Genomic DNA, 60948 nt, shown 5'->3' on the forward strand with positions numbered 1-60948 from the left:
CATGATGGATAATGGGTTATTATTTCACACAGGCGTATTGGTCGGTTTCTGAGGCTCTGAGCAAAACAGAAAGAGGCTTTGTGGTCTGCCGTCTGCGGCATACTACTTGATGGGTACTTGAAGGGAATTATGTTTTGTGTGTTTTGCATTTCCCCCGCAGCATTAACCTACTTCTCATCCATACGGCGTTCCTACTTTGTTGCTTACAGCACATTTATTTCGGGGGGGGGGGGGGGGGGGGGGGTTTCCTCTCCGCTCGCTCTCTCCAGGAAATAGTTATCGGGAAGAACTAGACAAATACATGTTTATTCAGTTCCGCTGAGGAATCATTCAAAAACACCTTCCGTCTGCAGTTGTTCGGGGAGGGGATATGCGGAAGTTCATTTGTGACAAAACTATTGAGGAAGCACGAACCGAAAACCAAACTGAAATAAGACACAATAGATAATTACATACAGTATACTGTCAATGAAAACTAGGGTGAAAATGTGTTTTTTGTATTTATATTATGGATTTTCTTTTTTTCTTTTTTTTGTACAAATGGACAAATTAACAAGTGACTTTCTTTTTTTTTTTTTTAACTAATCTTATTCAACAAGCTGCACGTACCTGTGATATTTTTTACTGTACATCGCAGCTCTTGATTAGGAAAACAGTATCCTCCAGTTGTTAGGTGGATATTTGCAAAAAGGTAAGCTAACGTTAAAGCGACGTTATCGCGTCAATGCTAGTGCTACTTTCGGTTGGCTCTCTCTCTTTCTCGGTAAGAATGTGCGCAGGTCTAAAAGGCTGTCAACCACCTTAATCTTAATGAATATTATTGCATTATTGTTAGCAGGTCATGGGTCAGCCCCGACAGAGGGTGGCGGCAGGGAGCGGACCCAACCAGCAGCTCGCAGGACAGGAGAAGAAGTCCCCGCAACACCTGAACCCAGTCTAGTTAAGCCTGGTATTTAAGGTCCTAGTTTTTTGTTGGACTAAACACCAGACTTTTATCTTGATGAACCACCTCCTAATAGTCATAATGGAGACATAACAGTTGTGGATTTAAACATGCATTCATTTGCAACATTTTTGCCAATGTTCCCGGAAATTCGGGCTACATTTGGATGGAAACCTGGTTATAGACTAAAGCTACCGATTGGATTTTTGTACAAAGGCCGAAAACTAAATCAACATCGGGCGCTCCAGGCAGCTCCAAGTGGCTTTCCCATTTGTTTTCAGAGCCAACAGTTGCATGCAGTCACAAATATGTAGGATTCTGGGTCCCTGGTCATTTCAAGTTACCCAGAAATTCTTAGTCTGATATTCTCAAGTCCTCCGAATCTTCCGAAACACCTGCAGGAAACGATGAGGGCAGGCGCACATTTTCCTCTCAAAAATTCCAAACCAACGGTCTCGACACCCTCTCAGATCTTGAACTGCAGCTCGGGCACGGCTTGAATCTTCTAGTACTCATCAATCAAACGCCGTAGAAAGTGTCGCTCATTCAGCCCTTCACAAATCACAGACGCATAAGATTGTTGTTTTCCAGGAAATGGGCCGAGCGGGGGGGGGGGGGTGGGGGGGGCTTGACTGATAGGGGCAATGGTACCTGAGTGTGACAGATTTGGGAGCTAAGGAAAGGTTTAAGACACCTTAAGGGTATAACAGTTAGTCTGATTGGGGTCCTCCCCTCTCCTCCCTTCCCGGGTGCAAAACAATTCTTAAGGAGCTGTGCGCCAAATGTACCCGAGGCCTCTGGGGGACAGGCAAGTGTTTTAACGTACGGTAACTACAGTAATGGTGTGCATTGTTAAGCTCTGTCTTTCACCGCCAGCAACTTCCTGGCCTAATTTAAAAGGAGATGGCGGCGTGGAGGTGTCAACCGAGTAAACATGACATAAGTTACGCAGCCATTTTTCTCTCTTAAATGGACTCGGGAGACTTCGGCGAGGCTCAGCCATCTGCGCTACTTAATTAAATCCACTACAACCATTCAATCAGCACATTCAAGGGAAACGTATTATTCCTCACTCTAGGCTCTTTGTCCGGAGAGGCGTTGACGTCTGACGTGGGAAAATCAATTCTGAATGCGCTCCTGTGCATGCTGAGCGCCATACATGTTTATGATTAATTAAAGTCTATATTGTAGCTAGATAATTTTGTCATGTCTCATAGGTGCTTTATTCTATCATTCCCATTTTTTCATGACTTCGTCAATCAATTTGTTCCCGATGACTTCATACATCATTGTTTTCGGTTTCTGTTTTAATTAGTGCTTTTGTAGAAATACAGATACATTGGGGTCCTGGGGGAGCCCAGTCGAAAGCACCCAATTTCACCTGTGCAGTTTTAATAGGTGGAACTATTTAATGAGTTCATGTTTGCCATGGGTCCTAGTTTAAAGTATCATAAAGCGTTTTTCAGCTTTTCATCATCTGGCAAGAACGTGTAGAACACATTCACACTTCACTCTTTTGAGTCCGGACAGCAGTCTGATCCACCCAGGCGCCCCCCTCCATCAGCCATCACTTTTAAATATCAGATACGCGGTTGTGATTGGTCCGACCCGGGCCCAGGTCGGCTGGGAATCTGTCTGAACGGGTTGGTTCCGAATCTACCTACAACTCACGCGCTCTGCACAAACTAGCCCAACTGGCACTCGTTGCACTCGTGTTCACGTGCCTCATAGAGGACAATAAGAGTGAGAGCACAGCAAGTTAAATCTAAGTGACTACACACTTAACAATAGTGTTTCTCCATTCGCTATCAGATGCTCCTCAAACACCTCAGCTGCGGCCCGGGAGTAGCTGGAAGGCGGAGCTTTTTCCATATTTACTCACAGGCTGCACTCGGGGCCGCAGATATGTCATGTGAAATGAGATGAAAATAGGCCCCAGCATGTAACTGGTAGCCACCATAGCGGAGAGTGAAGGGAATGCAAATGAAAGCGAACGAGGGTCTTTAAAGCACCTTCTCCCTTACAGTTCATTTTCTTTCCCACAACGTGCCACCGGCTACATGATGATGAAAATATTTTCGAAAGGGGGGCTAATTTCAGCTCTGCTCTGGGGATTCATTTAGTGTTTGAGTCTGACAAAAAGCTCCTTTAGGCTTGTTAAGTGATCATTAGGGCAGCAGAGGCAGCCCTGTGGGAGGAATTGATGCCTCCAAAAAGAACGAGAAATCTAATAATGTCGGAAGGTAATGGAACTAAGGTAAATGCGCCTTGAGAGATGAAGTATCGACACTGTAAGAACAAATAACTTTCCCCCCTCGTCTTGAACAGATCTCTCGGCTCATTGCCAAGCCGCCTGGAAACTGGAGACACCTTTTCTTCCCACGATAGGAAAGGTGTCGCAGCAAAAGTGCACAGGCGCCACAGTGGCTTCAATATGAGTCGAGAAATAATTCCACCTCATAACGTTCTCTAAAACCACAACATACAGCGTGTTAATCAGCCATTACTGGGTAGAGTAGACTTGGGCTTGCCTAATATCATCTGGGAGGTTATTCCAGGTCTTGGGACGACCAGTGGGCTAGTCGACGAGTGATCTGTGGACAAGCAGCGCGATTTTGAAGTCAATTCTCCGAGTGGCTGGTAGCCAGTGTAAGGATTTTAGAACTGGTGTGATGTGGTCGGTATTTCCAAGTCTTCGTCAGGACCCTGGTGTTCTGAATAAGTGGGAGTTGCCTGCTAACGGACCATTGCAGTAATCCAATTTACTAGGTCTTGCTTGGACATTACTCCTCTGATTCTTGCGGCATCCTTTCGATGGGTAGTGTGCAGACGAAGGGATCGATTTTGATCGATTATTGAAGTTCAGTTGCGTCTCAGTCCCAGGCAACGTGAAGGGTCAAGCCATCAGAAAAGAACCGTCAAAGTGGATGTTTGTGTGACGTTTCTGGCCGGCTGTTGCCATGAGTTACCTTGCTCTGGAGCCAGCTGCACCAGCTGTTTGTAACTTCAAACCTTCACCAAAGCTTGCACCACACAACCCACTTTGCTTCACTACTGAGACATTACTTGTAGAATAAGGCGGGTGTTATTCTAGAGTTCCCTTATTGTCAGTGAATCCTGTGAAAAAATTTAAACCAACAACTTGTTAGTCCATCTCTCAATACTTTTCCGACCTCCCTACCCTGCTGCTGAACAACTCCCTGGAACAGCTGGCCACTGTAGTTTTCATCAAGCGTTATTCGAGTGGGGGGAAATTGTGCACATGTTGGGGACTATTTTCAGTGGTGGATTAATCCACCTTTCGCGCTCTAGTGAGTATTTGGGGCAGCAGAGCGGTGTACGTGTGGGATTGAGTTGTTCATGGTAATGAAGGAACATGTCGCCCAGAGCAACACCGTGGCTCAGTGATAACAGAAGCACTATAAGGCTGTATCAGGCTTTGGATACACACATGATACTTGTTTGTAGGATACGATTCATTGTTGGGTTGGCTCTGCACATGAGATTGGATTTTTAATGCTGGGATCTCATTTAGTAAACCACTAGTTTGAAACTGGCTGGTAGGAACTTAGGAAGGACTTAAGTTAAGTACAAAGTTTTTTGTACTTAAGGACTAAAATTTAGTGATGGATTTACTAATAGCTGGTACAACGTAATCCTGGACCAAAGTGTCGAACAGACAGATGGAGTCACTAATAGAAACACTTTCTCATCCTGAGTGCCCCTCCACTAATGGAACTAAAATTCAAAGGCTTCAAGGCTTTTATCTATTCAGCTGATGGATGTCTTTTGTATGTGTCGTTCAGCAATATTTACAGGAAGCATCGCATCGTCATGGCAATATGGCAACAGTGGCAACAGCAGCCTTGGTTGTATGTTAATGTAAAGCATAGGATATACATAATTGTCCCCCATATTTTCATACACAAACGTCGGATATATTCTTTTTTTGCCAAGCAGCACTAATGCAACTTCAAAAGGATGATTGCCAGTCATTACAGCTGACAGAAGGGAAGGGGAGGTTGGAGCAGAGCTAGCTGCCCGTCGAGGAGTGGAAGACTAATTAAGACTTCTGACTCTCTCCTCTTCCTCATCCATCACTGTTGCTTCTGGAGGGGTGCAATTTATACTGCAGATTACCAGCTGTTACATCCGGACTGCTCATACATACATACCGCATAGTTCTCTCTTTGGCCACCGAAGGGGCTCTGTCTCCGTGCCGACATGATGTTTGCCTTTGGACCAACACCAGTTCCATCAAAACCCCTTTAGCAATTTCAAACAAACATTTCAAAACATGTTAAGAAGTCTGGCAATTTTTCCAGCGCACCCCCCTACCGGCGTGATGATTTGTTTTCCTTACCTTTCGCCATGGCACCCTGCACCTCACCTTAAGGCAAAGACGATAAAAAAAACTTGGCTAGACCATCAGAAGACCAGTTTAGACATCTAAGACGAAGGCTAGACCATCAAATGACCGGTGTAGACCATCAATGACAGGGCTGGAACCTTAAAAACCTGCTGAGATCAACAAAGACCACACCAGACCATCAGAGGACGAGCATAGACCAACATAGATCCGGCTAGCCATCAAAAAAAAAATCAGCACAGACCATCAAGGACCAGGCTAGACCATTAAAGGGCCACAACAGACCAAAAAACACCGGTGCAGACCACCAGGGTAAAAACTGGCAGCAGTCAGGCTAGACCCTCAAAGACGGAGCAAGACGCTCAAAAAGCCAGCTTAGACCAACGAAGACCACGCTTAGACCATCAAACTACCAGTGTAGACCTTCACAGATGCTGGGCCATCAAAAGATCTGATTCTGATTCTGATTCTGATAAACCAACAAAGACCAGGTTCTCTAGTGAAGACAAAAATGCAGAATGAATAGCGACCATATTATATGATTACTGTGAGCAACCCGGCATACATCGACGCATGGATGAATATACTACAGTTTTATCCCGATTTTTTAAATTCATTTATTGATTTTTTTATGTGAATATTTAAAGCTGCTTTCATGTTGTTCCATTGTCATGTATAGGTATCAGGGTGTCACTCATTTGCAGCGGCTCAGAACAGCACTGTGTTTGCATGGAGCTCATGTGCCTGTTAATGGATGCAGACTTTGCTTTCACCGCAGGTAGCACTTTGATATCCTTCAAGCGCAGCGAGGTTGCTTTTCATAGCGCCACCATCATCAAACAATCAAACAACCCCCCCCCCCCAAACACACATGAATGAAATGGGTTGGACATAGACGGCGCGCGTGGCAGTAATTGGCATAAGCACGGATCTTTGCATGGGCATAGGAACGATCCAAAGTTGAGCCACTCCACAGTAACGGCTCTGTGAGGCTGTGCTAACATTTGCTAATATTAGCGCTAAACACGAAGCACAACTTAGGTGGATGGGAATCTCATTCGTTTCGCAGCTATTCGATCATAAACCAAAGCGTTGGACAAATTCATATTTTGACCCGATGACGCCACGAGATTAAAAGGTCAGGGGATCCCCAAAGTTTTACTATTCATCCTCTGGCGACCACGAATGTCCAAACCGAATGTGATGAAATTCATCGCACAGTTGAGATATTTCAGTCTGGACCAAAATGTAGCGTGGCAACAACAACAACAAATTGTGCAAAGGCTATATATCTGACAAGTGATTTTGGATGAAAAATAAACATTTCGGTGACCCAATGAATTGTACAGATGGGGATAGTGGCGCACCCCCCATTCACATTACACGCTACCCAAAAAAGCACAATGCTAAATAGTTGCATGTGAACACATTCTGTCGTGGAGACACACGGTGATGCAGTCCCACTAAGCTGAGGCCAACAGATCATTGAGATCCGGTTTGCGACTGCGATTCTGCTGAGTAGTAGTAGCAGTGAAATGCTTCATTGTGAGCGGGGAACTGACATGTCAGCAGTTGCAACAGATAAGCCCTTCTCCGATTCTAATTGGATGCCATGTGCTGGCCGTAATTCGGATGTCGCCTTTCACAAAGGTCCGGGTGTTAACTGGACTTTGGTCAGTACTTTGTCAAGACTGTCAAGCCACTGTCTCCGCTTGTCATGTACTAACGTACGCTCGTCCGCACCACAAGGCGATGAGACTGCATGACGGGACCGTGTCTTATCCGCCGATCACGTGCCATAACGCAGCAGAGCGCAGAGAACAGCAACAAGCTACGTTGTGTGCTGTTAACCAACAACCTCGGAAATCTTTTGCTCTACGAATCAGACACTGCAACTCTGAAGGCCACCGAATTCCCCCTCGAAGGCCACAAGCGAGGCCTTAATCCCCTAATTGGGATACATCATTAGGCATCATTATGGTCGGATGCATATTTGAAATCGCCCCAGGACCCAGGACCCAGGTAGCCTGCCTCCCCTGAGGACAGTTTGTAATTGACTGCGTGATTATGGCATCTCACTGAAAGAGGATACGGTATCGAAGACAGCGAAAGGCGTCTAAGGGAAAGGGTGACATTCCGTAGGCGTGGCGACCCATTGATAAAGGAAATAATGAATAATATCAATGAATGTCAACTCTAAGCGATACCTCTGTTGAGTTTCTTGTTGTCAGAGTGGGAGTACACACATCGCCACGACAATATCAAAATCCGAAGCACCATAAAGAAGATGGACTGTGTTAATATCTGTGGAAGAAATAACAATCCGGACATTTCGGTCATTTCGGGAACGCGATTAAATCCACCCATCAAAAGGTACTGACGTCCGCAATTTAAGTCAGACGTAATATCAAGGCATTCACTTAGTGCTTCAAGCCAAAACAGCACGAGATATTATCACTGAAATTAGAACCCAGCCACACCACCAGACAGCCTGTATGGGAATATGACAGTCTTGATGATTTTGAGCCTGTGAAATAACACACAGACATATTGTATCACGTGTGCAATGCATTGAGAGTCAGTGGTGCATGTGTTTCATAACCTGTGTACCGTAAGTCATTTTTATGCAAATAATTACTGCAAAGCCGCAGACAATTTAAAGAAATGTCTTCAGGCTTATTAATTCCTGGTGTGTGCGGTGGCGCATCGGGAAAACGAGTGCAGCGTCAGGCTCTCTCAGGTGTGACTCACTTGTGATGTTGTGCGAGGTGTCTGTCAGAGGCAAACTAAGTGACAGCTCTTTGTTTTCTCACAGGCTTTCACAATTCAGGTCACAGAAAATGGGAGTATGATGAAGGGAAGCTGCGGCGGGAACCTCGCGATTCCTCGGCACTCTGCAAAGGCAGTGAGGCTCTCAAAAGAGACGACGCGAGCGCAGGAGCCGAACGACGCCGCCCTCGAGTGGACACTCAACGTGATTTGACCTGCCAGAACGCCCCGCTTCAATCAGCACATGGCGTCCTTCGTATGTACGGTGTGTCCAGGTGGTCTTACCCTGCTTTTGATGAGAACTCTACATGTTCGCCTACTAAGAATCCCATGAATCAGGGTGTGCAGTGGGTGCCCAGAGAGCAATTGCTGCATACCTGTTTTTTCTATAGCTAAGAGGAAATGGATGATCAAGGTTGTCTGGCCTTTACAATGAGAAATCCCTGACAAGCAAAGACACAAGAGACCCAGGAGATTTGAGGACATATGGACTGTGAGAAGAGGGAACAATGGACATTTTCTTTTTTTCTTGGATGACAGCAACAAAGAACATATATAATATATATATATATATGCTTTTGATATGAACATGACACTCTCTTCTGTGGATTGTCATAGAAACCAAAAGGACAAGGACGCCGAAGTCCTGACACTATTTCTAGGCTAACTGGAATCTCCCATTGAGGGTTTATTTCCTCGGGCATTCCTGATATTTACTATCTATATTCTGAGATCAATGAGTGCTACTACAGAGTTTGAACCCTTCAGGATTTTATCAAAATGTAACAATGAATAAATAGCTAGCATTCAAAAAACTACAGCTCCGATGAGGTCTTTCCAGAGTGTCCGAACGTGTAGACGTTTTTTTTTTTAGATCTATTTAGATCTATGCCATTCGGGGACTCTGTACGTTCTCATAGCTGCAGCCACTCGACTGGCTTGGACTTCCCTGTCTAGACAAATGTAGGTGGCTGCACAACATACTTTTGATCAAGGTTAGGTTTTAGGGCCGGTGGTATTACAAATACCAAGAAGCCAAAAAAATTGGTGTCACTTCAGCTCTCTATAGCTCCATCGGCTAGCATCGTTCAAACTTCAAGTTAGAATCACATACCCGCAAAAAGCCGTCATGGACTTCAATGGGAGCCAGGACTACGGGTCCTATCCAACAGGGCTTCCCTATAACACGAGCATGGACTATGAGGACTACTACCAGGAGCCTGACGCCAGTAAAATCATCATCCCCTCCATCTATGCTCTTGTCTGCTGTGTAGGTCTTACTGGCAATGCCATGGTCATCTACGTCATTCTGAAATATGCCAAAATGAAAACGGCCACGAACATTTACATCCTCAATTTAGCGATTGCTGACGAGTTGTTCATGCTAAGTGTTCCTTTTCTGGCCACGTCAGCTGCCGTTCGTCATTGGCCCTTTGGGTCACTGATGTGTAGGTTGGTGCTGAGTGTAGATGGTATCAATATGTTTACATCGATCTTCTGCCTGACTGTACTGAGTGTGGACCGTTACGTAGCAGTGGTCCACCCTATCAAGGCTGCCCGCTACCGCAGACCCACTGTAGCCAAAGTAGTCAATGTGTGTGTATGGGGGCTGTCGCTCATAGTGATCCTGCCCATCATTATCTTCGCGGACACTGTCCCGGCTCAGGACGGCGGCGTGGACTGTAACTTTTTGTGGCCTGAACCGGCATGGTCAGAAGCCTTCGTGGTCTATACCTTCCTGTTGGGGTTTCTGCTGCCGGTCGGAGCTATTTGCTTATGCTACTGTCTAATGGTGGCCAGGATGCGAGCAGTTGGGCTAAAAGCAGGCTGGCTTCAACGCCGGCGCTCGGAGAAGAAGATCACCCGCATGGTACTGCTAGTCGTGGCAGTGTTCGTCCTCTGCTGGATGCCCTTTTACATCGTCCAGCTGATCAGCGTTTTCCACCGGCCCCCGGACCCCATGGTCACGCAGCTTTTTGTCATCCTCAGCTACGCCAACAGCGGCGCCAATCCTATCCTGTACGGCTTTGTGTCCGACAATTTCCGCCGTTCATTCCAGCGCATTGTGTGTTTCCGGTGGCTGGAGTCTGGGCTGGATGCCGAGCAGGTGGATTACTGTGCTGTAGCTTTGAAGAGACAAGCGACCTGTAACCCTCTGGATTTTCCCAAGGACTGCATGGCTTCTGATATGGTGTTTCGCAACGGGACATATACCTCGCGCACGACCACAGTGTAACATTCAACCAGAACTGGACCTACAACGAGGAGTAGCCACGACCTAAAGAGGAGTTTTTCAACCTTGGGGTTGCACCGGGGAGATACATGTGATAAAAAAACTTGACTACATAGATTTCGAATATATCACTTCTATGTCAAAGAGTACACAAGTGTGCCATATAAAAAAAATGTGAACTCTTTAATGTCAGGGGTCATGAGAATTTTGGGACATGGGCCACAAAGAGTTAAAATATAGTGTACAGAAGCCAGTCCAGCTGGCTGACATGTTGGGGGAAAAAACTGAAAGAAAAAAATGTACATAACTGTAAGAATCCCACACATCTTCTGTTTTCAAGTGGGCAAGGATGTATAGCACAGGTGACCACGAGCACAAAATGGCACTGCTTCTTTTGATTTGGTGACGTGTCTTATGGTCAACCCTCGGTGTCAGAGGCCGCTTAGGAACCCTGTGGACGTAAGAAGGCAAGGAGCTAATTGCAAATGTGAAACCCCACGTCCATTTGCCTGAATGTAATTGTTCATTTACAGATACACTCCGATGGCACCCCTGAAATCCCCAAATTCTACGGCTCACAGGTTGAAATGGAAAGCACATCAAAACACCTTCAACCCTCTTAAGGTGGGGGCAGAATTACCTGTATTATACTGGCTCACATGGTCAAGTCAGTGCAACAACAGCGTCATGTCATACTCACTGCTCTGCTGCTCACAATACTGTTTTCATTCACTAATCATTTCCAACTGCCACCACTTGGCTGTTTGTTTCTGTCATTGTCACGTTACAGCAGATGTTTCAAATTAAAAGCCCACGCTGCTAATGCCAACATGCCATTCTAATCACACATTTTTATATTTCTTCATCCGACTTTTTTACATGACTTTACTTCACATTATTTTTAAACATACACGCGTTTCTCAAGTCAAAGCGGTTTTCAGTCATTTTAAACAACTTTGGATACTTTCAGGTTGAGATTTATGCTTGACCTTATTCACTTGTTGGACCATTTTGGTTTATAATTCTTACGGCTCTCTTTTGAAGTAACTTTACGGCATCGTAGGACATTTCAACATCATTTATATGCAGTCTCCAGCATGGTGTATTATGTGTTTTGTCATTGCCCAAAATGTATTTAAGTGCACCCTTTCAATTTCAGCGGAACTCATCACAAGCTGCCACATTTAGTGGCAGCTAAAATCAAACCAACCCTTTGTTTCAAAGTTCCAGTTTTCTTTCTCAAAAGTCGTTCGTTGTTGTTGTTGTTGTTGTTGTTGTTGTTGTTGTCTATGTTGGATAGCCTGCATAATCAATTATGTACAAAATAAACAATAACGGGAGCTGGGAGGAAATCAGGAAATGAAGAGGTGCTATTGGGCATTATATAAAATCAGGAGGCATATCAACTAAATATCTGACTTATTTCTACTGTCTTTATAGTAGCACTTGCCATAGAATGGAAACTATACCAAACAGACATTGTTTAAATTCACCAGCTGGCGTTGAAATCACTCTTTCGGACTTTTAAATGTAAATTGGTCGAGCTTATCTTACATGTCGCGTTGCTCTGCAGATTCGTCCGGCGCAAAGTCCAGTTCAGAACTGCTGGAGAATTGATATTTCTGTGGAAAGACGAGCATTACCAGGCTTAATTTCGTAGTGTTCAAATGTGCTAGTTTTACGTTTTTAGTAACACATAATGATGGTTTAATAAAATTCTAAAAAAAAAAAGAAAAAAAAAGAAGAAGCAACACTTGGGGGTGTTATATATAGGGGGGGGGGGGCGCACAAAAAGACTTGTGCCAGCCTCGAACATGAAATGATTAACGCGTGTGTCATTTTCTCCAGGCTTTCAAATGATGTCTGGTCCTTTCTCTGTGCGCTTTCCTGTATTTGCTGTATGCTGTTTGTGGATCTGTTTGAATTTGAGATTTGTCTTTTGTAAATTGAGCTGATCTGCTTCCGTTGCCCAACCTGACAGAAATGGCTGAAGAAAAAAAAAAAAAAGATGTATATGTTGAGTTTGTGTTTCTAAATTACAAAGGCTCACAAAAAGATTCCCCCCCCCCCCCCCACACCCACTTGTTTGTTTCACTTTGTCAACAAAACGTCCGATGTTGACGCCGGGAGACTGCCGTTTCTGCATTTCCTGTTTCACACCTACATATGTTCACGCCCTAACCTTAACCGAGTGTTTATTAATTATTGTTGTGCTGTCACGTCACAACGCAGGGCCGTTCTTTCACCAGCAGATTTGTGACAGTTTTGGAAGGCGGAGACAAACGAAGGGGCGTCCTGCTGATGACAGCTTGGCGTATTTTGCCGCTTCATTTGGAGCACCAATCAGAGCGGGGTCAGCAGCACCTCCAATGGTATCCACACAGATCAAGGTCAATGATGCCATACGATAAAAGAATTCAGCTTACAAAGACGAAGCAAGTACGTGCGCATACCCCATATAAAAAGAATGAATAGTGCCAAAGGGTGAACCCAGTGGACAAATGCTGAGCATTTCAAAAACAAGATCAAAAGTGGCAGAATTTGATGATATTATGAAAAGAGGTACTTGGTGTTAGTACACGACATGAGTGATCAACCAAGACCATAACGGCCTTCCGAGGCCTACTAGAGTAGGTGCATCGGACCCCTTCCAACCTTCACCTCAGATTCCACTATTGTTTTTGTTGAGATAATGTTGTGAAACGTTTACAATCATTTCAATCCGTAGCTGAATCGAGGTCGCCGTCCATCCGTCTGCAACCACTTCACAGTCTCCATGTTTTTCGGCTCCAGATGCTCCAAACAGCAACCGTTTGTGTTAATTTCCTGAATGCCAGCGAGGCACAGCTGGAAATTATAGTCTCGATTGGGCAGCTGTTGGTAACAAGCTCAGAGTAATACATTATCATCGGTATCATTACTGGAGGCTGGCAGTCAAGAACCCAATGAAATAACCTTTTCATCCCTTTAAAAATGGATGCTACGGCCTTTTACACGCTCCTCTAAACGCCCGAGACACATTCCACATCAACACAGCGCGCCTGGCTTACGTCCCTGTGGATTTAAATAAAACACACACAGGTGGCAATGATGCTCTTGGCACACACTTGTTTCGGTTTGATTTATTACCTTGAGTATTTCTGCGCTGTAGTAGGGGATTCCCACCAGGGCAGGCAAGTCCACAATTAAGAGTCAAGAGACGTGGATCATTTATTAGAAGTCAATAAAATATAAAACAGGTGTCACTAACCAAAACAAAATGTTTTAAAACCACCATAGAAAGAACTAAAATAGGATAATAGAAATGCGATAAAACTATTAAAAAGGTCGTTGAATAAAAGGCAGGTAAAAAAAGGTCTAGAGAAAGACTAGAGCACATTGCTCTGGGTATTTATTTCCATGGGGGCGGGGGGCATGATGCAGAAACTCGCTGTATTGTTTGTAGCGTATGTGCAGGTAACGGGAGTGGTCCTCTTATCAGTGCCACATGTGCCACAATCTCTTCAAAGCAGGGAAAAGCCACCTGTCCAAACTAAAGGGCAGCACGGGAAGTTCCTCTGGCACAGACATGACGTCTGTAAGTTCGGAGCTGGAATCAGGACGTTAGCTTAGCATAAAGGCTGGAAACATGGGGGGGAAAAAAATACACCCACCTACATCTCACCAATGAACACAAACAGAGGTTTTATACGGAGTGATACCGTTTGATGAGGTTTGGTCGACCACAGAGGATGACCTTGCTAACAACTAGAAGCTAATCCCCCAAGGTGCAGACACACTTTTGATACAGTTTAGAGTCGTTTTGGTTTGTTTTTTTTTATGAGCCGCGATCAGATGTCACCCCCATGCAGTCCTCTGGCAACAGAAAGCGACCTGGACCAGGACGAGCTGATCCGGGCAGCTCAAGCGCTTTTTGGGGAGAGCTGAGGTGCGTCGCTGCCGAGGGAGAGAGGATAAGTGGCATGTCGAGTTGATGAGCGCCATAGACTTGAATATAAAGATGGCCGACGCGTCTCCACTTCCTCCCGCTGTCGCCGAACTGAAGCCAAACTCTCCCGGACACGGCCCGCCGCCATCTTGCGCCGGTGACGTCATTTGGAGCCAGGGTCCGCGCAGTGGTGATCGGGCGGGTGGAGCTGCGGCACCGGCACCCGCCCATACACCCGATCGCGAGCACACCACAGTCAATCTCAGCTGTCAATCATGACATCTCACCCCCCCCGTTTTTTTTATAGCATCAAATAACTAATTAAAACCAAACTGATCACAAACACTTGAACAAACATCAGCGTGAACATTTTATTTGACGTGTACTTTTTTTTTTTTAGTTCGGCCCGTGTCCCATCCGCTAACATGGAGGGGGGCGGAGCTTATGACCTATGCTGCAGCCAGCCACCAGGGGGCTTCACTTTTCCTCCACCACTACACCCCGTCCCGTAATCTGCGGTCCTCGGACAACAGGTCTGCTCACCACCCCGCCACACCAGCCTGCAGGCTTTTGGGGACTCCTGGCACAGATCCACAACGCCGACTCTTTGGGCATTTTCAAAACACGGCTAAAAACCAACAGTCACCAAAGTCTCATTATTATTATTAATATTATTATTATTATTATTATTATTATTAAAGTTAAAACTCAAACACATGAGGCAAAAGCAAAAGAGCTTAGAGCTTGAGCCTTTTATATTTTTCAAGCATAACTACGTGACACCCAGCCAGGCGAAGCTTTCTCCGGCGTTCCAGTTCATCCCCGCCACATTGCAATGAACCTCCTGCTGACCAAGAATGAAACTGTCGCGACGGAAATATTTCATTGCCCTCTCAAAACAGCAGAGTGAAGCTAGCTGCGGTTAATGGAACTCGGCATTATCCAGCTGCCACTGCGAGTCTCGGGGGAGAGGCACCGATGTTTCGGCTCAGTGAGCGATAAGCGGAACCCTCCCGTGGCTGGGAAATCTGCCTTTTTGTGCTTGGTTTGATCGATCTTAATAGCAGCTTAACACAAATTACGTGCTTGTTATGTGAGAGAGACGAGCGTCAGATCCCCCCCCCCCCTTTTTCATTCTACTGAATAAAATCTTGCTGTCGGGTGTGAAAGCAGAAGGCAAAAGGAGCCGACACAAATCTGATTCTGAACTGCAACTTCTTTCACAGTATCATACATTTTCATATTTTGATTTTTTTGTGTGTATTTTAAGCCTTTTTAGTGGATTATTCATAATAATAATAATAATAATAATATTAGACTTTATTTATGGAGCGCTTATTACAACAAAGTACAGAATATAAAATACCAAAGTGAATGATAAAATACACGAAACATTAAAGATAATAAACAAGAGATTAAAAGCCAATAAAATAAAAACAGGCAACTCGGGTGAAATCAGGACCGCCGATAAAAGTTCCTTTTTTTCCCCAGACGAGACGCTGACTCAGACGGCCTTATTTCCTCTGGCAGGTGGCTCCAGAGCCTCGGGGGGGGGGGGGGGGGGGGGGGGGGGGTTAGAATAACATGAAAGCTGACCCTGAACTTATACCTAAAAAGGGCCTTTTCAGTAAAGGTGAGAATGAGTGTCTCTGTGCTGTTTGGTACATTTTCAGTTGTTGGTTTTTCATCCCTGTTTAAATAATCCATTAACAAAACAACTCGACGCATAATAATCCATAATATAACAACCCCCCCCCCCCCCCACACACCCCAGAACTAATTACAGCCGCAATGACCTACTGTTTCCCTGCTGTTTTTCCTGCAATTATTTTCTCCGCGGGAAGAACTACTTCTCCAATCAACCCTTGACTTTTTGCCTGAAAACGCTAATCCAGCAGCAGACGCAAGCACGTCGACGCCGACGTACACAGCGGACCTGACCGAGAGGCGAAAGAATTAAAGCCATCAGATATTCTCTTTCGCCGCTGCCCTGCAGTCCGTGTGTCGACTACAGGCCACATCCCGTAACTTCACCACAATCAAAATGCCGTCCGGAACAGTGAGTATAAATTATGGAGGAGCGCGGTGAATATTTCATTTCCACACCTCCCCCCCCTGTAGGGAACGGCGCTTCAGCTGTTGCTATGGCCATCGCAACCACTGTCATTGCTATTAAAAGGCCGGCTAAAGCATTCAATATTAATGTCTGGAAGTCAGGTTGCTCTGCAGTAACTACTTGCTGCATGTTTCATCTCCTACATTGTGATTTCAGCAATCTTGCGGATATTCTTGCGGTAGGCTCGAAGGAGAATTGTAAGAAGCTGGGTGGTGGACTGGACTATCTAGCGGGAAGTCTTCAGTATTTTCTGTCCGTCACTCTTGGCATCCTGAGAGGCGACAGGTTTAATTGCTGCCGATTTAATCACGCTGCAGGATGCTAATGTGTTTGGGGGTTTCTTTTTTCTTGGCGTGTCACTGTCCTCGGATAACCTCGGTAGAGGATGTTGCACACAGTCCCTGAGAAGCACATGGACTATTGATATAATTTGAAGCCATCCACAATAATAAACACCAAGGGATAATAAACACTTCTCTTTGTCTTCACTTTGGGATTCCATCCAGAGTAAGCCAGCGTTTCCATATTTGTAAAAGGGGGCTGCAGGCCGGAGCGGATGAGTAAAAGTGTTCGTGCTGACGTGCAGTGGGAGAAAGCGGAGCAGTCGAGTTGGTCTGAAATGATGGTCTTGGTTGAAAATTATCGTCAGATAAGGTCTCGACAAAACCCCACAGCAACCCTGTCTCCTGAAAGTGATCTGAACTCTACTTTGACGTTTCGGAGGAGGTTTCAAGACTCTTTGGCTCCGTGAGGCGGTGCTTTGAGCTAACCTTAGCATTCCAACATGCTCACAGTGACAATGCTATCATGCTGATGTTTTAGCAGCCATCAACATGTAGTGTGTTAGCATGCTAAAATGTGTTGATTAGCATTTAGCACAAAGGATCACCGAAGGTATTACAATTTATGCTGGCGAGATCCATCCGGTACTTTCATTCTAAACCACAACCTGCTTGTGGCGCTAAAGGAAGTCAGAGGATCACCGGAGTTGGGGTCGACGAACGTCTGCAGAAAGTGTCACGGCAATCCATCCAACAGTTGGTGAGATATTTTAGTCTGGGCCAAAGTGGTGGACCGACGGAACAACACTGCAATTCCACAGAGCCATAAAATCTTCCTGTTCCTTTCAGAAAATTGTAGTAGCAAAGTAGTGATTAAGGGTCAAAAGGGCCTAAATGCAGCTGCCGAAAACCTTGATAGTCTTGCTTTAGTCTCGGTGTCTCTTATTGAAATAAGTGAGCCCCCCCCCCCCCCCCTTCCTAATTATTATTACCATGCTTGTCCATTCTCATTTTCTTCCTCTCTCACTTCTGTTTCTTTGTTTGTCTTTGTCTTATTACATGTGCCTCCCACCCAGATATCTACCAGATTTACATACAGCACATGTGCATGCAAACATAAAAAGAATAAAAGTAGAATTGTATTCACACCCACACTCACAGCCCCCCCCACCCCCCGCTGCCTCCCCATTCCACATACTCCCGCCCACATATACCCCGAGGAGTAACTAAAGAGTTGTTGTTGTTTTCCTTTTATCCTTTCTCGTCTTTTTCATGCAGCCCCTATCCTTCATGTCATGAGCGTGGCGTTCGCTCACAGGCGACGGCGATGGAAGTCATAGACCTATTACAGGAAATAACTGAAGAGGTGTGTCCATTTGGATTCACAAACGGATACATTTTACTCCTAATGGCTCAATATTGAACCCGCAGGGAAGATGGATCATAATACAGGCCTCAATCAGCCATAAACCCCCAACAATCCCTCATTTCATCACACATTTTTCTCTCAAATAACCAGCCGCACTTCGAACTCGACGACCATAATCGGAGGCGAGTTTAACACGGTTCTCAATCCTTCAGGTAGTTTTAAGATTCTCTAAATCCTTCAAAAGCAATATGCGGATGACTTCAGTCGTGGCAAGGCGGTTTACACCAACTGGCTTTGCCCTATCCAGCAATTCTAGCATCCCAAATATCCTTGACGCCGGAGTCCATTCCGTTTACAATTAGCGACCATGCACCTGTATCACTTGCCCTAAAGATTGAGTCACCCCTCACATCCTCCCCCAGATGGTATTTCCTGCTGCTTAAGGATTCTCACTTCGACCGCTTCAGCTCGTCCGTAGAACGGCCGCGGTTCCCCCCTCAGATGAACGTCAATAAAACCTTTATCGGAAACCTCTTTTCCTCTGGTTACCAGCCCCATACCATCTCCTCTCCAAGGCATTGGCATGCCGGTCAGGAACCACACTTGTATCCTCAGTAACTGAAGCGGCTTCATCGGGGGACGACACTCCACTGGACGTCAGAGGACTTGAATTTGCATCTCACGGCAAATTGAAGTTTCACTAGACGCAGAGGAAGCGCTTGATAAGTCAACTGGATCTTCCGTTTTCAGTGTTTCAGTGTTGTTCATTGGCTGGTTGAAGAGTAACACCCCGTGGCCACTTTGACTACTGACGGGATTACATCACAAAGACTCACACTTCACACTGGTTGGTGGTTTTCCTCACATGTTGCCTTCTCTCTTGGCATAGTGACAACACATCCCAAGCCGCAGTGCTGCGGTGGGTCTACCCCCTCCCCCTACTGACATTGTACTCTTACAGGTGCAGTAGAGAGGTACACTTTTAAGGGGTGCAATTGTAACAACGATTAGGTGATGAGAGGCAACCTGTTGCCCGAGCCGCGGGTTCTTTTCTGGCCTTTGTTTTCTCTGTGAAAGGTCGAGTCGCGCCGCGTGTAGCATGTTGAACACGCTGCTAATGGCAGTAAACCGAATTTGGCTGCATGCCGATCTGTGCCGGCATCTGGCGTGGTAAGGAAAGCAACATGCCGAGGTTTGAAGTGTTTTTTTTGGGGGGGGGGTTCATTCAGTAAAATTAAACTGATAATTTGTTTGTAGGAGAGCCCACAGTCTGGGAGGCGTTGTACCGCAATGTAGCGGTGCGTGCTAATGGGTTGCGTTTCCGCGGTACATGCCGGCTATATCTGACCGCTTACATTACGTACCCTTCATTCTGTAAATCTAATGCTTGCATGTCTTCATGTGTGTTTTAGAGCTCCTTGAGGGTAGTTGGGGAAACTGACCAGAGATCTGCTGTATAGCCGGAGGGTTTCGAGATTTTTTTTTTAAATTTTTATTATGATAGATAGATGCATTAGTTGTGTGTGTTATGCGTTTGTTTGCAGCCAGTAAGTCGCTGTCTTGGTTTTTTTTTTTCTTTTTCTTACGGTTATTTGTTCATTTTAATTTGATTGTTAGCTTTAGTTCACACCCTCCGGCTCCCAAAAACAGCTTTTCCCTCAGCTATTTAAGGAGCCAGTGAGGCACAGAGCTCAGAGGGCTGCACCTATACTCATAGAACCTGGGGCGAAGAAGGATAAAGTCTATATATATATATATATATATATATATATATATATATACCCTCACTGGGTGCATCCGGTGCCACAAGCACAAACACAAACCCACGTTACAATAAGGGCTCTATGCCGAGCCACTGCGCATAATGCATAACATGTGCATAATAGACATTACACACCCTGAAACGATGTCGTGCCCTCGCCACCAACGCCTTGGTGTCTCGGATGCATCATGAGAAGCGCATTGGAATATATTTCCGGTTCATTATGAAACTGTGGCAGGACAAATTGGACTGTGGCGGGTAATTCATGGGAAGCGCTGCTTGGTTGCTAAGTCACGCTCAATGAAACTAGGATCCACTTCATCTGAGACACAGCAGAAGTCTTCTCTTGCAAACGCGTCACCTTTTCCATTGGGAAAAGGGCCAGAGGAAGAGCCATATATATCTATGTGTGTATATATATATATGAATGCATTAATTAGCGACAGCTGATATGACCTGCTGCTGGGTTTGTCATTTTAACTGGCGAAAGTGACGGCCAGCGCCGGATAAAACTGAAGAGCTGCCGCCTGAAAGTTCTGCACCCGGCTTTGTTTGCTGATAATTAGCGTCGTAGCTTAGCGAATCCAACGAAAAAGGGGGCGTTTCTGTTATTTTGTCCACCCCTTAATCCATCACCTGGAGATTGACGTTCCAGACCCGGAGGTGATGTAGCATGTGCTACACACACACACACACACACACACACACACACACACACACAGCCACATGAATACATTATACATCAATGCCTTAACGTGTTGTAAAAGCTGCAGGGCAATTATCTCCAGAGGGGCTCTGGAAGCACTGAACTGCGCTAATGTTGCGCTACGCGTTAATCTTTCAGGCCGCAGCCTTGAACACGCCCTTGTACAGTACACCAACAGAAATGCATGCCTCCACAGATGCTGCCTTATTTGCAACCCTAATGCATCGCCTGCAATTGTCCAGTTCACGAGTTTGATGATTTCATTCAGACTTCAACAGATGGAGATCAAGTGTCAGTAATAAGAAAGTGGGGAGGGGAAGCTGGATGGGATGAGCATGAACAACAGGTCTGTAGCAGGGATGAACGAATAGCTGAAATCCTGAACAGATCCTCACGTTGAACTGCCACAACCGCGGATGTGCACAGACGTGCGAGCGCCCCCTCCTACGCAGGTACGGGACCCAGACTGAAAGAGACACAAAACAATGTCCTTTTTTTTGTTTTGTTTCGCCGCTTTTTTTGTGGTTGCTTGTGTCTTTTCGCATTTCGGATCCTTGGACCCTCGATTTGAAAAACTCCAAAAAGAACCTGTTAATGGGAAGTTTTTTTTCAAGTTTTTCCAAGTTGCTCGAATGAAGGACCGAGGAGGGACCCCTTTCCCAGGACGGACAGACATAGTCTTAAAACCCGCGCACATAAAAACCAGGTGTGTGCAACAGTATCCGCAAGCGGAGCACCATATCGCAAGGGAGCACTCGTGCTCCTCTTGCATGAACGCGGCCCTCGCCACTTAGCTAACGTTGCCAGCCCGCCCGCCCCCTAACGTTCGCGAAAGGGGTCGACTTGCGAACCTCTCAAAGTCCGCTCCCCCATTTTTAAAACATAGCCAGGCGCCGGATCCACATTTCGGCAAACAAAATGACTCGGACCCGGACACCCTGGTCAGGTTTGGTCTCCCCCGTTCAGGCTATGACGTCTGGAGGTTTCCATTATGTTTGATCATGCTGAGCCTACCTTGACAGAAAGTATAGCAAACTGGTCACGAATGCAAGAGAGGGATGTTAACTGTCATGAGAACCACCGACCAGATAAAATGTTGACCCAGCACCTCAGGTGGGAGCACCGAGCCAAGGTATAAAAGGGGACGAGCAGCTTCTCGTCTATGTGTTTGTCCCGTTCCTCAGAGCGGGAGTACAAAATTGCCGCAACTACTTGTTCACCACTGACCGTGATAACTCGACTCGACACTTCAAAATTGTGAATTTGGCACACAGAAGGCTTTTTGGAGGCGCCTCGTCGGGTTAAAGAAGACAGGAGCGCGACGTCCCTGAGGCGGGCTCCGGGACATACACAGAAATGTCATTCATTGGAGTACGGAGGGAGAGAGAGGAGAGAACAGGGTCAGACGGGCAGGAATGTTAAATTTAGACTCGACTGAAGCCAGCTCAAAAAGGAGTAAGCAGTGAAAAGTACGATGCGCGGATGAAAACCAAAGCGGGGGCCCTCTTCGCCGGCGTTTCAGACAGAATGACTCATAGAAGGCATCAGCTGAATGTTCAGATCAAGTCAAATGCAGTGTGTGTCAGTCGGGGGGGGGGCGGTGGGCAACTGCTTGCTGCAATGAAAACAGCCTTACATAACTGTCACTGTTACAACATGCAGGCGAGACAGAGACCCCGGCTCCATAAAAATGACACCCACATGACTGTTTTGCGGCAGCTAAATGCGACCGAAAGAAACGTGACATGGCCTCAATGAGGGCTTTTTGTCTAGGAAATCTCACTGATTCATTTACCTGGAAGTAAGAAGAAGAAGAGGCAGTTAATAAAAAGTAATGTATTGTATTGATCTTCATAATATAAGAGGTATTCTGGATTATCTGCACGGGTTTAAGGGCAATCTAATCTAAAAACTGACCAGATCACACGAAGGCCATTCCTTAGTCCTTAGTCGTACTAGGGACTTACTTAACTTTCATACTGACTTCTGCCTTAGCTACTTAGAGAGGACATTAGTCACACCAACACGAGAGGGCACATAAGTCAGGATACATTCTTTGGCAAACGACCAGTGCTGCCTTTTTCTGGCGAAGACATATAAGAATAACACTTGGGTGGGATCGTCAGACAGTTCATTTCTCTCTCAAATTTTACAATAAGACCGAACTAAAGTTTCGGGCCAACTATGACTTTACTTCTTACTTCTTCAGCGAATGCATTTCCACTGCGTTTTCCATCTGCAAACAAAAGAATTCAGTTTGGAGTGGCTGTAAAAAAAAAAAAAAAAAAACGTTTCAGCAGCACAGGAGGTTTCATGAGCTTCTGTCGTTTCCATTTGATCTGCAAAATGGAGCCAGAAGGAGAACGAGACAGACAGACAGACAGACAGACAGACAGGGTGGATCCCTGCACCTTCCCACCTCCTCTGGTTGGGAAGTCTGAGCGAAGAGGGTAGCTCTGGACCTAAAAACCCCCTCACATCTGGTTTTAATATCTCCTCTCCCCCGGTCTGTCTGCCCCGCTGTTGTCATTTGATCGGGGATTGATTGCAGCTCCGGCCGGAGAACCGACGACAGACAAACACCTCATTTCATCCCGCGAATGTTCAGACCACACCTTCAGGTGGCAAAATGATATTTAAACACCGGCCGCTGGCACAGCAAGTGGCAATCGTTGTAAGAGTAACCTGACCCAGTCCAGGTCTCTGGGCCACAAGTCTCGGGTTTGTGCGAGATGATCCTTGGGCTGGGCAGGACGTTACAGGACCTGAGTAAGAGGCTAATGAGCAACAAATCACTGATTGTAATGTGAGTTCATGTGACTTTAAAGAGCATTGTGGTCAGGAGGCAGCCATGGGTGCAAACCAAACCACCACCACCACCAAATGAGTCAATTCCTAACATTTGTTAAAGGGTCAGTTCACTGAAATCACAAAAAAATAACGTTTTACTACTAATCCCAAGTGCTATCAACATCCAACATCAAATTTCCGTGACTAAATAAGCAACAAAGCTAAAGTTCCGAAAATGGCAAGGAATCCCACGCTTCATAGGAAGAAGCATTGAGAAAGTAGGTTTCATGTTTAGACGGATACCAATCTCATGTCTGTGTGTTAAGCACGGTGCTAAAGGTGGGGCGTGGTTAGCCTAGCTTAGCATAAAGACTGGAAGCAGGTGGAAACAGCTAGCCTGGCCGGCTGTCTAAAGTTCAAAGCTGCGCCTACCAACACCTCTGAGGCTCAGCAACATAAAAACAACAGTTTGTGGTTTTACAGCGATTTCCTGTCGGAACTACTTCTTCTTGAGCAGCGGCAGTTTTGGTCGTCATGGTGAGGTTCGAAACCACTGTGCCGTGTGCAGAGACCAAAACCAAAAGCTGTGCCCATTGACCGCACCTGAGCACCTGCGCTATAGTCGCAGTGCTGGGTGGATGGATACATATAAACTTGTTGTTCATCAAGAAATAGTTCCAATACATAACTTGCCCTAAAACCAGATAGTGTTTTAGAGATACAGCATTTTAATTAGTGAGCTATCAGTTTTGCCTAGCTCCCAGTCTTTATGCTAAGCTAGGCTAACCACACCCTGACTCCAGCTCTGGACTTATAACACAATCTGAACAACAATCTACCTGTTTGGGCCTCAAGGCTGGATTACCAACCGAGCACAGTGGATTGCCGCCCTGGGGCCACAGGCGTCCAGGGGCCCGTGCTGCCTGTCAACTCATTTGTGCTAATTTAATAATTTAATTCACGCTGGATATCTCAGAAAAAACACACCTGACTGCCGGGGACATTTTGAGAGGAACGAACAGGCCAAGGAGGATATGGAGGTGAGGCGCCGAGAGAGCAACCTATTGATCTGAGCTTCATCCCGAGCTGCTGGAAGGTCGCGCCTCGGCCTGGCAGCCACTGCAGCACTGTCGGGGGCGATCGGAGCAGCCGGGTGCGCCCATGTGGTGTGCCCCCCCCTCACGCGGAGCGGACTGAAGACATGTGAAGGGGTGAGACGTCCAACCGACCGTGTTGTATGAAAACGTGTCAGTAACTGACAGAGAGTCAGTTCTTGTTTACACACAATATACTTCATATTTATATTACTGTATATAATATTTAATACTTTATAGTATAAATTAACGAAATACATGATATATTTACTAATCTATATGCTATTGGATACTTTACAATACACTTGATATATACTACTGTATATGTGATATACAGCATATTTACCAGAGTATATATTATTGTATACTTTACTGCACTTTACAGTGGTTCCCAACATGGGGGTCTAGAACCCCATCAGGGGTCATTAGAGCTCCACGGGGGGAAGGGGGGGGGGCGCGGTCATGAAGCCCTCACGATTTTAGGGGTGTAAGAATTGCTATAAAATATAATATATATGCATTTAATTGATTTCTCCATGAAGAAGGCGACTAGATTTAAGGGTTATTTTAGAAGTTCAAGATGGTGCAAATGCAGCCCGGCACAGCCCGACAGTTCATACTGTAAACATCGTTGTTCATAAACCAGTGAACCAGCACACTGGTGTGTGTGGTGTGATCAGTTTTTACTGACAGCGTGCCGGCATAATAACATAATCAAACGACCCCACCAACCTCGACACCACTCTCATCTTACAGTCTCTTTAGAGAAGTACTTCTTCCTCCCAATGGACACCATACAAAGAAACGCCCCCCCATCTTAATATTCTCTTTGGTTCAAAATGTAATAACGTGCAATGTTAAATTCGATTTCTTTTTTTTTCTCCCCTCAATATAACTAATTGTGACTCTCTGGCTTCTAGAATAATCCACTTTAATGAGCAGCCGGCTCCGTGACTAACTTCCCCGCACGGTATGGAACTACGTCAGGGCTGATAACATGGCGACACAATGCAAAGTGACCTCCGGGAGCACCAGACCACCTGCAGCATCTCGGGTTAGAGGTCGGTGGGCGTTTCGGTCGCCCATCGACATTAATGGACAGTAATAATGTGAACACTTGTTCAGGAAGACAACACTTAATTGTCTCTCTGTGCGCATCGCATGCAGTTCCAGCCTCTTCTGAAACGCAAATTCAACATCCTCTGCTGCCGAAGGCACATTTGGAACGCTGCATATTACGAGAGAAAAAAAGCTGGTGTTTTTTTTTTGAGGAGGGGTGCTTTTTCTTGGGCAAATCTCTGACGTGACCGAAACCATTGCGGACAGGAGGTCAGGGGTCAAGGGCCTCAGTTCCTCACCATCTTTATTCTATCCGGAGTCTGACTGAAGTTGGCTTAACCCGGCTTTGGTGAAAAAAAAACTGGCAGTACAGATGGCGCATAAGTCATTTTTGGAATGACGCTCTCTCTCTCTCTTCCGCTCAGGGGAAAAACTGAAATGCACGCACACGCATTGTACAGACCATGTTTTGGTTCTTGGTGCGCACACAATAACTCACAAGCGCGGCGACTGCTTTTATTTCCACTGGGGCGGACATGATGCGAACACAAGGCGCGTGTGAAACAACACACAGATCTCGTGCATCTCCATCTACGCGCACACACACACACACACACACACACACACACTCACACACACAGCATTGCAGCAACACAAACTCCTCCATGTTGTTCTAATCAGAGGACTATGGGAAGAAATGCACTGACAATATACAGTGTAACCAGACCCCTCTTCCCGTCTGCTCGCAACCCATCCTCCTCTCTTCATGGGTCTGTGTTGTCCTCACTCCCCCCCCCCCTCCATGCCCCTTCCCTCCCTGTTTTCTTCATCTTCCCTTTGTCCTGTTCTATTCTATTCTCCCTCTTCTCCCAACGTTTCTTCGTTGCCTTCCAAAACAACCAACTGAAGTGCTTTCTCACAGCCACAGCCATTACAAATCACTGTTCCAAAAGATTCAAGTGAGCCCTTTTCTGACCTGCCACCACCATGGTTCAGGTTTGGTTAGGCTGAGGTTAGACTTTCGAAACCCCGACTATGTAGCGCCAAGAATCCGCAGGTTAGCCAAACTTATTTTGAAGAGGAAAATGGTAGAATTTCCTGCCTCGACTGGGAGCTACGACGATTACCGTAACTGCGCGCACAACATCTTTCTGCTTTCTAACAACATTTCAGGTGCACTTCATTTGGTTTCTGACCTCCAAATAAAGTGGTTTACGTGAGCTGAATAAACGTTTACAACCTTTTACATCTGATCATCTGACTGTAGGTGTTCAATACAATACAATGCAATGCACCTGTATGCCGGAATCTTTCCGGAATGATCCAGGTCCGTGCTTGTTACTTAATGCTAATGCTAATGCTGCTTATTATTGAAAAGCTCTATTTTTATATTTTTTTATAGCTGCAAAGACATAAGCAGCGAATACAACGAGTAGTAATCGCTGTTGCCAGGTAGCATTCTCCCTTCAGGCTTGACCGGGTTCTTTCCGTCCAAAGTCTGAATCACTTTTGTGCCTATGGGTGTGATTGTACCTGTGAGTGTGTGATGGACGTGTCCGAGTTGTACCTCGCCGACGCCCCAACGCATGCTGGCATCCAGTCCCCCTACGGCACTGAAGAGGACAGGCAGGCAGGCAGGCAGGCAGGCAGGCAGGCAGGCGTGCAGTGGATGGACGGTTATCTGGTGGACATCATTTTCCAGACGAGAAAAATGCGCTCATTATTGCAGAAGACAGCAACACACAGCGACAGTGTGTACCTGCCAAGAACGTCATTCCTCCACTTGTCAAAAGGAAGAGTGTGTGAGATTTACACCTTACATATGTGCAGCGTTTTAGGACCTCCAGAGGAAACTTGGCTCCATCTTCCCTGTATCCCAGATGGCTGTCATTTCAGCCTCCCTCACAGAGCATAACTTTACTTCCCACCACCTGTTGTAGTTTATGCATGCCCATGAATTCACCTGAACAGTGCACGAGTGCTTCACGCCCTTTTTGTTGTCATCCCATTCTCCTGTAAGGACACATGGCTATACATTACACCGCAAGTCAGAGGCCGGTGCAACAACACACTGTGCAGGGCTAGAAGTGTTACTGGATGAACCTGGAAATGTCCTTCCGAAGCTCGGACAAGTCCGCATTTCAGAAATACGGCCTGACTGCGCTTGAGGAAAAGTCGGAGGATCACCAAAGTTATTACAATTCCTCCTGAGCTGGGCCGCGAATGTCCACACCAAATGGCATGACAATCCGACCAATAGTTGTTGAGACATTTTGATGTACAGCCAAAAATGTCAACCTGCCGGTGGCGCAAGGGGAAAAGTCAAAAGGATCACCATGAGGTTTGTAAGGATACACTGTGTAGAACCATGACCGACTGTTCAAAAACGTCATGGCAGTCCATCCAACGTTTGCTCATATATCACAGTTTTGGACAAAACTGGCGTACCAAGGAACTATTACCACATGGAGTCATGCCGCGAGCATGACTGCCAGTCTCATCTTACGTGACTCTCGCAGCTTCACGTCTAACTCTACGAGCTCTTTTGTTCTTCTTGATGCATCGCGCCTCACTTCAAACACTGCCCTCTATCCGGCCTTCTCATCTCGCCAACAACAAAACCTCTACAGCTGCAGAGCCTCCGGCCATGCCGGAACAAGCCAATCAGAGAGAAGCACTACAGCATGCACAAGGTCCGGTCAGACGGCCTCGGGGCTTCACACTTTGCCAGAGACCTGCGGCCTTGAGAGAGGACTTCCATTTTTTCTTCAGATACGAGAGGTCTGCACATCACAGCATGTCAGCTTTAAGACCATTAAACAAGACAGTGTCTTTCACAGAGAACTGATCGCTGAGGACTGCTGCAGTGTCCCACAACAGTGAAGTGAAGACTGGATGGTGCGAAACAATCTTCCTCTCACCGTAGCCAAGTGGTTCGACCGAGCTGTGGCCCAAAAACAAAGCATTCATTTCATTTCTTATTCTGTTTTCACGGTGTTGAATGGGTTTACCCCAGATTTTGGGCTGAATTAAATGCATGAATCAACTGGTGCGTGGACTCAAGGTTTAAGGTCTGAGATGTAGAAAATAAAACAAGCACCCCTTAATATGTACCTTAATGACGTTTATTTTCAAATGAATGTGCAAATGTAGGGCTTCACTCCAGATTTGAGGTTTAAAAATGTATATATTATGTTATTAATGGCATACAGAGACTGTCCAACTCGAAAAAAGACGGGTCAGCCATTTCAGCAAGTGGCCCAAAATGACTGAATGCTCAGTTAGCCGTGCAGCTAGCGCTTCTCTTAGCTGACCCTGCTCGGACTGAGCTTGTAGCACCCGGGGGAGAGTTGGGGTTCACACCCCTGGCACAGGGGGCGAGGGGGACCCAGCGGGAAACTGCTGGCAGAGCACATCACCAGATGGGCAACGGAACCAGGCTAAGAAGCCTCCCAGTGAACATGGCCTGGACCGGGACCGGAACACAGCCTACAAGGACAACACGGAAGCCAGTTTGATGACAGACGCACCTTTTTCCATCCGCACCAACACCACGATTGCACATAGAATAACTGCCCTGCTAAATATCCAAGTCTGACTTTGACTTCAAGGTCGCCGCCGCCTTGGTTTTCCTCCAGATACAGCCCGGGAATCTGGAAGGTCATTGCCTCGCACAGAGAGGAAATGGAGGGGCGAGGTGAAGTCAAGGGCCCAGATCAAGCTGCAAGAAGGAGAGGGATACAGTTATCATATGTCCATGCGCCGTCAACAGATGTCCATATGATTGTCTCTTTATTACACACTCGTTTGTGTGTGTGTCCGACGTGCACTCGCGTGTTCTCATATTCTCGAGACACAAACATACCTCTGCGTCTGCCGCCCTCACATAAGCACCTTTTGGCACCTTTTCTTGTTCAGCCCCTGTTAAACACATTTCTGACTATCCTGCAGCTCCAGGAATGTCTGATGAGGAAAACGTGTGCTGCCTCGCGAAAAAAAACCAAAACAAAAGGCTTCCCTGTGTGGCTGCTCCGTCCTTTATCCAGGCAAATTGGGCTCCATGAAAAGATTAATCACACATCTGATGGTTGCAAAGAAACGAAGCTTGCATGAGCTTGTCTATTGATTTCCCGACGGCGATTAAGTGAGAAGCAGTGCGGAGCGCAATTACGTGGAACAAAACCGCAGTCTTTTTTTGTCCACCTGGCTATTGTGTGTCCCCCTAACCACAGTCCTTTCTTTTCTGGACAGCTTTTCAGATATCTTATGCACCCCCACATTAAAGTGGTCGATTGTTAAAAGGGTTAGGTCCATAGTTTTCCATTTACATATACGTTTTCAAACGGACAGTGTGTTCGGACTAGTAATGCTGAGATCTTGTCTTATAGAAAATAGACCTTTAGAGATAGTTTTTTCTGGAAATACTAGAGTCACATGTCCGTAAAATAAGCCAACCAGTTCTTCAGATATTTGCTTTTCTAAATGCAAACATTCGTGTTATGAATAGTCATTGCCATTGCTTCGGAAGTACCTCAGGTATCATGGACAGGCCGCATGCTAAAAAGGCGTGATCCCTGCTAGGGGAAGCTTTATCAACTAGTGAAACACTTACTCAACATCTCACAAAACTGTGTGTGGGGGGGGGTTTAAAGGGAGTCTGGGGACATTCTCATGTTTATCAGCTGGCTCCATCACACCGCGATTGTGAAATGTGTCATGCAAGAGGAGATTACAGCACATTTTAGGGACTGTAATGTTGGTTCGGGTCCAACTGGTAGGAGACCCGGGGTAGACCCAGAACACGCTGGAGGGATCGCGTAACTCATCTGGCCTTAGAACAACTCTCAATGTTGTGAGATGCTAACAACACACAACGTTCCACCACGGCCTTTCGTAAGTCAGCTGGTCAAGTGAAGTCTTATCGTTAACGTTGCCTCACTTTTAAGTCACGAGGGTGAATCGATAACTGACAGCCAGAAGGAAGCTGACGATGGACAGACCGGGGGGGGGGTCAACATCAGAGTTCATTTTCGATTATCAGACCTTTCCGCAGCTGAAGACGTGTCTCCAGTCGTCGTCTCACATCAAGATAGAGAGCCAGAGGATATTAAAGGATATTGTATCCCTCCTCCTGGCATCCACCTCCATAGGGCGGACTGGGTTAATAAAAGACTTGCGCCCTTGGACAGGGAAAAGGTCAAGATAACGGTTCAGTGATTATAATATCAGCCCAGACTACACGTTTGAAGGGAGACACTTGTTCCTTTATCAACTCTCCCGTCACATCAAATGAATTTATGATTTTGTAAATAGATCAGTTCAATCGAGCGCATTTACTTGCCGTGGCCCGTCGTGACACTTCAAGGATGAACTGACCGGAGGATGAACTGTAATGACCTCACTCATGACCTCGCTTTTCAACCAAGTGCTAAGCCAATGACATACCCATGTACAATGGATTAGCACAGGACTTGGTTCAGTTTTCAGTTGGTTTTTATCTAAACTACCTCAGGGCACCTTTCATATGGAGCAGGTCTAGACATCGTGTCTTAATCTTTCATAGCAACAGTCATTTTTGTCACATTCATGAACTGCAGCTCCTATGGAGGTCCCGCGCGAGCTCACCCACCCCTCTAAGTGCAGGGTGCACGGTGGGTGGTGGGAGCTCTGGGCACTCAACCAGTTCACCTCTGCCTGTTTAGAAAGCTCGAGTCTCAGCGGCCATCGAAACAAACAAAAAGCTCATGGAATCACACTGAATGCACTTTGCTTACTTGTCCATACTCCTCAGCTAGAGGATGAATGAGTCACACAGTGTGCAGCTGCTCTCGGGGCTCATGACCAGGTCAATAATGAAATTGTTCATCGGAGGTCAAACGGAAAATATCAGTCATAATCCCTCACTGCCAGTTGCCGAATCAACACCAGATTGTTACTCCAGGTTCTTCTACCAGACTGGGCCTCAAGATTAGGAAATCATGCGGGCGCCGCCTTAAGGCGCCAAGCATTTGAGTTCAGAACGTGCTTCCGTGGTTCATGCCGCATGAACACACACATTTTAATTGATTCATTTACAACAAACTAATCGCCACAGAGTGAACCTGTAGCCTCCGTAAGCTCTCTGATGGTCTCTGGTAGTCCAGCCTCATTGTACAAGAAACCGCGGACTTTGTTTTCACCCGTGTAACTTCGTTGAACCTGGGGATGTGTCCACTTGTCTGCCCTGCTTGCGTTTCTTGCCCCGTTGGACTTCTTTTTAGCGACGTTTAAAAAAAAAAAAAAAAAAAAAGAAACACCAATAACATAAGACCCGGTTCATAACCAACTAGAATTAGACCGCTTCAGAGAGGGTTGTCAAAGATAGGAGCTCACTGGTGACTGGATTGTGTCTGTTGACAATGTTGAAAATAGGTCAGAGAGGGAGAGAGGGAGAGAGACAGAGAGAGACAGAGAGAGAGAGAGAGACCCCCTCTGAGCCACTCGCAGAGCCAGAACCTGGTTTTGATCAGCATTCCATTAGTCAATACAATCACAATGCTCCCTTACTGCCAGTGGGGACTGTGCTCAAGTATCCTGTTGTGTTTTTCAAAAAAAACAAAAAACAGAGGGCCCTTGGGGGGGGGGGGTCATGGTCATTTTTGAAATTACAGTTTCCTTATTGTCACACACCCACCCCTCCCTCCACCCACATTCATTCCTCCACTTTTCTGAGGAAGTGACTCCGCGTACCTTTTGGCTCTTAAATTCACTGCTCAGCCTCTTACAAAAATGGTAAACTCCAAGAATTGAAATTGAAACATTAGGACAAGATGCCTCAGTCGCTCAGGGCGGTGACATCATCACAAACACAATAGCAAACACATCACAGTCATCCATAAAACCTCTTCTCATATGTCTGACCAAAAAAAAAAAGAAAAAGAAAAAAGTTCCCCACTTAGGTCACATGACAGCAACTAGGAGAATAAACTTTCCACAACTCCTCCATTGTCATAGTTTTTAATTCACAATTTCTTAACATGTAACAGAAAAAAACAAAACAAAACGACATCAGGTGTTTCTTATTACGTTTCACAGTCTGTCAAAAACAAAACAACGACATATTTCATGTGTTCATTTGAAACGGCGCTTTGTTTCCCCAGGCATTAAATAGCAATGTATCCATTAAATAAATCTGAATTTGTTAGTGCCTCGCCTTTTTTTTTTTTTAGTTGCTTCGTCTTTGGTCTATAAAAATCACAATATATAATACCCAATGAGCACCAAAACAGTTAATGTGGCTTTCTTTCTCCTGTGTTCTTTAGAATTTGAGATCTTTGGGATAGGATTGTCTTTTTGCATGGCCATGAAACATTTCAGGGCTGGTCCGAGACAAAATGCACGAAAGAATTAGGTTCACGAATGGTGACTGACGGGCCATTTCATGAACAAGGTCGATGCTAATGTCAACCACCAGCCCCTACAACATCCCCACGTGCAGCCAGATATTCCTCTACACATCGTCATGTTTATGGGGTCCATAAAAAACAAAACAACAACAACAAAAAACAGTCATTGAATTATTACAATTTCAACAAAAATGGCTGCTGACAAGTATGAAACAAACATAAATACAAAAAAAAAAAGAACCACTATATACAAAGAAGGTTTTGGTCTTTTATCAACCATTCAACTCCAACACAGTGATTTTCAAATGACCGGCTTTCCCAGCATTATCATGTGACTGCAGAGTGTCTTTTTCGCTTAAAAAGGGGGTATTTGCTTACAGCCTCCTTTCACCCACTGCTGATGTGGGCCAACGATGCATCTAAATCCCTTTCAACACAGTTGACAGTAACAGTTATCTACAGTGATCTGCTATTGCAATTGACTGAGCCTGAGGATTTTTGCGCGAAAGAAAAACCTCGCGGTGACGTTATTCGTCCTCAACAAAGGCAGAATGCTTTTGCCATCAGTGCGCTGATTTCCAAGGCTCTTTGCAGCATCTGGCTCCAGCTGTGAAATGCTGAAAAGAATCAATGACTACACTTATTACTCTCAGGTATGAGCAGATTGTTTGACTTTAGCGATGAAGAACGGTTATATGTTATAATTATGGAGCCTAGTGCAATCATGAAGAGAATCAGATCTTGTGCTGTGGTCAGTGTATGAAACATCAAAAGCAGTTTCTGCCACATAGCAACCCCATCCCAGGTCAGTGGTTTTTCAGTGTCCCTTCTCTTTCAATTGATATTTAACAGTAATATCCAAATGTGTTCAAAAAAGTGGGCAATTCCACAGTTAGAGAGGGTAAAATATTTAGCTTGTCCCTTACCAGGTCCATTATTCACTCCTGCTTACCTCTGAAGCAAAGTCTGTTGATGTAAATGTCAGTTTCTCTCTTCTCTGTTTAAACATGGGTCTTGACCCCTGCTGAGGGGTTAGGAGCTCCCTGTTTATCATGCGCCCCAGAGATCCAGTGGTAGCAGTCAGTGGCATTCTTGTTGCGTGGCTGAACAGCACAGCGGGTGCAGTAGACGATGCCCAGTGCCACCATCACCACAATGAAGATGCAGATGGGCACTAGGAGGCCCACCAGGAGCCAGGTGCCGCTCTGATTTTGCCCCCTGTCTTTCTGGACAGAATCCAGGACGTCACCGCTCTCTCCACCCTCAATAGTGGGTGGCTGGGAAGTAGTAAGCTGGGTGGGAACAGCTGGGACTTGAGAGTGTGTGATGTCCACATAGTCCTCCTCTGGGAACTGAGAGTTTTCCCTAAGGGGGTACTGTTTTTCCTCTGCTTTATTGTGGTAGCTGAAAACGGTAGGCCTGTTGTGTTCTATGACTGAATCCTCTGGATTTCCTGGTTTCTGGCTGGAGGTGGTGAGCCCCACCCACCAATTCCAAGCTCCCTCAGAAATTGTAGAGGTGGAAAGAAAGGGGAAAGCTGTTGTGGTCTCCTCCTCATCCTCATCCTCATCTTCGTACCAGTCTGGGGTAGTGTTGGAGTTGGTGGTGGGTGGAGGTGTGGTGTTAATGGTGGTTGGCAAAACTTCCAACTCAGACTGAGATCTCTGCCCCCACTCCAACCAGTCACCTCCTCCATTGTGTTTGTCTTCCTCATCTTCCTCCTCCTGTGTCGGAGGGTCCAGAGCTAAATCAAAGGACAGTTCCTCCTGAGGGGCACTGGTGACCCAAATTACATCAGAATCCAAAACTCTGGGTGGGTCAGTCAGCCAGTCCAGAGATTGCACCTCCTCTGATGGCCAGTCAGTGTGGCTCTGCTCTCTCCAGTCATAGTCCACAGGGTCCCATACAGGTCCAGGCCGATGAGTGACCCAAGGAAAAGGAGAGGTGACAGCAGATTGGTCATCTCCTTCCCCTCTCTTGCGACATGAGTATTGATCAGACATAAGTTCATAGCCTTCCCCGCAGTAGCACTCAAATCCACCCTCATAATTCACACACATCTGCTCGCAGGTCCCAGGGATCTGGCACTCGTCAGTGTCTTGGCATCGACTGGAGTCCTCAGGCACTGGGGAAAAACCCAGATGGCAGTGGCAGATATGAGAGCCTGGGGTGTTCTCACAGGCGTGTTCACATGGGTCATCTATACACTCATCTATATCCTCACACCCAGCCTCATCATCAGGATGGTAACCCTCCCGACATCGACATTCAAATGTCCCCGGAGCATTCACACAAATCTGCTCACAGGGACTTTGGAGGCACTCGTCTACATCCAGACAGCCACGTTCATCTGGTGCAAGCATGTATCCTTCCGGGCAGGCACAACGGTACCCATCTGAAAGGGGCAGGCACTCAAACTCACAAGGGGCCCCTTGACAAACATCAGACAGCTCACAGTTTTGGCCATCATCTCCTAATTGATACCCATCGGCACACTCACAGTAGAAGTGAACACCAGCCGACCTGCAGAAATGCTCACATCCCCCATTATCCTGGTCACACCAGTTGTGTGATACAGGGGGATCGGAGCAGAGGGGGGAATCTCTTGACCACCCCACTGAGCCATCTTCCTTCAGCATACACAAAACTGACTGTTCCGCTTTGGTGCCTGCGGGGCAGGGCATGGTAGCAACAGATCCAAAGGGTACATGGGTTAGCAATGTACTTAGAAGGTTAAATGGTGTGGCGTAGAGGGCATTGCCTGCCCCTTCACTCCACAAGGCAGAACACATTCCTTTGTAGGCATAATGGCAAAGATAACCATCTACAGAGACTGAGCAGGAACCATCCAGCCATTTGAAGTTATCATTCTCCTCTTGAGTGCTGTAGCCCATAACCACACAGCGTGGCACCGAGCACATACTAGGGGAGTCCTCTTTCTGCCAGTTGGTATACTGTGTGTCCTGGTCACCAGTAGTCCAAGAAAAACCCCGCAGTGGGCGTGTGGTGGTACACTGGCGAGGCTGGCGCTGCAGGCCAATCCATACCCGGACCTTGGTGTGCAAGTGGCGCAAGTCCAGAGTGGAGAAGAGAGTGGAAATAGTTTTGGCATCCTCTTGGCGTTTGATGGTAGCTAGGTTGCCACCTTTCTCCTTGCAGGCCCTCCATGAGTCCAGGAAGGTCTTGCGTTGGAAGTAAACCACAAAGCAGCCGTCCGCATTGCATAGTGCATCCCTCTCTCTCAGTTCCTGGCCCAGGACCGAGGAAAGTCCAAAGAGCAAAGCCAGCAGGAAGGTTAGGAGAAGAGCAGCAGCGCTGCTCACCAGGGAGCTCATTCTTTTTTAGAACTGAAAATATCTCTCCGCTCTCCGCCTATCTCTCACTTTTATCTCCCTGCCTTTGAAAGTTTCTTTCAGCTGTGGCTTTCTCTCTTTGCCTGCTTTTGTTGTCTATCTGAACTTTTCTCCCTTCATTTGAACCCTGATATTATTTTTTTTTTCCCCCCACTGTCTGCCTGTGCTCTTTACTCTACCCTGCTGAAACAGATCTGCGCTGGAGTTGAGTGCATGCAGTTTGTCCCAAGATTTCAGAGAACAGGGAGGGAGGGAAGAAAAGGGAGGGGAGGATAGAGAGAAGGAGATATAGCGAGAAGGAGGGTGGGCAGAAGGGGAGGGAGTTGAGAGTTGAGCAAAAGAATAGTATGGTTTTGGAGGTGGAGGGGGGGGGGGTGCAGAATGGGGGGAGGTGCAGCAAAGCAGTGCATTTCTTGAGCATGTCATATGGTTTTCATAAGCCCCGTTCATGGACATAGTTTGGTACTCTGCCATTTAACCACATAGACATAGACACACACACACACACACACACACATTCATATGCATCAAATTGTGATAAAGATCCACAAAAGTTTTCTTATCCCTAATAACTCCATCAATTATCTTCTATCTCCTCTTCTCGTTCTCCCTTCGAGAAGAATTTCTCTCAGCTTTTGACTCGACATGACTCAGGCCAGCAGGTCCTTAACACGCAAAGTTCAACACTTTTCTTTTGTCTGCTTCATTTGATTCCATGCAGGGTGATGGGAGATTTTCCAAAAAAAGGCACTCCTTTGCGTGTATCTGTGGCTAATATAGACACAGATAGATACAATGCGAATATAATATGAAAAGGAACCAAGCTTGGACTTTAGCCTGGCATCTGGCATCTTACACTAACAACACAACCCTAGGCCAGAACGAAAGGTACACAAAAAGGTCTACAGCCACGTTAAAAACAACAATAATCTCCTCCATGCTAATAACTCACAGATTGAGATGGGGAAGTAGGGAAAGTTGTCCAGGTCGTCATCTGGAGGAAGAGGGCCTCTGGGTTTGCTATGAAAACAAAGCCAGGCCAGTGAAATGGAGACTTATGTTTCTTAACGAGGGATGTTGGAGGGAAGAGGGTATGTATGTGTGTCTGGTAGAGGAGGTTGAGGAATGGGGGATGTGGGGGCAGTAGTAGGAGTCCTGTGACTCCGTAATAAATCCAGCTGACTGTTTGAGGGCCCACGCTGTGTATTATGCAGCGAACTTAAAAAGTTAAAGCACACCTGAAGCTACAGTACAGCAAATGCCTGCGGGTAGGCAGGAAAAAGGGAGGACTACGTGAAACTGAAAGTGGTTGTCCACAATTTCCTAATTTTGACACTCTTAGTTTGTGCAAAGGAGCCAAATAGGACCGGATACTTTTGAATACCGTCTGAACCGTGTCCGCAATGAGCATCAAAATGTGCTGAAAGCTGCCACAATGCTTGGCAGAGTCCTGGTCCTGTTTACTGTAATCTTTAATCAAAGGAGTAATCCAGCGATTTAGCATTATACATTTTCCTGAGGTTGGAGGACCTACTGTGCAAGAGGAAGATTAAAAAGACATTGGTGAAAACTGAAGCAGCAGAGGCCAAGATTAAAAATCTGGATTTTTTTTTTTAAGTCCCTGGCATCGGGCAAGCTCCAAAAACCCCTGGATCCTACACCTCCCGTACTGCAACCCCGTCGAGCTTTTGGCTGGACTGCTGCAAAGCAGGGCCAGCTCCTATATACTGTGCTCCACGAAAGAGACATGGTTTTCAGACAGTTATGAGTCAGGAATCATCGGTACAAATGGGTCTCTTAAAGAAACTCCAGTTGACTTGGAGAACTGTTTTGACGGGCCGGCGCTTGTGTGCTCTACACTGGCTAATGCGTTGGCTTGCTGGGTGCGGTAGTTGGCCAACTAGTGCCGTCAAGCAGTCACTATATGTCATATATGCTGGGCCGCTTTCTGGTGTGAGTGGGGTTTTAATGATTTGGCTGTGGGCTGAATCCGTGTTCCGCCATTTCAGTTCAAGACAATGAAATGTCCTACATGAGTAATGAGCTCCTTGGGGAATGGTTATCACAACACGGGGGATATAGATAAGCCGACAAATAGGTGAATAAACATTTGAATTTATCTATCTAAGCTTGGTGACGGGGGGGGGCATTTTGTCCTCCACTGTGACATCACTCACACCAGTCGACCTCACTTGGCCTGTTTTTTTATGACAGCCTGCTGATTTTTTGAGGTTAACTGGTGTGTAATGATGACGACCGGCCTTTAACAAGACGCTCGGCGGCGAACCTTTTTAACGAGTCCCCCGGCATCCATCAGTGCTCCGCGGCCCCCAGTGCCGGGACAGAAAGCATAAATGCCCCGTGTGGGTCGCAAGCACAAGATCGGAGCCTTGACTGTGGTGTGAACAACATGCGGGCAGGGGTGCGTGACGGTCTGGCAGCTTTATTAGATTATCTGCACAGATAGAGCTTTCATTCACACGCGCTGACCTCGAAAAATGAACCTCCAGCACATGATCTGTCAGTGGTTTTATTAGTTGAATATCAGTTTTAAAAGGAACGATCTAGTTTGCTGCAACTCGGTTGTAGTTTCGGGCCGTCATTTCCCACCAAAGTAATTACTGAGATCCGGGGATACTTTCCCCATTCAGATCTCTCCTTAAATCATTTAATCTAGAGTGATCATTCTATTTTGAGGCCTGCGCATTCTGTCCCACAAAAAACGTCATCTTTATGTCACAGTGAAAAGATGAGGCTAGCGACATTCTAAATTCTTCTCATTGTCAATAAATCACACGAAAAAGGCCAAAGCCAACCATGTGTTAGTCCTCCTCTGAATACTCCCGGACCCTCCCACCCGGCCTACGCCTCTCTGTGTATCCAAGCCCATCGGCTCCTACCGTGGATGTACGTTTTCAAAAAACAGCTCAAAGATAATGTAGTTCAGTCATTTTTGGTTCGAATCAAACAAAGTTGCAATGTCTCAACCAGTGAGCTTTAGGGGAGTTGGTAGGTTGCTTGGCATGCAAGCCGTGGCTAACCACGTCCTCGCTCCAGCTTTCACCGAGCCGCCTGGCCGGCAGGGAGGTCGCCCGGCTCACCGAGGGCCGGTGGATTAATAGCTTCAGCGGTATTCCCTGACTGCACGGACACGTCAGTAAATAATGAGCCGTCCTGAGGGAGGGGCTGCTGCTCGTGGGGGCACCTCCAAAGCGTATTTCACTTGGAGTGCCTGATGTTGAGCGTTCCCAGCGCCTTCTCTACATCACGTATCTTACCGTAAACACCGAGCTGTCAGGAGTGCCTCCCTTATCCGCTCTCATGGCAGCAAAACTGAGAAGCAAAGACTGAGTTGGGTAACTGCAAACGAAAAGGCACTCGGCCTTGAAAAGACATTCAGCAATGCGAAACTTCATTCTTCTAAAATCCCATTAATTTAACCTTTAATAATGATTAAACATTAATTAAAAATCGTCAAATATTTCAAAAGGGGGTTTAAGAGGTTTAGAGTGTTCGATTTCTCTGGCTACCGAACCAAACCTCTTGATCCAGACTAAGGTGCTGGGGGTGTCTTAATGTGTAAATCCGACTGAATACTAGAACTTCCTGTCCGGTCACGACAGCAGAGGGTTTCTGAGGTTCTGAGGGTTTTATTATTATTATCATCATGGAAACACTATCTATACACGATGCCCCCGCAGTGAAGTGGTCTTGCTGCCGATCCATTTTCTTTACTGCGCGCCTACAGTGTTCCGCTGCTGCGTGGGCACTGCAGATCCCAGCTGATGTGCTTCCCATCGGCTGGAAAAGAGAAAAAAAATGTTCAGGGCACGATGAGGGTTTCAGATTCCAATCGGCACCCTCTGGGATTTTGATAGTTTCCCACGCGGAGTCCAGCACTCCCAGGGAGTCGTGTCTGCATGCCAGGAGCACATGTCCCGAGTACGATGGAGGGGCTTGGACAGTGGACTGTGCGTCTCCATACATATAACGTACTGCATATGAAGTGGATTTGGAGAGCTGCCCTGAATTCAGGAGGCCTCTGGATGTTGTTACGCTTGATCCCTCTTCAGCTCTGCGCTCACCAGAAAATGTCTTCTTCTTAATATCGTCTTTGTAATGCTGAGACTCTGGGTCACGGATGTCCGGGCTAATTTTCTACCTCAAAGCCCCTCTGTGACAACGTACAAGAGCACGGGAGAGGATGCGCGTCCTCGCCTGACAGGAGAATTGGGTTGTTCTGGGGAAACGGGACAACGCTGGGATACGTTAAAAAGGTGCAGAAAATGACAGAGAATGTTGTACGGTTCAACACAACTATCCCTCCTGACCCCCAATATGCCCTTTCTGACCTCCGCCTCCCCTGCAAGCGCCTGGATTTCTGGTTCCGTTGCTCAGATGTACGCAGAAACATTCATGTGGTGCTTTGCGCTGACCATTTAGGGTTGAACGTGGCAAGGCAGAGGGCGGGACCCAGGCGGACTGTGATTTCTTATTTTGAAGAAATTGTCATGTTGTTTCGCAGCGTTACGCTGAAACCCAGAACCAGCTACCTTTATAATACTGGGCTCGCTCTCCATTTTACTCCCAGTGTGTCTAAATAAACCAGGCAGGAACTGAGGGCAGACTCCACTGAACTCTGTCTCCGTCCTCCAGATGTTCCGCCTCACCGCCTCCAATAATCTGCTGGACTTAATGTGTGTCATTTAGGCGGGGGCAACATAAACATTCTTTATGGAGCTACTCAAAAACAACAGAGGCTTTAAATGCTGTTTGGGCTGTTTGTGTTTTGCATGCCAAGTGTCCAGAGGGAGACTTGCCCCCCCCCCCCCCCCCACACACACACACTTCATCACCTCCCGCTCCCACAATAAGAGCCAGGTCTGATCTAGTGGGTGTGTGAAGTGTGCGGAATAACACCAGCGCCGTGGCTGTGGACAGTGTCTAGCAACACCTGGCCTCCGTATCACTGCGGGACACAATCAGCTGTGGGCGAAGCTCTCAACCCTTCATCCCGTTTATGATACAGTAATATCTGGGGGAGAGTTCGCCCCTTTATTCCAATCAGGCCGCTCCCACAGAGCAGCAGCAGTTTGCACCCCAGGGAGTAAACGCCACAATGAAACATGTCGGAATAATGGAGGGGTACCTCCGAAGGGTTTCCGTTAACATGCACACATATTTATGTCAGCATACTTATGACAGCCTTCACTGACCCCCTAATTCAAATCGTGGGGGCGCCCAAATTCTCACACTAAAACATGCGACTTCTGTCAGCCCGTCCACCGCTTTGGCCCACATAAATCAGAAAATAGGGTTTTGCCGTTGACATTTTGTGCAGACGCAAGGGCTCCCCGGAGGACGAATCCTGATAACTCTGCGGAGGACGCGGGTCTGTAAACTGTGATGGATGCTTACAATGCACAGTTTGTGTAATAATTTTACCCCTGACTTTGTTTTTCCATCCAAAAATGTTGGCTAACATAATAATAAACACTTGCTTGTTCGTGTAGGTTCATAGAATGATGTGTGTGGAGTGGAGATTTTGGAGATTTGAGAGATATTTTTGTTCGTTCTTGATATGGCCGATGTACTATTGCCTCTGTACTTGACTGAGTTATTTCTGATAAGAGTTTTGAATTGTGTAATTGTTCATATTTTTGAGATGCTTAATGTTCTGTGTTAACCGACTGGGATCGAGTCTTTTAGCAAAAGCGGCAAAGTTTGACAGGAACAAACGACAGAGATGTTACGAGGATGGTGGACTGAAATTTAAAACTAACACAAAACACCGGCACAAAAACATGTTTTTTTTCTTCTTTACTCAAGACTTTAATGAACTTCCATACTCGATTGGGAGATGTAATTTATTTGTACGGTATCTGGAGAAGATAAGCTGGCATTCCTTCCGCTTTAGCAAGTCCCATTAGTCATTGGCAAGGGAAAAAAAAAAATCTCATTAGGATAACTGTGGCTAGCTGACCTCATGTTTGTGTCAACATTGTATGAGCCGCCTGCCTGAAGACACGAATTACCCGGCTCTCCCGAGAGAATCGCACCATGATAAAGACTGCGTGCAACTCTGTGCACTAATCTGCCCCGGCCCCCCCCCCAAACATAAAACCCTGGCATACGCGATCCTCCTTTCGCTTACGGATGTGTGCGCCAAATAGCGAATAAAAATCACGGCGCCGATCTGGCGGGAGATCGAGGTTGGCGCCCCGGTTTGCTCTCTCGGCCCCCGCCTCCGCCTCCCCCGGCTCGCTCATCCAGGGAGCTCCGAGTCGGCACAAAGCGCCCGGGCGCCACCGCGCCGACCCTCTGCGGCCTGTTGATCTCCACTCTCATTCAACGGTCCGTGCAATCACATCCACTCACAACGGCGCGCCTCGACACAATACACAGCAACCCGGCTTCGCAGTGGTGCGCCTAAGTTTAGTTCAATGCAACTTCTCATCAGACGGCATAAGGGTAAAGATGTATAGGCCAAGGTCTAACTAAAACGATGCTGATATAACTTTTAATGGTGTGTGTGTATGGTCTGTTGGAAAAGGGACTGACCCTTTGCTAACCGTCCATAATTCAACATTAAAGCAGCGAAATAAGGTATGTTGACGGGAGCACAAACCTATTGCCATACAAGAATGTTTTGCACCACCCACCAACAACAGGGATGCTCCTCCACCCGCTCAGTCTGAGTTATTGGAGCGCTCTGCTCAGGAACTACTCTTCAGGTTGTTGGAGGTTGTTCAGTTTGTCTCAAATGGCTTGTTTCAGACAGAGGGGGGGGGGGGGGCTGAGGGGCTGCAGAAAGGGCCAGGAGGAGATACATAAGGACGTTTGTGAATCATGCAAAGCCGCTCTAGTGGAGCCCCAGAATAAAAATACAGAGCTGAAATATAATAGCTCGAAGTAGCATTTCTCTACTTACGGTCGCCATATTGTGAAAGAGGCCTAATTACCTGCCTCACCTCTGCTAATCTTCATTCGCAGATAAGCTCTCGTTCACATTGTTTCTCACGTCATATCGTTCTGTTTATTTGCTCTTTCCTCGTCCTAACGGCAGGTAGAGAGTGTCTTTATAGTCTAAGGTGAAAATGCCATCAAACGCTGAAGCAGGCACGCTAATAAAGCTGGTCGGGGGAAAAGAGTGTGAGAACGAATACATTTGAATAATATTTCTGCACTGCAGCTTCCCGAGGCTTAGCGTGAGCAGCCCTTAGGTACAAACCACAGATTTATCGCTGGTCCAGCACAACATCTGTTGCTGCTCTTTTCCCATTCATTTGATATTATTAGCAGTTACGTCTTACAAGAGGAGTCCAAAGGAGAGAGAGAGACCGAAAGCTGGACAGCAATAGAAAGTAAAATATACAAGGGGGGGAACAAACACAACAATTGCAATTTTGACAACTGTTATTGCAGCAAGAAGATTTTGAGGGTTAAGCCGAATGCAAATGTCAAAATTTGCATTTCCACATGGGAAATCAAGTTCGAATTACAAAGGCCCAATACCAATTCCTCCCTTGGGCCCTACCCCTAGTTTTTGGAGTGCCCTCGACTGGGTAGTGGAACCTTCAGAACGGGGCTACAAAAGGGTAGGGGTTGAGCCGGGAAATGGGACACCACTCATTACGTAGCCGAAGACGGCACACACACGTAACCCACCAGCGATGAGGCCGTAGCATGCCGGCATTCTCATTCCAGAAAGAGGTTTCCCCAATGACGGCGCCAGGTGCGGTGTTACCGATGACCGGGGAAGTGCAGAGAATTTGCTGCTAGATGATTTTTCAAGCTTGGATATCACTGTACCGTCACTCACAAGTCGTAATTTATGATTGGGCTTCTTTCCCCGCACAAGTGACCATGTTCCATGTTCCACTGCCTCAGTTCGCAAAGCATTCTGGCAACTTTCTACTACCACTCCGTTTGGAGTCTGCATCTGAGTGCCATTTGGAGGGCTAGGTGACCACTACCTCTCGATCCCCAAAAGGAATGGGACTCCCTACCCCATGTGGCAGAGGGGTAGGCAATTGTAAAGCTCCATTCAACTTTTTCTGTGAGGAGCAAGCAAAGTTCTGGAACTTGCTAACCGATCACTTGAAATCTGCTACAAACTACTTTTAATAGAGCTACTAAATCCTGGTTAATTCAACAACAAGCCAGTACTCATGGCTAGTTTTTAAAAGTCATGTTTTTAAATGTGTGCTCATTGTATTCACTTCACATGGCTTAAGTCTCAAATATCCGGTTGTCCCTCAGGTGGTCTCTTAGGTATGGTGGACCTTTTCAAAGCTGGTGCCTCAGTTTTTGGGGAAGGTGAAGGAGTCTGGTGTCACGTCGAGACGCTTTTCAGACTCGAGTCTCCTGAGCATGTTCCTCGAAGTCCTCCTGAGTCTTCAACAGACTCTTTCGGTGTCTTTCCGTTACGGTTGCATAGCCATTGGTAGCAGCTGTGGCTACTTTCCGGAAGCAGTACGTACTAATGCAAAGCCTGTACACACCGAACTTCTAAAAGTCGAAAAGATTTGTTTGTTGGTCTGCAGTGAGTTCATAGGAAACGGCCCAAAACAACAACAGGGGAAAATACATCCACAACCAACATCAACAGCCCATGACTTTTCAAATGTACTACTGCTGCATACTACTTTAGACGATCGCAACTTACGAATCTGTGATCAGGGGTGAGAGGAATAAGCGTGTGCAGGAAAACAGTGAGGAGTACTGTACAAGGTGAGAATGTGCCGCACACTGAAAATAAGTTCTGAGGTAAACTCAGGTGAAAAAGTATTGCTTGGGATTGTTTGATCTTATTGAAACCATGTGCTCCAAGACTGAAGGGCAAGTTTGATTGATCTTTCTAACTTTACTTCTCATCCCTGGACGTTACATCGCGCATTACACTCTCCTGGCTTCATGTAGGATGATCTCCCCACAATCCCTTTATCTCTGTGACTCACTCTGTTCCAGTCAAATCACAAAAAACTCTTTCCAAGGTCACCGTAAATTGGGGGGAGACTGGAACTCCTTACTGCGCTTTGGTGCTATGATCCTATCGCCTGTACACCCAGCCGCCCCCCCCCAAAGACCCGAGTATTACACCCAAGACAAGGTTGGTGCCAGTGAAGCATTCGCCTGCTCACTCACACATGAGAGCGATATTTTACTTTGTGCTGTAGCCACGGTTACCAGGCACACATACCACTAAATATTCCATACACAGACCCACCCTGCTATAACCTTTCACCAAATGGAGCTCCGCCGTCACTCTAACTCATCCCCCACCCCGGAGGACGAAGTGGAGAATGTGGAGCGCCTTTCTGGAAAGGATTTGAATTGCCCTGTATAAATAAAAGTTTAAATAAAGTTAAACATGTTGTAATAACAGACTGTGTGTTCACTGCGTGAGTGTTTGCATGTGGACAGGGCAAGAGTGTGTAGAAAGAAACGTCCCTCCCAGCCCGTGTGTCTGGCTTTGCAATCAGCTGGCCTGTTTGATCTGTGAACCAGATCACTGCTCTTTATCCATCTCCGTGGGGGGGGGGGGGGGGGGGGGGGGCAACTCCTCTCACTGTCTGGGTTACTATTCAATATATTAAAACAGGAAAAGTTAAAGCTAAATTACATCGTTTTTACAAGTGGGAAAGGGTGTAGGTTTCAGCAGTCAGTGGTTCTTCAACCAGTGAATAATGTGTCAACCGCATTTTATTGTTTGCTACATGATTTCTGTGCAGTAACCCTATTAACAAATCACGTTCAGTTTAATTAAGACCTGATACTTGATGACAGATCAAGGTTACACTTTATATATAAAACATGTGCTTAAGTAATGCTTCGCAAATGCGAGACTCATGATTTAAAGCATGAATTAATGCAGGGTGTGTCATGCGGTCCTGTTGCTCACCATTAACAAATGATCAAAGTCCCTATGACCCCCATTATGGGCTTAGTCACTTTGTGCGACTGGGGGCGGATCGGATAGCGACCTGATCTCGTGAAGTGTTTTAAATGCATCCAAGAAGCACTCGAGGCAGACTGGCATCCGATTGCTCAAACCGCCTCCAGAGGACGCTTGAGACGCATTCTAGCCAGATGTTGGAAAGGCTGGTATGCCTGGTACTTATGCAACCAGTGACGAGGAGTCGCGAGTAGACATGGCATCGTCTTGAGGTGTCCCGAGCCAAAAAGGTTGAGAAGCATTGCTTTAAAAGGATGATAACCTGTGACCTGCCTTTCTTGTACCTCTGGAATTGTTTGAGTGTCTGCATTTGGGTACCGGCCATCTGGCATACCAGGACCAATCCGCCACATCAGAGGGCCGGTGGGCCGTCAAAAGATCCATAAAGTTCTTACCTGCTGGGACTGGGCTCACTGGCCAGTCACAACCAAGTTAGTTAAACTTGTGCTTACGTCATAGGGCTTAAGCGGAAGTTGTATTTTAACATAATCTATCTAAACAACAATCCAACAACATAGCCCATTTTCTCTGCTCTGCACAAGCAGCACCAAATCTCCAGGAGCAAGTCTGAGCGAGTACTTCATGTCCGGTTCTATAAAGCCAACAGGGCAGCAGCTGGATCTATAATACTTATAATAACCTCTATCCCCCACATGGCCCACACAAATTGCCAATAACTCCAAACTAAAACCTTCACAGATAGACTTCAGATCAGATAAACAGATGCCTTGTTGAAAATGGAAGACCAGCCAAAACCTATCATGCCCATCATCAGCCCAGAGTAGCACGGGGTCTGATTTACATAATAATCAACACCTTCGTCTCTTCATACAAATTGCCAAGTAATGATAAATCTTGCTCAGGGTCTGGGACAAAACCAGAAGGGGACTGGGGACCACGCAGATCCAATCGCATCCCTCCTCCAAAACTAACCTTTTTTTGCATGTTGAAATAAATGTTTTCAGTAAATTCCCACAGATCCCCCAAGAGATAATTGGCAGAGAAGCTGTATTTACGAACACTTTTCTCACACCAATAGTGAGGTTCCAGTTTATTCAGCCTTATGCTCCGTGGATTTGCCCAGTTTCTACTTGCCAGGCAGGCACACACATACAGCAGCTCTAAAAAGGTTCCATAGCAACTTATTTGTTTGTGGTCAAACATATTAATCCTTTGGCGGATGCAATTGTCCGAAATGACAAATGAAGAGCAAAATGCAGAATAGTGACGTTCAAGCAACACAGCCCTGGGGACCTGATCAAGACAAGATCATCAATCACAATGCCCAGATTCCTAGCAGACTTTTTTGTGAGGGGGGGGGGGGGGGGGGGGGGTAAGGGGGAGTTGAGATGGATGCTGAGGCCAAAACTCTCTCTTGAAACCCGACAAATACTAGCGTAGATCGCCTTTTTTGGTCTTGGGTCTTTTCGGACACCACGTTTCAGCCCACTCCCCCGTCACCAAATCTCTCCATTTCTTGTGATTTATGTACACGATTACATGGCCAAGTTGAATTAAAGAAATCAGGGGGGGGGAAGGGATATTTGAAGATGTCTGTGTGTGTTTCCCATAAGGGAAATTCCCCCTGGTGTAAGGGGGTTGTTGAACTGAGAGGTGTAGACACTTTGTGGTGGTGGTGGTGATGTTGGTGGTGGTGGTGGTGGGGGGGTTTGTTTAGTAAAGTCTGTTCTTCAGACAGTGGGGCTGCAGCTGGTCCAGAGCAGGCCTGAGTCACGCAGGAGGTCATTAGGCTGACACATCAAAAAGGAGTTGGAGGGAGCTCTTATCTTCTCCCTGGGTGGGACTCAAAATACTTCCTGGATCCAGTCAGATTCACAGTAACCAGACATCTGGCCTGTCTGATGAAACAGAATTCAACCAACCATCACAGAAACAACAACATATATAGATTATTCCATTATGACTCGCCCAAACTTTACAATGAATACCACAAGCTTCACCTCAACTCAGCCCCTTAAACTGGTTTCCCTCACCACACCGCGGTTGCCTGGTCAGACATCTGATTTACATCAATGGAAAATACACCTGGACAGCTTGTAGCCGTCTTTGAGGAATATTCCGGAGAAAACAGATGGGTCACGCTGACTTGATGACATCCATCAATTTAAAGAAAAAAAGGCCTTTGCTGGATCTGCTGTCTGCTATCTTCAAAAGTACTGGGCCATTAAATAAGCCCCAGGGGGTGTTTTCGAACCCCTAAACACTTCCTCTACCACCACCTCTTTGGTGCCTGACAAGTTTTTAGAAACATGGATGGATTTGGAGGAAATATGTAAGTGATGGGGAGACAAAATCCACAGTTAATGCTCTGCGCCACAATGCTTCCCAAATTTCAGGTGTCTCCGTTGGACAGACATGAGGTCCGTGCAATCTCTTTGGTATCGATTTCTCTCGTGTTAGCCTTAAGATGAACTTCAGAATGCATTGTTTGCGCATAAAGAGGACTGCAGATTACAGTTTCGAGCCTTTCAACGAGCCGCCAAGACTTGTGTGATGTCACAACTATACAGTCACCGCCCCTCAGCGATGCCCCCCAGCAGGTTTAAACGACAGAGGGGGGGGGGGGGGGGGGGGGGGGGACTGAGGGGCTGCAGAAAGGGCCAGTAGAAGATAATTAAGGACTTTTTTTTTTCCAACTGTGAATCATGCAAAGCCGCTCTAGTGGAGCCCCGGAATAAAAACATAGAGCTGAAATGAGCACAATGTGAGACCTTTAATGGTAAAACCAACAAATCTGTTTGTTGTGTGCCAAAGAAAGTAATAATAACAGTGGGGAAGCTTTTGCTTTTCTATAAGCTGAAACAAGGTTCACCCCCCCCCAACTCAATCATTTTCAAACAGCCCCCTTGAGCAGAGTCGCCCCAGTCCCCCCCCCCCCCCCCCACACACACACAAACATATTTAACATATAAATCATACATAAATGGCCGTCCCTGCCTTGGCTTCAGTGGGGTCGTCACCACCGAATGTCAAGCTTATCCACACTGGACCCCTTCAGCTTCCATTACAGCTAAAAGTCTACGGCCATTTGCATTCAGCGAGAGTGCCCACGGACCACACACACACACACACACACACACACACACCATTAGCTGCGAGAAAGGATGAACAGCCAGACTGCGCTGCTACTTACAGCTTGGAGAAACGGCGAGCAGAGATTCTGCGGAGGCCTCCTACACTGTGTATTGTTTTGCTTTTTTTTTTTTGGTCTTTTTCACAGTTGAATGGTGGATGTGTGATTATCTTGACTCAGGGCTGGCCAGGCCACGCCGTCCCCTCGTGGGAATGTGTGTGTGTGTGTGTGTGTGTGTGTGTGTGCGTTTGTGTGTGCGTATGAATACAGAGAGTCAGCAAGGTGTCTGTCATGCCTCAAGCCTGGCTACAGTCTGGCCAGTCTGTGTTTAGACTACCAAGCCAGAGAGAAGTTCCCTGCAGCATTGAAACAGTATGAAAGAAGACATATGCTCTGTGTGTGTGTGTGTGTGTGTGTGTGTGTGTGTGTGTCAGTAAAGTCTATTTTTCAATCCGAGTCTGATTTTTACAGGTTGGGGCCATAAGAATCAGTCACTATGGCATTTAACTCGCCGGCTTCATCGCTGACATCTGGGGAGTTATTACTCAAACTGAACCATAAACGCCCATTCAATCTTACAAAGTACTTCCTGATTCAACTGCGACCTGCCGCCACTTTTACAACAGCAACCGCACAGTTCCACAGTGCAGTCGACAATTATGCGGCGTATTTTAGCAACAAGCGTAGCGTAGCAACAAGCTAGCGTAGCCACCGCGATGTCACCCACTGGTTTGTGGACTACCGTTTTGAAGCGTCTGGCTTGGCGTTTTGGCCGTCGCCATCTTGTTGATGTGATTTTTTTTAGGACCCAAAGAGGGACCGCGTTTGGATGAGAGGGTGGATCTGACTGAGTACCGATTCACTGACACGAATTGGAACCCAGGTTTACCATTAAGGACGCGACTACATCGACACGCGGACCCCTGGGTGGATCTAAATGTACCATGGACCGCCCGATGGCCCGATTCTAAAGTTACTAATCGGTTGACTGAAGCTTTGACGGCGAGTTTGCACAGCATCTCCGCTCTCATAATCTCTAATACGTTTTCTAAATGTACCTTCTCGTCACTGGAGCAACACAAATATATAGATGCATCTATTTGAATGTAAGCAATGCTACTTTTATAGAGCGGGCTTATTTTATTCTATAATGGAAAATGAATGCCAACATCGATGGCGGAAGGGGAGGAGAATGTCGGGCTGAAATAGTCGCCCGATGGCAGACTTATCCCGACGGCCTGCATCCGGTGAGCCAGACTAGTAAAAACACTAACAATGCACTTGATAATGTCATTCAAATGGCATGCATGTCCATTCCTGCAGTAAAGTTAACGCTTTATAAAAATCAAACTGGTTTGTAAGCTTTGACACGAAAGGTCTGCGACTCACTGGGCTATAAAAAGGACTCGTGCACCGAGAATATATGCTAGCCGAGAAAACAAATGCAAACGCACTGATATGCGACTCTGCATTAACCGCGCGTTGATAGCAAAGACGGGGGCCAAATAGCCGGTGGGTGCTTCCATCATAACGACAAAGACACGAGACCAAAGACTGAGAGACTTTTTGAAAGAGATTTCCCCCAGATTCATCAGCCATATATCTATATGCTATTTCTTTCACTGTCTGAAGGCAGCCCCCTCATGGGGTCTGAGAATGTGGAATGTGTGACGGGAGGAAGGGAGCTGGAAGATGAAACAGAATCTTGGCCCACTGGAAAATCACCAAAGGCAGCTGGTGGGCTAGTTCAGGGGGTTGTGCGGGCCCTCGGGGCGGGGCTCGGCTCGGCCCGGGAGGCCCGACTGCACCGGGGGGGCCCCGGGCCGTGATAAGGAACGCTCATCTAAAAACGGAGCCCTGTTCTAAACAATGATAAGTGAAAGCTGAGGGCGAGCAGCTGGAACGAGGCCATTTCCGCCCTCGTCCATTAGCCTCGGCGAAAACAAGATTCAAGGCCGATAAACGGGCATGCATATTCTCTAATGAGGCCATTTACTGCAGGCCCGTGGTGGCCACATTTCTGTACTTATTGCAGTGGTATCTTAAGTCAAAGTGAATTGACGTATTGTACAGGTGAGATAAGGTAACAGGGTGTGAATAAAGGAGGGCATTTATTAAAAGGACGTCTGGTTTAACACAAAACTGCAAACCATTAACTTAGATTACCACACAAGAGCCCTGAGCACCAGTAATTCCCAGCATTCCCTTAAACACTGTCCAATTTCTGAACCTGGCTTGTCACTGATAAGCGCCTCTGACTCTGACGCCCTTTGTAGTACCAAGCCCCATTTCAGCCTCAGACCTTTGGGGACCCTGATCAAAATTTGGTTGGGGGCCCTTCAGACTGTAAAAAACTACCTTATCGCTATTAAGACTCTATATTAATATATATCTACTATGTTTGATGTCTAACAGGAAACTAAATCCTCAATAAACGCCAAACAAGGATTCAAGAAGAAGTCAAGAGACAAAAACTACAAAATACTTGATGATGGAATTAAATAAAATCTAAACAAGATCAAATTAAATGACATAACATAATAATAAATACAACATTCATTTCATACATTCAACAATAAAATCATAAAGAGTCATAAAGGCCTGCCTGTAATTACAAGCCTGCCTAGCCTCCAGCCACTATTTGAGGACCTAATGGTCGCTCAGTCTCCAGGGCAGCTGATAATAGACAACTCCGTTAATGACCACTATGCTTATTATGATGCCTTATATAGATTCTTCTTTGGTGAACCTCCTGTACAGTCTCTGTAGTCTCTATTAGTCTACGATAACCCTAGCATTAGCGTTTCCCTAAAACCTATATTTTTCTGTCAGTATCAGTATTGTAATGTTCATCGTACAGTGGAACCAAAGACAGTTGCAGGGTGAGTAAAACATTATTTCAGTACATTTGAGTTTGTTTCCTTTGACCATAACCTCACCAGTAATACCCCCCCCCCCCCCCCCCCCGATCACATGACCATGTGAAGCATATCTTAGTTATATCTCACACTGTATCAAAAACTATCACTTACTTCCCCTTTTTTTTTCTTTTAAATATAACCATGTAACCATGGTGACAGCACGTACTTGAATGTATAAATAAATTGCGGCGGTCTTCCTCTTGAAACAGCAGCTCGCTATTCACAGCCAAGTCGGTCAAGGTTAACAGGCTGTGTGAAAGAAGAAAAACAGATGTACAGCATGTACAAAGACTCGCAAGAGCACATGCACACACACGTTTATCCTTGTGAGGAAATGACACCACCAGCTAAAATGCTAATGTTTAGCAGGTAATATTTACCCGGCTCACCATTTTTGCTTAGCGGGAGCGTTATCATGCTACTATTTAATTAGCACTAAATGAAAAGTACAGCTGATGATGGTGGAAATGTCATTAGCTTGGCAGGTGTTTGGTCATGAACCAACTTATTGGACAAATTAAAGTTTCGACCTGATGCAGGCGCTAAATGAGAAGTCAGAGGATCGACCAAAAGTCCACAGAACTGATCCTTCGCGGGCCTTGGACATCTGCGGCAAATCTCGCAGCAATCCGCCCAATAGTCACCCAAGACGTTTTACTCAAAAGCAGCGGTTAAGCGTCACGGTGGCGCGGAGAGGTAAGTCCAAGACAAAGTCCGCGCGGTTCACCCCCTGGGTATCATGAACGTTCCCCACCCGGTTTAACGGCAATCCAAAGTGGCGAAATGCCCCGCCGAAGAACGAATGCGCGTCAGCAACTGATCCCGGGTCAAAAACAAACCCTTAAAAAAAGGACCTGGGACTTGAACGCAACCCGAGGGAAGGGCAAAGAGGTCAGATGGAGATAATTAAAAATCACAAAGGAGGAGAGAGACTTGGCAAAGGTTGAGCAGTCTTACAGCAACAAGTTTAGTTGTCAGAGGAGAAACACTGAAATCAAAAGTCTGGCGTGTGACTGGTCACGAGAAGACCGGTTCGCCCGCCACTGGCAAACTGACTCAAGGGGCAGCTCCATTTTGGCTCCCGCGTTTGTTTCCGTATTCTCCGGAAGTTAAACCAAAGTGAACTCGTTCCTCTTTCAAAAAGAGTCGTTCGAGAAACAGACTGCCGGTGGCAAGGTCAGACCGAGCCTCCACGGTAATAATGTGCCGCGGACCGAGGAGCTGGGGGTCTGATTTAATTATGCAGCTCTGGGCTGATGGACCCAAACTGGCAGAGGAGCAGCTTTCAACTGCAAATCTGCTGGCTTCAAAGACACACTTTTGTATTTGTCAGAGCGGACTGCATTATGAAATTCACAGCAGTCTCATGAGCACGTCCGGCTGGGAGGTGAATAGAGACTTTGTTGTTCCAACATAATAAAAAGGACGCGGTCACGAGGCCGCGCGCGTGTTGTCTCAGACAGTCCATTTCCTTGCTGAAAGGCCCGGAGGTGGTTGAATTGATGGAAATGGAAACGAGTAATTATTTCGCCTCTGACAAATAACGCGGGTCCCCCCCCCCCCCCCCTCGAGCCAATCCGTGACGAGATGCGTCGCCCCACCAGACGTCCTCATACGGTGGTGCCGGTGGAATTTGTGAAGATTGATTTTCGGGACAGCTTTCAAGTCACTTTTTGGTTAATGGCCATAAATAAACAGCAGCTCCATAATGTTCTCACTCACCGGAGCAGATGTTGTTGCCCATGAAATACATTTAGAAACTACTAAATTGTGGCTATTCTGGTTTGCCTTCGAGACACAGTTGTTGGCAGATACTACGGGGGGGGGCGAGGGGCCCCCATCCAGGGAAAAACAGTGGTTGCTCCCCTCAAAATATCATTGTAAACCTAACTATATAATTTTGAATATATAATAATATGGATTGAAAGCACTTGTGCTAATTACAGACAACATGTACTCAAGTGGATCAGTGTTCAGGGGATAATGTGTGTGGGGCATGGTAGGCACTGGGTGGGGGGGGGGGGGGGGGGGGGGCATTGTTCTGTGTCTATGATTAGTAATTTTTGCAGATACGTTCAATATTCACGTTTTGCACCGTTCGCAGGTGTTGTTCCATTCAAACTTCCCCTGACATGTTACAAAGAAAACACTTGCGACTGCAAAAGAGTCGCAGTTCAGGCCAAAACAGGGAGGCGCCCAGTGGTGAATCGGAGGACATGGAGCCCTGAAAAACAGCCAGGTGCCCGCAAAAACACGTCATCTGTAAAAAGGCCCAGTTTGAACGCTCTTGGTTTTTTTTTTTTTGCGGTTTTAATTTCAATGGGAATTTCCACGTGGTCGCGGAAACCTGCCACTGCAGCTTCCGCCAGGTTGTTGTGCGCCGATCGAGAACCGCGCGCTCTCAGAGCTCTCCAAAGTAGAAGGGCCGAGCTGCAACACAGCAACGCAATTCTAATGGACACTCCCGGCACTGCAATATAACAATGAATGAATAATAAATGGCCCGGCTGCTGAAGCAAAGAAGGGAGAGTGTCTCGGCGGGCACAGCCAGCCATTATCCGTCTTCTGTTTGGAAGCGTCAGCCTGTGCGCACGCCATGATACATAAACCGGTATAATAATGCAGAGCAGTGAACTGTCACACTGATAACTCGCCGCCACTACAGCCTTAATTAGAACTCTTGTTATTCTCCGCATTCATTATGTGTGCCTGCATCAATCGAATGACTATTTAAAAGTCCAGACTGGTGGGTCAGTCTTCTACGTATGTTACTCAACATTTCGTGATACTTTCCTCCAGACTTTATTCTCGTTTCCCCCCCCCCCCCCCCTCTCAGAATAGTCTTGAAATCTCTCTCATACTGGGACTTGCGATTGAAATGTATTGTTTAAATTCTGATCAGCATTAGTTAGTAAGTTAGTTAGCACATTTTTACCCCCACAGACCAGGCGTTCACTGAGACTTAAAGACCTTTTTTTCGGGCTGGGAAGCGGTGCGTTTTCACCTCATTTAGATAAGGCATGGGGAGATGCGGGGGGAGCCCTTGTGTGGCCTATATGTTACCCTCAATCGTCTCTCGTTCTCTGGAGAGCAACGGGAAAAAGAAAAAAAGAAAAAAAAAAAAAAAAGGTGCGCTGGTTATTTATATGCACGCTGTGCAATTCCATTCCTGTCAGCAGCCATTTGCACAACGTAATGAGAAAGTCAGTAAACAAATGCAGCCCCCATCGCTGATAGGCCTGGAAGTGTTCGTCATGTGCGGCGGCGTCGAGCAATCTTTAATCTTCCTTTATCACCTGCAGTCATTGAGCTCCACGCTGGACTTGTTTTTCTGTTGAAGCTCCTTTTATACCACCTTTAAATGCCTTTCAACAACAACAACAACAAAAAAAGCATTCAAGGCTATTGTCACACAGAGAGATCTCCATTCATTCTTTTGTTTGGTTTTGAATGCAGGCGGCCACAATGAACGCCACGAGAGCACCGCGAGTAAGAAAATGGAGTGAACATAAGAATCAGGTGCCTTCAGGAGCACAAAGCACTGGAAATGGAAAATGGAAAAAAAAAAAAATCATTCATTTCAAGTCTTTGCTAAAAAAAATCCACACTTCTCCACTCTGAGTGGTTGAGCTTCCTCGTGGCTAACGGCAGTGGCGGCGTCTTACAGGCCTGATGGCGCTGGGTGAAACTGTACACTCCACTGTCACAACAAGCCCACTTTTAGATCTTAGGGTGTTCTCCTGAGAGCCAGCAAACCCCAACAAAAAACATTTTATAAAGTAACATTACAGCCTGCGGCGAGCAAGAGACGTTTATAAGCTTGTAAGTCCTTTTTATTAAATATTGTGCACAGTTGTGACATCACAACCTTACGGAAGTCCTAACGGCTCATTTAAAAAGGCGCAGTGCCTGATACTTTCACAGGATTTATACAGCACCTGGACCTGCTTTATAATCAAACAAGACATGGACATCTCACCTTCAACAATAAGGGACCTTTAAGGGCTGAATTCAATGGTTCACTTCAGACATTTTAATACCTACAGATACCCTGATATACAATATGTAAATGTAAAATTGGACAGCAGGAAAATAGCTTTTTTTCACAGGAGACATTTTGGCATGTGACCGCAGGAAAAGCCCAGGTGCGAATAAGTTGAGTGATGGGCTGTATTCCATTTATCTGCTTCAGTCTCCTGGTGTTGTTCATGCTGGCTCTCTGTCATACTGTTGCGGCCTACCGGCGAACTTCAAAGCATCCCCGACGTTGTGCACGAGCTGGTACCATTAAGCACGTTATTAAATGCAACTGGGCTATCCTTTAAAAGCAACCTGGTGGTTTCCTCTTGGACGTTCCCCCTGCTCTGAAGCACAAACTAAAGCCTTTCGCCAGCGTGTGAGGGACCTTGCGCGTGGTGGACTACAGCGACAATTAAAAGCTACGATAATTGTGGAACGTAAATACACGGAATGGCCATAGCTAGTAGTATCACAAGCTTTAAATGTGTTCCTTAAAAGAAAAAGAACCAAGGAAATCATTCCGTTTGGAGGACTTCTTTCATTATTTGAAAACTGGAGGACGCCAAGCAGGACTGTGAGGAAATACAGGATAAATTATAAATCCATTCCAAGTCCAGTCCGACTGCCAGCGGAAAATAGGATTTTATTGCCAAAGTGTAGAACATTTGAAAACTATAATAACCGGAACCTGCAAGAACCCGTAAGGGTCTAGGGTTCTGCCTTGTTCTCCGCCGTGTTTTACAAACCAGAACGGTACGTCATGGAGGCCACGCCGTACGGAGACACCAGGACAAAGACACCAGGACACAGAAAAGCGCTTGAGCTTGTGTTTCTATGACAACAATATCTTAACGCTACGTTAAGGGGTGTGTTCCACTGGAAAGGCTCTTGAACGCCACCAGGTTTCCCCCTCGAACCAACACGGCGACCAAAGCTGATCTTGAAGCTGACTGTAACAACAAAAGCCCTGCTGCGCATCAACCCCCCCCCCCCCAGGTTACAGGTACATTTAGCACATAAAAGAATATCCCATCTAAAAACATGTCCAGTGGCAATTACAGAGCAGCCAGGTGGAATTATAGTGTCTGTCTTTCACAAGGCCGACCATGATGACAGAATGGGAATGATCAAAGCGGTCTTCCCACTCAATGTGCTAACACGAGGCAGGTAATCACGAGGAAGGAAGGAAATGTCCTCCTGAAGGCCCGATCATGACCATACTGCCACGCCGAGGTGTCATGGGAACGTTGGTACTACTCTGAGCCTGCTGAGTTAAGCATTATTTATTCAGGAGGTAGAATCTCTTCCTCTGTTGCAAGAGGAATGTAAGAACGATACAGTACGACCAGACAAATCAGTCACAATTCAGAGCGGGAACTTTAAAAAAGGTAACCTGTGATCTGGTTTTCACAGACAGATCTATGAGTAATAATTGGGCTTCAACGTAAGCTCAACCATAGTCTGGCTCACCGGATGTAGGCTGCTGGGATAAGTCACTCTCCTTCCCGTTCCGCTATCTGTGCGTTACGGTTTTCAAAGTCTTGTGGTTTGACCGGGTCCAGTGACCTCCTCCAGATCCTACCACTCAGGTGAGAGGAGGGGCCGGTATTAGAGGGATCGGAGAGGCGAGAGTCCAGCTTTCTTTGGAGCTCTCACTCACTGCTGTTTGGTATCTCAGGCAGCGCTTTCTGTGAGGAGAAGCCTACAGGTTACACCGTCACTTGAGCAAGCAGAACACATGTACAGCATGTCGTGTACTTGTACTGATTTAGGCTGGAATAAAACCGATTTTATTCATAGAAATCCTGCCGGCTGTGCTTTAATGAAAGGACAAATGGGAATGTCTTTTTGTTAGAATGACTTATTCAACAACTTTAATGGAAAAAAAGGAAATGGCAGACAGATGGTCTGTGGCCACCCTGACCGTGACACCGAGCCCCTTAGTGAGAACCAATCCAAGGTAGCCCCGGTGGCCACAAAACAGCATCAGCCTCAGCCTGACGCAGACAAACGCAAATGAACGCACATACAAATGATCGGCGGTGTGATTGCTCTGCAATTTTAGACACAGAAACAGCAGATTGTCTGTCAGTTCGGAGCTCCTCGAGTGATGGCAGGGTCGGGGGGGGGGGGGGGGCGCAGAATCTGGGCCAGAGACAGCCTGTACAACAACCATCTGCAGTGCACAGTGTCTGATCCAGGAAGGAGCATGAATTCACAGACTTCTTCATCGGACATCAGGGCATGAATAATTGATAGAAGCAGACTGTTTGTTTGCACATACCCACGACTGCCTTCCGAGTTGATTTACGGAAAGACGAATGATTGGGCTCTCTAAATGCTGGTTTAATTGCTTTCACAAAATGGAAGCGGCATTAAGCAAATGGAGACTAATGATGATGGCCTACTACATCCAACAGCCAACCCTCTTTCATTAGAACATTTCAAAATCTCACGAATCATGAATCTGCAATTTGCTGAACGCCCTGGTCGCCGGGTCACTCATAATTGCATCGCGGTTCCTTCCATCTATCTATCGTTTTTATTTCACGGTTCAAACACTCGGCTCTGAATTGTTTCGTCACAAAAGGGGGCGGCATTTTCCAAGTAAGGAGAACTGCTTGATCAGGTAATCCTGTATTAGGAAGGGAATACAGAAGGCAACATGAGGTACCTTCACTGAGCGGTCACTTGACTTGATTGGCCAGAGGTATCAACTTCCTGATTGCCGAGTCCAGGTTTAGGTACACAAGGTCACACACTAAATATTTGCTTTATTTGTGCAAATGAAGAAATTCCGTCCATCTTCATTTTTGCCCGACAGCTCACAAAATCAACTCGGAAATCTAGTTCCTTCTAGATTTTAGCCAAAACATTTTCAAATTGCACAAATGCTTCTTTGTGTCCGTTGGTGACCACTTCAGTCAGTCACGCTTTACCTAAAGTTCCCTTCCCTTACGGTCTGAAGACATCTTCAGGTTGCCGGAGATACCTCTGGGGATACCCGAGTACTTACGAGGGTTTCCAGTGAATAAAGTCACCGTCAAGAGGGTAGTCAGGAAAAGGCTGGTACGTTGTTAGAATTCATCATCACACCTTAAAAAGAACAAATCTGGGTTGTAGGCGGAAGTAGATAAGCTGCCATAAGTACAGGGGCACCTCACTCGTGACCACTGTAATGGACACCTATAATATCCACCGAATACTCGCACTTCATCGCATTCAGAGCAGGCCGCCACCATGCACATCTCTAACTAGCTGGATACTGATTAGGACGCAAGGCGTCATGGAGTTTGTTGATTAAAATTGTAAGCCAGCCAACTAATTCCTGCTGGGTTCAATTAGCTAATGCCACTCCACATAGCACTTTCTCATCCGGATTGTGGGGGTCGGCCAGAACCATGCGTCAACCAATTTCAGACAAACTTTATTTAATCTTTAATCAGGCAGTCTCACTGAGATCAAGACCTCTCTTTCCAAGAGAGACCTGAGAGCGAGAAACATTCACACGCAATCAGCAAAGTAGAAACGACACGACTACACCCTAATCAGGGAATGAATAACAGTTACAAGAATCACGAAAAACATCAGATAAAGACAATAAAGCTTTAAAATCACCAAGGGGAATGTCACACTCTAGCATGTTGCGTAATGGGCATTGTATGATCCGGCCATGGAGACATTCTAGGGGATAAAAGTCAGGGTATCTTCTGGCTTCTGGTGCTTTGGTCTTGACCATCCTTTTTTAATCTCACAAGTCCTCAAACCTAGCAACACTAAACTAACTAAACTATGTAATATTTCATGGTTGTACTCTATGTTGACCAACAGCCATCAGGATTCATCCATGTAATGTAATGCATCACTCTAACTCAGTTCGTCTTTGCAATCATTGTCTCGCAGGACACAATGTGTGGAAAGGTTGGAAGGCTTTTTAAGTGTGTGTGTGGATGTGTGTCTTTGTGGCCAAACTGCCAACCCCCCCCCCAGAAAAATTACCAGCCATTTCCAGCCACCCACAGAACACAACCACCACTGCGCTCAGCCGTCAGTCTGACAACCACTAATCTGACCAGACTGTGGTGCGGCTCCAAACCAGAGTCTGTAATGAACCCTGCATGAGAGCTGCAGAGGCTGTAAGGGGAGGCGAGGTAGCGCTCAGCCCAGAGAACACAGAGGACACTCAGTCGGGCTCTGCAGGGTCTGTGGGGCTGTGGTGTGGGAGTCCTGGAGGTGAGCCAGCTCGGCTGTGGGAGAACTCTGGGAGATGTTTACCATGTAAAAACCCCAGGGAGATCCAGTCATTAAATCCCACTTTAAATTGGCCAATCTGGGTTCTGCTTTGCTACCCCCCTCCGACCCACACAACAACTTCCTTTCTGAATGTTCCTGGGAGGCATCATTTGACTTAGGGAGTGATGAGTGACAGCTGTGGAGCTGTGGACGGGGCTGTAATGACAGGGGCCGTTGTGACTCACAGTCCCAGTGACCCTCTGATCAGGCTGGTTGATGTGTTTAAGCCACCATGCCGCTGTCTGGTGCTACATACACCAGGAAACTATTAGCTAAACTCATGTGGCTAAGTAATTGGTGAGAATTAAACCTGTGCAAGGGGGGGGGGGCAAGTCCACGGTTTGGGTTTAAAAGCATTACCAGACAGTCAGTCTTGCATCGTCTCTTTTGTCCGAACAGCCAAAATCAGTCAGGTGTGTATCAAATTGCGGCAAAAAGGTACGAAATCCTAACTGGACCCTAACGAATCCCAAGCCCCCGTGCCCTCACATCAGGCCGAGGCTCC

General features: G+C 46.4%; 2 protein-coding genes across 2 annotated transcripts; one reads left to right on the forward strand and one right to left on the reverse strand.

Annotated features, from left to right (window-relative positions):
- The first annotated feature begins 9210 nt into the window (after window positions 1–9210).
- On the forward strand, window positions 9211–10317 carry sstr1b (somatostatin receptor 1b). Its single transcript, XM_070929617.1, has one exon. The coding sequence runs from the start codon at window positions 9211–9213 to the stop codon at window positions 10315–10317; it is 1107 nt and encodes a 368-aa protein (XP_070785718.1).
- A 22084-nt stretch (window positions 10318–32401) lies between these two features.
- Window positions 32402–36361, reverse strand: cd248a (CD248 molecule, endosialin a). Its single transcript, XM_070929983.1, has one exon. The coding sequence runs from the start codon at window positions 36137–36139 to the stop codon at window positions 33806–33808; it is 2334 nt and encodes a 777-aa protein (XP_070786084.1). The 5' UTR covers window positions 36140–36361; the 3' UTR covers window positions 32402–33805.
- Window positions 36362–60948: the final 24587 nt, after the last annotated feature.

Source organism: Enoplosus armatus, chromosome 23 (assembly GCF_043641665.1).
Source record: "Enoplosus armatus isolate fEnoArm2 chromosome 23, fEnoArm2.hap1, whole genome shotgun sequence".
Classification (NCBI taxonomy): domain Eukaryota; kingdom Metazoa; phylum Chordata; class Actinopteri; order Centrarchiformes; family Enoplosidae; genus Enoplosus; species Enoplosus armatus.

What these genes read in the sequence shown, in the direction of transcription:
- sstr1b (XM_070929617.1), top strand. Translation starts at nt 9,211, where the DNA reads ATGGACTTCAATGGGAGCCAGGACTACGGGTCCTATCCAACAGGGCTT.
- cd248a (XM_070929983.1), bottom strand. Translation starts at nt 36,139, where the DNA reads ATGAGCTCCCTGGTGAGCAGCGCTGCTGCTCTTCTCCTAACCTTCCTG.